The 71,663-nt window shown below is 46.9% G+C and overlaps 1 protein-coding gene across 3 annotated transcripts; it reads left to right on the top strand.

Moving 5' to 3' along the window:
• The first annotated feature begins 22,264 nt into the window (after positions 1–22,264).
• Positions 22,265–44,988, top strand: SMUG1 (single-strand-selective monofunctional uracil-DNA glycosylase 1). Of its 3 annotated transcripts, none has more exons than XM_083428016.1 (4): positions 22,265–22,357; positions 34,004–34,112; positions 35,869–36,131; positions 42,646–44,988. In XM_083428016.1, the coding sequence occupies exons 3-4, from the start codon at positions 35,880–35,882 to the stop codon at positions 43,171–43,173; spliced, it is 780 nt and encodes a 259-aa protein (XP_083284142.1). In that variant the 5' UTR covers positions 22,265–22,357; positions 34,004–34,112; positions 35,869–35,879; the 3' UTR covers positions 43,174–44,988. The 3 variants fall into 3 exon arrangements, with proteins under 3 accessions (XP_083284142.1, XP_083284143.1, XP_083284141.1); XM_083428015.1 differs by having other exon boundaries at positions 22,333–22,361; XM_083428017.1 differs by lacking the exon at positions 34,004–34,112 and having other exon boundaries at positions 22,322–22,357.
• The last annotated feature ends 26,675 nt before the right edge of the window (positions 44,989–71,663 follow it).

Below are 71,663 nucleotides of genomic sequence, written 5' to 3'. Positions count from 1 at the left end.
CCCCCATGTGCTGTTTCAGGGTTCTCCTGACCCCCCCCCCACCATGGAGGGTGTTTTGCAGAAGGAGAGAAGAGGAAAGCCAAGTTGCACAAGAGGAAGTCCTTGCACAGGTTTCTGCTGACAGGACTGTTTAGCTGAATCTGGCCCCCCCAAATAATAATTTACCATTTCGCTCTATTATTTTAAAATGAAGCACTTCCAGACGACCTGCTTATTGAGCATTCATCCTGATTTGTTTGAGGGCGAGGCTAGATGACACTGCGTTGAACACAGACGGATTTATAATGGTGCAAACGCAGCGATTGCAAGAGGGCCTGTGCCTGCAAGGGATTCCAGACATAGAGATTTCAATGAAAAAGAAGAAACAACCCTTTAGTCCTAGTAGAAGGAAAGTTACAAAGCAAAGTGTATAGTTTGCGTTCATTCTGATTGGACAGTGGGCAGATCCACAACATATATATATATTTACAAATTTCCAAAAATCATATAACATACTTTCTTATCTTATACAATGTTTTGGACTTCCATCAACCGCATCTGAAGATTTTTCAGTCTTTATCACTTAATCTACATTTCTTAATTTCTCTATTACTTTTAATTATCCTTAACTAATAACTCTTCTTCATAATCTTCTCTGCAATACGTCACATAATCCTCTTTACAGAACTTCTTGGAATCCTACTAGCGTAATCTGTTTATTACAATTGCTTTTCAAATACAGTGGTGCCTCGCAAGACGAAAAGAATCCGTTCCGCGAGTCTCTTCGTCTAGCGGTTTTTTCGTCTTGCGAAGCAAGCCCATTAGCGGATTAGCGCTATTAGCGGTTTAGCGGCTATTAAAGGCTTAAGGGATTAGCGGATTAGCTGCTAAAAGGCTATTAGCAGTTTAGTGCCTTAGAAAAAGGGGGTGGGGAGCGGAAAAAAATCGCAGGAACTCGCAAGACATTTTCATCTTGCGAAGCAAGCCCATAGGAAATTTGTTTTGCGAAGCACCTCCAAAACGGAAAACCCTTTCGTCTAGCGGGTTTTCCGTCTTGCGAGGCATTCGTCTTGCGGGGCACCACTGTAGTTCAAATATTTCCTCCAGTCCTCTGAGAATCTCTGATCCCACAGGATTTGGATCCTTCCTGTCATCTTATCTAATTCTGCATAGTCCATTAATTTTGTCTGCCATTTTCTTTCGTCGGTAGGTCTTCTTGTTTCCATTTCTGTGCCAGATCCACACCATATATTTAATGCACATTTAACGCCCCAGAGGATCCTATGAATTGTACATAGTTTGTTAATGTAACTGAGAATTGTAGCTCTATGCAGGGACAACTACACTCCCCAGGATTCTGGGGGGGGGATTTGTGTGCTTTAAATATGCATTTGTTACGCTTTAAATGCATGGTGTGGATTTGCCCTTATTTGTGGGGAGGTTAGACACTGGGCTCATCCAGACTTCCTTTTGTGCTGTGTTTCTGGGCTTTAAAGCTCCATGTCTGAGCTTTCCCCAGGAAAACCAGAGTAAAAGGAAGTCTGGATGAGCCCAGTGCTGTGTTATCCCCACACATTCCAGTGCATTTTCCTCTCACTTTTCTGATTTGGGGATGCATGTTTGTTGTGCAGCATCTCCCAATCCACTGTAACTGTGAGATTTGAATTTGCCAGTATGCGACTGAATCCCACCCCAAAATAATGGCAGTCTGGAAGCGCCGTTAGCGAATTTTCTGCAGAAACAGTAAATCCAGATTCAGCTGGAAAAGCACATGGGGCGGTTTGATGAAGGCGGTGCTGTGCAAGGGCTGCGCAAGACTTGTGTGCGTGAATAGCACCGAGACCGCAATGAATTGTACGCGAGCAAAGGCTAGGAAGAAGAGAACTGAGAAGGCGAGGAAGGAGGGAGCAGAGGACAGGCTCAGCCAAAGAGGTGTGGGTCACGGAAGAAGGCGGGTGACAACTTATTCTCCATTCTGAGCTGATGGGAAGACAATGAGCCATAACGGGTCCATGTAGCCAATCCTGGACTCACATGGCAAGTGGTGTGCTTTGTAACAATGCGTATAACACCAGTCTTGAAAGACCTACATTGGCTCCCAGTACGTTTCCGAGCACAATTCAAAGTGTTGGTGCTGACCTTTAAAGCCCTAAACGGCCTCGGTCCAGTATATCTGAAGGAGCGTCTCCACCCCCATCGTTCTGCCCGGACACTGAGGTCCAGCTCCGAGGGCCTTCTGGCGGTTCCCTCACTACGAGAGGCCAAGTTACAGGGAACCAGGCAGAGGGCCTTCTCGGTAGTGGCGCCCGCCTTGTGGAACGGCCTCCCATCAGATGTCAAAGCGATAAACAACTACCTGACATTCAGAAGACATCTGAAGGCAGCCCTGTTCAGGGAAGTTTTTAATATGTGACATTTTAGTGTATTTTTCACCTTTGTTGGAAGCCGCCCAGAGTGGCTGGGGAAACCCAGCCAGATGGGCGGGGTACAAATAATAAATTATTATTATGTTATAGTAACAACATCGCAATGCCTCTGTGCCTCAGGAAATAGAGAGCACATGAATGAATATGGCCAATAAGACATTGCACAGCACATGGAGTGACACTGCATAATGACACATGATGTCAAGGTAGTACTGAGAGTCGAGGGCTTCCGAAGGATTCAAACAATCCACAATTCAAGGGTGGGCAGGTAGGGAGCTTTTATTTTGGGGGGGGGGAGGGAAAGGGACATGGATTCATGCTAGTGAGTGAGTGGCAGAGTACATTCCCCAGTATAGAGCAGGAAGCTCGTTGGTAGATTCGTTTGAATCTCTTTACTTAAGCAATCTAATCTGGCTTGTCCAGATTGGGTTTGTTCCTGGTAAATCCCCTTTGTTCCCTCTTAGAAAAGAATAAAGACACAACAGTCTTCTATTAAAAGTAATGATAAGTTTACTTAAATTCAGTTCACAGTAGGTTCCCTGAAGGCAGGCTTTAACTTGCAGTTACAGTGGTTACATACGCTTCAGGTTACAGATCCACTAACCTGGAAGTAGTACCTTGGGTTAAGAACTTTGCTTCAGGATGAGAACAGAAATTGCACGGTGGGAGCACAGCAGCAGCGGGAGGCCTTTTAGCTAAAGTGGTACCTCAGGTTAAGAGCAATTTCAGGTTAAGAACGGACCTCCAGAACAAATTAAGTTCTTAACCCGAGGTACCACTGTACAGAAGAGAAAGTGGGTTCATCCCATGATACATCAAGATGGAATAAAACGAAGAAGGAGGGAAGATGGCTGTATGACCAGCTCTTTTATGGGGTCTTCCAGGGTCACGCCCATCTACCTGGTCACATGCAGGGGGAGGATGCTCCAGACAGGTGTGAGTCCAGCATTAAAAATCTGCACAATTAATCCTGGCATTGAGTTAAGACCGATTCATTCTGCAGACTTTGTGGATTTAACATCACACCAACTTTCTCCTCCTTACCTTCCCAATTTTATTTAACTTCTCATCTAATATCCTACAGGTCTGGCAGGGTTTTGAAGGGCTTACACATGCCTGGAAAGCCTGTTTATTAGAAACAACATTAGACGGCTCAGTTCAAGCAGCAGGCGATGATACTTCCTTCATAGCAGATTCAGCCAGGGGCAAAACTAGGCTTTATTTCACCCGGGTCAAAGACTGAGTTTGGCACCCACGCCACGCACATTTGCGTACACACATACACAGACTGAGAGACTCAGAGGCCTCTGGAGGCTTCATCTGGAGCAAAAAACCTGGCTTAGATCACAGCTACAGCTCTGCCTTCAACCCAGGGGCATAGGATTTATTTGGGGGGGGGGTCAGGTTTTATGTTGTGGGGTCAGAACCAAGTTATGTGCAACACAATTGGTCAGTTAGTTAAGGATTTTTATTTATTTACTTGATTGGGGGGGGGGCACCTGCCCCCTCCTGGCTACACACATGCCTTCAGCTCTGAAGTATGCTTCAAGGTGTAAGTGGATTACAAACTTTGCTCCCTGGCCTGCATTGCAAACAGGAGAAAAAACATTATATCCCCCCTCTGCATCTTTAATAGCCCTGATTGTGAGGACAAAAGGAGTTAATGCATGCTACCTGCGACTTTGTTTGCATGGCAATCCTGAGTAACAGCTGTCTGCCTTGTGTCCTTCACAGGCATGTATACATAGGTAACTGCGCTTGTGCACCCTGAGGCAAAAGCAGGCATTCAGACAGGCAGACATAGACATCCTATCAGTCATGGAAATATTTGCTAGGAATCCTTTTGGGAATCAATGTGAGACTCAGGGTTTGTGCATGCTGTGGGAGTGTATGAGCGTGTGCGAGCAAGTGTATGTGCGCGCGCATACACACACAAACCACGACAGCAAGAGTGTGTGAGGAAGCATTAGTATGCGCCCTTTAGCTGCCAAGGGGAAATTGTGCAGCTTAAGAATTGCAGCTCTGTCCTTCACTGGGATACACGTACAGACTGCATGCCCAGGTGGCAAAGAACCACCTTTTCTCTGGATTTTTAAAAACAGAGGTGGATAGGATCCATTGAGCCCAGGCAAGACACTGCAAGAAATCAAGGAAAATCTTGAATTGTGTGTTTGTAGACCACATCTTAGGGACGCGGGTGGTGCTGTGGGTTAAACCACAGAGCCTAGGACTTGCCGATCAGCAGTTTGAATCCCCACGACGGGGTGAGCTCCCATTGCTCGGTCCCAGCTCCTGCCAACCTAGCAGTTTGAAAGCACGTCAAAGTGTAAGAAGATAAATAGGTACCGCTCCAGCGGGAAGGTAAAAGGCATTTCCGTGCACTGCTCTGGTTCGCCAGAAGCAGCTTAGTCATGCTGGCCACATGACCTGGAAGCTGTACGTCGGCTCCCTCGGCCAATAAAGCGAGATGAGCGCCGCAACCCCAGAGTCGGCCACGACTGGACCTAATGGTCAGGGGTCCCTTTACCTTTACCTAGAGCACATCTTGACTCCTAGATAGCCAACACAGCACCCTTGAAATCCTGTTAGACTCCAGCTCCCATCAGTCCCAGTCAGCATGGCCAATGGTTAAGGAAGATGGGAATTGTAGTCCACGTGTTGGGGGATGGGGCAGATCATGTTTGCTACCTCTGTCTTAAGTATAAACTGTTACAGACACGTCCCTGGGTTTGGTAGCAACAACTGTAGGGGCAAGAGAACATAATGCCATGCCTACATAAGCTTTTGATGTGCTGACAGCTTCGGTTTTGCTGGAAGGAGGGTATACCATGTTGCATGGCATCCCTTCCCTGCTGGAACAATGTTCCCCAGTCCAGTGTATCTTGTGGGGTGATGGTGGGAAATCAGCACAGCTGTTGAATGGTTTGTGGGAAGTGAGAAACATCTGGGCACTGACACCTCTCCCCCAAGCCGAGTGAACATACAACAATATGATGGTGATGGTGATAATACTTAACATTCCTAAAGGACTTCCAAGTACAGTGGTACCTCGGGTTACATACACTTCAGGTTACAGACTCCGCTAACCTAAAAATAGTACCTCGGGTTAACAACTTTGCTTCAGGATGAGAACAGGAATTGTGTTTCGGCGGCGAGGCAGCAGTGGGAGGCCCCATTAGCTAAAGTGGTGCTTCAGGTTAAGGACAGTTTCAGGTTAAGTACGGACCTCCGGACGAATTAAGTACTTAACCTGAGGTACCACTGTATTACACATGCTTTGATTCTGTGCACTATCTTGCTACAATCCTTACAACAAAGATGTAAGGAGCGTGATTCTTGGCAGCCACATCTTGCAAATTTGGGGATGGAGAAGCGAAGCTCAGACAGAGTAGCTTCACTAAGGCAACCTGGTGAGCTCTTGCTAGTGGTGAGATTGGAACCAGAGACGACGACCTGATTCATAGCTCCATCTCTTAGTCACCACACTATGCGAGCTCCCAGAGATTGTCTGCATTTCAGAATGTGAAGGTTGTCCTCCAAACCACCTTGCTGATTTGGAGCTGTATGAGGGCTAGGCGTAAACTAGAGGACCTTGAGCACTCCTTCTTGACAGTGTACACATGAACAGGGGGTCGCCAACTTTTGAAGGCTCACGGGCACCTTTGGCTTTTTGAACGAGTGTCATGTGTGCTCCCTGTTTGGATCGCTTCCCATGGGCGCAGAAAGTGTGTGCACATGCGCACTTGGCTTTTCTGAGCCAGATGTGTAAAAGCCGGGTCCAGCAGAATTAATATGAGCCTTGAAAACGATGCAGTGGCAAAAAGGAGGAAGTGGAAAAGAATGTCACTCTTCCAACTTCCTCATTTTCCACACATATCTTGATTCTCATCTAATTTGTAGATTAAATCTTATTTCACTCCAATTTTAATCTTCCATTTTTACAAGGCTTCATTAAAAATTACAAGCGTAATTTGTTTTTCACTTAAATTATGCATATACTCTGAAAATTTTTCCCATTCTTCAGTAAATCTCTGATCTCGTCAATTTCTAATTCTTCCTGTCATTCTATCCAGTTCCGCAAAGTCCATCATCTTCATTCTCCATTCTTCCAGTATTGGTAGTTCTTCTTGCTTCCATTTCTGGGCTATAAATATTCTCACTGCTGTTACTGCATACAAAAATAGTTTCCTATCTTTCTTATTTATCTCATTCCCTACAATACCAAGCAGAAATGCTTCTGGTTTGTTAACAAAAGTATATTTAAACATTTTTTTTCAATTCGTTATATATCATTTCCCAATAGTTAATCAATCAATCAATCAATCAATCAATCCACCCATCCCTGCTTGTCATGTTCTCTTCGCAATTGCACAGGAGTCCTTTTCTCCCATTGCTCCATGTGATGAGTTCTCCCAGCTGCTTGGGCTCCTTGGTTCCATAATATGGAAGCAACTGCAGAAAGAGGCTTCAGGGCATCATTTTATTGCAGGCCAGTAGCCCATCTAGCCCATCTAGCCCAGCACCCCGCCCTCAAAATGGCTAACCGGATGTGTTTGGGAAGCCTGCAAGCCGGACATGAACGCAACAGCACTCTCCCCCTCTGGCCATTTCCAGCAACTGGTGACCATAGCTGTCAACTTTCAGATTTGAAAATAAGGGATCAGCAGCCTCACCTGTCCCGGGGACACTCTACGGGATATCTAACAATCCGGGATAACAGTGGGAAGCAGCAGGAAACGGCGCTGGAATAAGGGAATTCCCTGCAAAAAAAGGGAAGGTTGACAGCTATGCTGGTGACAGTGGAGGCAAGACTCATCCATCAGAGCGAATAATCACGGATAGCCTTGTAGACCCTGCAAGTGTCCCTATTTTCCAGGCACAGTCCCAGATATACAGAAGCCATCCCGGTTTCTGATTTGATCCAGAAATGTCTCACTTTTCTTAGGACGCCCCTATTTTCATCGGATAAATGTTGGAGGGTATGGAGTTATCCAACCCTGGAGCCAAGGAGATATGTACCTATAAAACCTTTCAAAGAATTCTGAAGGCAGCTCTGTATAGGGAAGTTTTTAAAAAATGTTTCATGTTTTATTATGTTTTTACATACAGTCGTACCTCGGGTTAAGTACTTAATTCGTTCCAGAGGTTTGTACTTAACCTGAAACTGTTCTTAACCTGAAGCACCACTTTAGCTAATGGGGCCTCCTGCTGCCACCGCTGCACGATTTCTGTTCTCATCCTGAACCAAAGTTATTAACCTGAAGCACTATTTCTGGGTTAGTGGAGTCTGTAACCTGAAGTGTATGTTACCTGAGGTGCCACTGTATGTTGGAAGCCACCTAGAGTCCTATTCATTACAGTGGTACCTCTGGTTACGTACTTAATTCATTCTGGAGGTCCGTTCTTAACCTGAAAGCATTCTTAACCTGAAGTACCACTTTAGCTAAAAGGGCCTTCTGCTGCTGCCATGCCACTGGCGCACAATTCCTGTTCTCATCCTGAGGTAAAGTTCTTAACTCAAGGTACTACTTCCGGGTTAGCAGAGTCTGTAACCTGAAGTGTTTGTAACCCGAGGTAAAACTGTATTATTAATTAATAGGACATCCCTGATTTCATCAGAGAAATGTTGGAGGGCATGGCCTTATCCTCCATGCATTTGAGTAATCCTCTTTTGAAGCCATCGAATCTGATGGCCGTCACTGCCTCCTCTGTGAGTGAGTTCCATAGTTATTCACGGTGTGAATAAATTCTTCCTTTAGTCCTCCTGAATTTTCCAAGAGTGGGTATTCCCTGAGTGTTATTATGACAGAGGGAGAAAACCATTTCTCTAACTGCTTTCCAGTGGCATAGCGTGGGGGGTGCAGGGGGGGCCGGCCGCAGCGGGCGCAACATCTGGGGGGGGGGGCGCACTCGCACTCGCAGCTCTCTGCCCCTACCTGGCTCACTCACTCTCTCACACTGCAGTGCTGGCTGTGCGATACCGATCCGAGCCGCTGGGTCGCTGCCCACTGTGGAGGGGAGGGTGCCAGGCGTGCGGTGCGGTGCGGAGAGAGAGCGAGGGACTATCTGGGGGAGGGACAGTGCAGCGGGGGGGGGGGGGCGCAAATTACTTGCCTTGCGCCGGGTTAGGGGGCGCAAATTACTTGCCTTGCCCCGGGTGCTGACAACCCACGCTACACCACTGCTGCTTTCCCCATGCCATGCATGATTTTATACACTGCTCTCATGCTCCCCCTCTTACCTGCCTTTGCTCTGAACTTAAAAAAAAAAACACCAACCCGAATATTGTAACCTTTCCTTATAAGGGAGTTGTTCCATCCCCTTGAGGCAGTGCAATCAGAGAGAGAAGTTGAAAGGAGTAAGAAAGGTAAAGCTGCCCTTTGATCATCTCTGGGTTTTTAAAACCCTGTCATGAATATCTCTTGCAAAACTATACAGTAGGGGTGGGAAACCTGTAGCATAAGGAAGTTTCTCCTAATACTCTGTTGAAATCCGCCCTTCTGTATGGAGGTAGGGCTTCTGTTCTCATGCAGAAGGTCCTAGTCGTAATTTACATGCTTCTAGTTGTGCTTTTGCGACCCACCTTTGATGAGGCCAATATCCAGCTGTGGGTCCTGACAGTGGCGTAGCCTGGCTTGCTGGCACCCAGGGCATGCGTAAATGGAGTATAAATGGAGCCCATTGTGCCAGCCCAGCCCTCACCATCAATGGAGCTGGAGCGAACCCTTGCCAGAGGAAAAAATGGGGCCGCGCTGCCAGACCGCACGGGGGGAGCCCGGCCGGATGATTCAACCCTGGGAGGCAAATCCCCCTGAAGCCCGCGGAGACAAGTGCTGGGCTGGGCCACTCTGGGATTGCCCCTTGCCTGCCTCACTCCCTCCACGTCCAACTGGGGACTGCGTCAAGCAAGGAGCAAGTGAGTGCTGGCCTGGCAGCCATTCAGCAAGGGGGCCAGGGTCGCAGAAGCGAGGCTAGGCTGGTCTCCGGGGCCCAGAGACCCCCCAGCGCCAGACAGGGAAGGACGGGGAGCCGGGGACAGTGCCTGCCAGGATGTGCCTAGCTGGGACAGGGATCCCTGCAGAAGCCAGTGCCTGTGTCTGGGCACCTGGTTCATGCCCCCTCAAAATTGTGCACCTGGGGCTAAGGCCCCCCTGGCCCTGGGACCAGTTGAAGACTAGTGATGTACAAAATACTGAGCTGGGCCAAAGGCCTTGACTTGGTATAACACAGTTTCCTAAGATCTAATCCTTCCCTCTGGATCTCTTCAGGGAGATGGCAGGTTATTTACAGCCAGTGTAACAGGGACTTCAGCAAAATCTATAGTATAGCTTGAAAAAGGCACAAAGAAGGCAAGAGGGATGCCACTGTGGTTAAGCGTCACACAGTCCCTTGTTTATTTATTACTTCCCCTCCTCCCGCAAGGTCCCAGGTGGGTCACAACATTTAAGCGCACAATTAGAAACAGTTTAAAACAAGTTGCAATCATAACAATAAGGTGGGTCCTGAAAAGATATGTACACCTCAAGTGTCAAAAGCCAGGTCAAGGATAAAGGTCAAGTAGACTTCCTCCCCGCCCCCCCCGCCAAAACTATCTTCCAAATGACATCAAATGAAGAGACGTAGAATTATCTGCCCTTAGAAGAGGCTCATGAGAGGGACACAAGGGCAGGACAGTAAATTACAGGACTGAAACAGAAACCCTCCTCTGCAGATTTGGCCTCAGGGCTGCCTTTCATGATTTAAGGTATTTCTCACAGCTACCCTGCTGTCTTTTGAACCAGCCCCTTTACCTGTCCTGTCCCTTTAAAAGTCGCTGATCTGCAGCGATTAGCAGGTGGGTCCTGCTTTACCTCCCAAGCTATGGAAAGTTTCACCTATTGCTTTCTGCAAATCAAACCTCTATTAAAGGTACAGGAGCGAGTCAGGACCGTTGCAGGATGGAAAACTGAAGGGAATGGCATGTCCTGCAAGAGGGCGTGTCTGTTTGTCTGAAACCCTGAATAGAAACGCTCCATACGGCAACATTTTTTGGGGTAGGAAGAGGCAGGAACAGAAAAACCCATGCAAAATGGTCACCGCCTGTACGCTAAAACACTGCAAAAGCCTGGGCGCAAGGCGCACACCAGTATTTACTTGGCACCAATGTGGTGACATAAAAACCTTAAGGGAAGGAGAGTCCAACGCCTGCCAAAGGAGTCCGTTCACTGTCAGAAACTTCTTCTTGGTGTTTACGTGGAAACTCCTTTCCTGTAACTTGAATCCATTGGTTTGAGTCCTGCCCTCCAGAGTAAGAGAAAACAAGCATGCTCCATCCTCCATGTGACAGCTCTTTAGATCTTTGAAGATGGCTCTCATATCTCCTCTCAGTACTCCTCTTTTTCAGGCTAAACATGCCCAACTCCCTCAACCGTTCCTCATAAGGCTTGGTTTCCAGACACTTGATCATCTTGGTCGCCCTCCTCTGCACATGTTCCAGCGTTTCAATTGTTGTTGTTTAGTCTTTAGTCGTGTCTGACTCTTAGTGACCTCATGGACCAGAGCATGCTAGGCACTCCTGTCTTCCACTGCCTCCCGCAGTTTGGTCAAACTCATGCTGGTAGCTTCGAGAACACTGTCCAACCATCTCGTCCTCTGTCGTCCCCGTCTCCTTGTGCCCTCCATCTTTTTCAGCATCAGGGTCTTTTCCAGGGAGTCTTCTCTTCTCATGAGGTGGCCAAAGTATTGGGGCCTCAGCTTCAGGATCTGTCCTTCCAGTGAGCACTCAGGGTTGATTTCCTTCAGAATGGAGAGGTTTGATCTTCTTGCAGTCCATGGGACTCTCAAGAGTCTCCTCCAGCACCATAATTCAAAAGCATCAATTCTTTGGCGATCAGCCTTCTTGATGGTCCAGCTCTCACTTCCATACATCACTACTGGGAAAACCATAGCTTTAACTATCCGGACCTTTGTTGGCAAGGTGATGTCTCTGCTTTTTAAGATGTTGTCTAGGTTTGTCATTGCTGTCTAGGTTTGTCATTGCTGTCTAGGTTTGTCATTGCTTTTCTCCCAAGAAGCAGGCGTCTTTTAATTTCGTGACTGCTGTCACCGTCTGCAGTGAAGCTTTTCAATATCCTCCTTAAATTGAGGTGCCCAGAACTGGACACAATATTGCAGGTCTGACCGAGGCAGAATAGAGTAGTACTTTTGCTTCTTTTTTTCCTGGACAATATACCTCTGTTGATGCATCCTAGAATAGCATTTGTTTTTGTTGTTGCTGCGTCACACTGTTGACTCATTTTAAGCTTGTGGTCCACCAAGACCCCTAGAGCCTTTTCACACATACTACTAGCAAGCCTCCATCTTATATTTGTGCAGCTGGTTTTTCCTGCCTAAGTGTAGAGCCTTACATTTGTCGCTATTGAAATTCATTTTGTTAGTCTGGACAGTTAAGGTCATCTTGAATCCCAATTCTGTCTTCTGTGGCATTAGCTACCCTTCCCAGTTTGGTGTCACTTGCAAGTTTGATTAACATCCACCGATTTGGACTATAAAGAAAAGGCATAAAATCCACACAGAAACATTTTATTTGGACTTAAACACACGTGCAGAATGAACACAGAGGCTGTTGAAAATAATGAAGGATTAACATCAGAATGTCTTAAGGGAGTTATTGTAATATTTTGAAATGCAATAGAACTATGGGATGATTAGGATTCCTTCCGATCTCGAAGCATGGGAAGTCAGCTAAAAAATAATAATAATTTATAATTAGGCATAAAATTGGAATTTGTTTGATCATTGGATAATTTGGAATATATAATTTGGTTTGATTGGAAAATTTCAATAAATATTATTATTATTTTAAAAAGTTTGATTAGCATCCCCTCAATTCCTTCATCAAACTCATTTTTAAGATGTTGAACAGCAGCAGGCTCAGGACAGAACCCCACAAAACCCCACTTGTCATTTTTTCCAGGATGACAAGAAACCATTAGTGAACACTCTTTGAGTTCCGTCAGTCAACTAGCCACGAATCCACTTAACAGTAACCTCCTCCAGCACACATTTTACCAACTTATCCACAAGAATAACGGGGGAGTTTGTCAAACACCTTCCTGAAATCAAGATACGTTGCGCCCACAGCATTTCCCTAACCCACCAGAAAAAGAAATGAGATTCGTCTGGCATAACTTGCTTTTGAGAAACCCATGCTGGGCCTTGATAATCACAGCATCCTTTTCTAAGTGCTCACAGATTGAGTGTTTAATTATCTGGTCTAGGGCCTTTCCTGGTATCAATGTCAAGCTCACAGGTCAGTAGTTACCTGTGTCTTCCTTTTTCCGTTTTTTGAAGATGGGGACATTTGCCCATAGGGAAACTCGCCTGTTTTCCAAGAATTCTCAAAGATAATAGACAGAGGCTCTGAGATTAAATGCTGAAGGAAGAGAGAATTTAAAGAAAAAGTCCCAGATGGAGCATTCACACAAGTATGGAATGTTCAGGGCCAGTTGGCAGTGGCGTAGCGTGGGGGGTGCAGGGGGGGGGGCCGGCTGCACCGGGCGCAACATCTGGGGGGGGGGGCGTGCTCGTACTCGCAGCTCTGCCCCTACCTGGCTCACTCACTCTCTCTCACTGCAGTGCTGGCTGTGCGAATCCGATCCGAGCCGCCGGGTTGCCGCCCACTGTGGAGGGGAGGGTGCCAGGCGTGCGGTGCGGTGCGGAGAGAGAGTGAGGGACTATCTGGGGGAGGGACAGTCCAGCGGGGGGGGGGGGGGGCGCAAATTACTTGCCTTGCCCCGGGTGCTGACAACCCACGCTATGCCACTGCCAGTTGGAATGAAGTAGCCTAGAGTTGGGCATGGATTGCAGGCTGGGATCTTGGACAGAAGCACTTCTGATAGAAAGTAAGGATATACTGCAACGTTTTGTTGTAGGTTCTAGCTGCGTTCGGATGTTCTTGGGAAGTTTTCTGTGCTATCAAATGCAGCTGCCCATTCTCACTTGCTGCCTCTTTTGCCTGAAACGCCACCCCCTTTGTGAAGCCAACCCCCCCCCTTTCCCATGCTTCCTGTAAAACTCACCTTTTCAGAGAAGCCTCAACTTAAACGAAGCCCCTGTGCTTATTGCTGCATCATTCACCACTCATAAAGCTTGATTGTTCAGTTCCATCCTTCTCTATGCCCCCTCTTGTTAGCTCTGCCCACTGTCAACATTTAGATTGACAGTGTGCTCTGTCTTTTTGCTTGTATAGCGGTACCTCGGGTTAAGTACTTAATTCGTTCCGGAGGTCCATTCTTAACCTGAAACTGTTCTTAACCTGAAGCACCACTTTAGCTAATGGGGCCTCCTACTGCCGCCGCCGCGCGATTTCTGTTCTCATCCTGAAGCAAAGTTCTTAACCCGAGGTACTATTTCTGGATTAGCGGAGTCTGTAACCTGAAGTGTATGTAACCCGAGGTACCACTGTCATACTCTTGTGAAGTGCTATATACACAACACTAATGACTATTCCCCAAAAACCACTGGGTCATCCCTCAACTATATCACGCAAGCCTAAACACCTGGCATCTCTACATCCCTCACTTCATTCATTCATTCATTCATTCATTCATCCAGAGTTGTTAATCACCTTATATGGAATGTTATATACAGTGGTACCTTGGGCTACATACGCTTCAGGTTACAGACGCTTCAGGTTACAGACTCCGCTAACCCAGAAATAGTACCTCGGGTTAAGAACTTTGCTTCAGGATGAGAACAGAAATCGTGCTCCAGCGGCACAGCAGCAGTGGGAGGCCCCATTAGCTAAAGTGGTGCTTCAGGTTAAGAACAGTTTCAGGTTAAGGTTGGATCGAGGTTAAGGGGTTTCTAGCAATAATGTTATGAAAGAATATGTAAAAATGGGATGTTAAAAGCTGGAAAGTTAAATTTAAAATATATTAAGATCAAGATTAAGATAAAGGTAAAGAGGGAAAGGATTTGCTGAACAAACAAACTGAATTGGAATACAAAGAGGGGAGGTGTGGGGAGGTCCGAGAAACAAGCAAATGTAAGATATGTTTTGAAAGATTGAATTGTTTTTAATTGTTTCTTATTTTTTGTATTTTTCTTTTTTTTTGTTTTTTCTATTATTTTTGTGTGTGAAAATCTTAATAAAATATTATATATATATATATATATTTCAGGTTAAGAATGGACCTCCAGAACGAATTAGGTTCTTAACCCGAGGTACCACTCTATATGATAGCTTCAGTTGTATTCCACTGGTTGGCTAAGTTGGTTAGAGCGTAGTGCTGATAACACCAAGGTTGCAGGTTCGATCCCCATAAGGAATAGTTACATATTCCTGCACTGCAAGGGGTAGGACTAGATAATCCTTGGGGTCCCTTCCAACTCTACAGTTCCATGATTTGATGAACCCAGTTTCAAGGTGATGCACCGTCTTAAGAATAGTATCCACGAATTACAAAATGCAGCAGTTAAAACACAATGAAGAAATTTACTACAACTATCATATCAATAACGTATCACACAACAAATAATTTCCAGAATATTAAGAGAGAGAAATTGTCTATGCATACTAAAATCTCTTTGCAGAAAACGTAAAAACAGTGGGAGGGGCAAAATTATCACTCCCCTAACCAGCACAGTTCCATTGTTGCTGTTTCATGCGTATCATATACACATGTGTGTACGCATACATACACCCGCGTAACGTGCAGAAATGCTGGCTGGCACACTTGCCAGGAAGAGTCAGTCCTCTGGAATATGCAGCTGAGTTGCATCAGGCCTAGCAGATGCCGGGTGTTCCTCGGGCCAATAGATGGCGCCCTCTGCACAAGGCAGCTCTTAGCAGCCAGGGAAGGTGGGGGAAGCGACTTCCACGCAGCAGCTGGAAGAAAACCTTAACCCTTCCCGTTTCTCAGCCGCGCTGGGAGGAATGCAATTTTCCAGGGCTTGCAGAGCAAAGGAAAGTTTGTGGTACTAGATGCCAACCCTCCCACAGGAAGGGGAATTAGGTAGGTGGGACCCTTGCATAGCTGCACGCATCTCTTGACAAACTTATCTGTCCTGCGGACCTCTTGAATTTAATAAATAAAAATAAAGCCATGGGAGTCTGCTCTTCTTTTGCAGCTGGGCACCCTGTCAGCAGTTGCCTTGATGAAGTTGCGCCTCTGAAGCTTAGATCTGGGAATCACTGGCCAGCCCTGGAATAGCAGGCCATGCAAGAACAATATCTGTGCCACCGCAAGCCCCTTGGAGGAAGGTTACAGCACACAGAACCATTTCCCCTTATTTCAAATGTTCAGGTGTGAGTGCCATTGTTTATACACCGGAAACAGCTCAACCCATGCACAAAAGGGAGATGTTGGCAGACATGGAGAAATCCTGAGATTTGCAGTAGAACAAGTATACCCGTATTTTTCGCTCTATAAGATGCACCAGACCACAAGACGCACCTAGTTTTTGGAGGAGGAAAACAAGAAAAAAAATATTCTGAATCTCAGAAGCCAGAACAGCAAGAGGGATCGCTGTGCAGTGAAAGCAGCAATCCCTCTTGCTGTTCTGGCTTCTGGGATAGCTGCACAGCCTGCATTCGCCCCATAAGACGCACACACATTTCTCCTTACTTTTTAGGAGGGAAAAAGTGAGTCTTATAGAGCAAAAAATACGGTATATATTTCAGAGGAAGACAAAGCTAAATCATAAGGGTGGGATAAAACCCCAATGCGGTCCAACTGAGCATGCTTAGTTGCTACAGAATGATGACTCGTTGGGATGGAATGGAGTATCTTGGAGAGGGCATGGCTTACTTACTCGAACATGCCACGCTGCAACATTTTGTTGCAGCAGGACCCCTTTGTACATGCAATTTCAGAAGCGGTATAGGAACTTCTCGACTCTTAAGTGGCACTGCCAGCAGCCAAGTCATGCACACACACCGCTCCCTCAAGACAGATGAGAGGAGATGAATGTTTCTCCATTTCCAACCCATGACCATGCTTGTTTTTGCTTTTGCATTTCTGGGAACTGTTTTAACAAATCCTTGGGCTCAGAGTAGGGTTGCCAGGTCTCAGAATCTGACCTGAAGTTTTAGGGTTAGGTGCAATCCTATTTCAGCCTTGGGTGGGCTCTTTGTCTTAATAATAATAATATGAATAACCACTTGGCTGTTCATATAGTCATTTGCCTACTTAATTTTTAAAAAGGAAAATGTTTAAATGTACTGAGGTTAGGGGACAGTGTGTTGGTGACATGATGGGACGTAAGTCAATTCCATCTGCCTTTGCCTATAATGCAGACCTCCAGCAAGTTACACTAAAAAGAAAAAAGAAAGTTGTGAGAAAATGAGGTGCTTTCAGGGTAATCAAGCAGTGACCCAGTACATCCTGTGCTATTTAGGCAAATACACTTTGCTTATGCTCAGAGGGGCACTTTAATTTCCCCCCACACATTCTAGAATAGAATACTTGTACTAAAATATATATCTCAAGGGTAAAGCTCTGGCTCAGCCCGAAGCCTGAATTTTAACAGGAACGAGAAGGGCTGTCTCCAATTCTTGCATGTCGTGACTGATAATGGCGAGCGTTTGTTCTCTTATTCTGTTATCTTACTGCAGGGGCTGGAGGCAGTGGGCTTCTGCAGATCAGTTGCTGAAAACTGCAGGAGAGGAGAGGGCTGTGTGTAAGCTCCTCTTTGTGGGCTTCCCATGGGCATCTAGTTGGCCGCTGTGAGAACAGGATGCTAGACTAGGTGGCCCACCGATCCAATCCAATGGGATTATTTGAATGTTCTTGAGAACTTCACAGTGTACAGAACAGTTGCATTCATATCCAAATGCGGTGGGGAACCAGGGACCTTCCAAATGTTATCGGACTCCAAATCCTATCAACCTCAGTCAGCATGGCTGATAGTCAAGGATTTTGGGAGTTGCAGTCCAACAACATTCGGAGGGGGGGCATAGCTGTCAACCGTCCCTTATTTGGCGGGAAACTCCCTTATCCCAGCGCCATGCCCCGCTGCTGTCCCGGATTGATGATGTCCCTTAAATTCCCCGGGTTTCATGTTCGCCTGGCTCGGGAGGGGAGCAGAAGCTCGGGGTCCTCCGCTGCGAGAGAGAGCGTGCGCACAAGCTGCCGCGTCTCCATCTCTCCCTTTCCCCCCTCAGGGGCGCATCGTGAGGAGACGAGTGGCGGCGGGCGGGCAGGCAGCCCCTCTCTTGTGAGACTTCCGCCGCACTGCCAGGGGAAGCTGGAGGCAGCTGAGGAGGCGGCCTGAGGGAGGAGGAAGAGGAGGGGATAGGGAGGGACGTAGAAGGGCGGAGCTTCAGTGGTCACCGTGGTACTACAACCGCCTCATGCCAGGCTCGTGGATGAGAGTCTCTCTTCCTCCCTCCCACTCTCTCGGGCGGGGAAGGGCCGATGGAACGCATTGCGCCAGGATGACGGCAGCCCCGACGTGCATAAGCTAAGCAAAATCCCTTATTTTGGCTGCTGATCCCTTCTTTTCAAGGCGGCTGGTCCCTTATTTTCAAATCTGTAAGTTGACAGCTATGGAGGGGGGGGGGCAGGTTCCCCACTTCTGATATACCACTGGCAGATCATTGCAAAAAAAAACGCAAGGAAGAGCACAACCTTCTCCACTCTATTCACATACCATGCATTTCTACTAAAGTCTGTTTTATCATCACCTCTTTATTCCACTTTTCCTCCAAGGAGCTCAAGGTAGCATATATATGGGCATTTTCCTGCTGTCCCTTCCTTCTGTCCTCACAACAACCCTGGAAGGTAGGTTGGACTGAGAGATGACAATGACTGGTCCAAGCACACTGAGCGAGCTTTGTGGCTCTGTGAGAAACTTGACTCTCCCCTGTGTTATTTTTAACTACTCTAACAGCTACTCCCTATACGTCAGACTTGTAACCCAGATATTGTACCACCTTTACCTTTAACAATGCATAGCCAGTGGAAGATGGGGCTCCCTGCCCAGTTCCTTCCATCACCCATCCTTATCCCTGCAAAACTGGGGTTCTGCTTGGTTTAATAGACAAACTTGTTTCAGCCATCCTTTGACAAACACAGTGATATAAACATGTGGATTTCATAGGTCACTAGAATACCCAAAGCATTTTTCATGCATTAGCTCACCTGTTCTTAGCACAGCCCTGCAAGGTAGGTATTATGTCGTCCCCCATTTTGCAGATGTGTGTGGGGGGGTGGCAGCTTGTGCAAATCCTTCAGGCAGGACCAAGAACTGGACCATACATCAGTCAGCGTTCCAGTCCTTTCCTATAGCTGCACAGAGCTGGACTGGCGTCAGCTGCTCTCAGGATGGCGTATTGATTTTTGGAAACAGTTCATTTATAACCATTGGGTAGTTGAACTTTCACCCTGTCATTTCCTCCTGATGTTTCTGGGAATTGCTGGAGAGAGGGCTTTGGGGCTTATTTAACAGGAGGTTACAGGAGCCGAGCGACAGCAGGCAAGGCATGTTGGTGGTTTAACACACACTTGCCTTCCTGGCGAGGGTTTGGCGAGGGCAGCCAGCCCAGGCAGAAGGTGGCACCGGCTACAAGCTTGGCTGGAGGAAAACTGGCAAAGTGGGAGTTTAGCCACAGGCCAGCATTATTCTTCTTTGCCAGTTTGTTTTAGTTTTTAGCCACAGGTGGCCTTAGCCCATGTCCGAGATTTCCATTGTTCTATACAGCTCAGCAAGTGGATGCCAAACTGAAAAATCTGTGTTCCAAATGGCAAAAGCTCTTTGCAGGCTGAGTTGAGAGATCTTAATGGGTGTTAGAAGATTTCAACTGAAGGTGCTTTGACATTTATAGATGAGTTTGTATATCTATATTTAGCTGTATAAGCAGTAGTGGCTGGAGCACATTGAGGCTGGTAGGGTGGAAAGCGGGCAGCTCAACAGAAGGTGAAACCAAAGCCAGTGACAAGCAGTGCCACTCCCTGGGCCAGCTGTAAGTAGGAAGACAGGCAGGTGGTGGCTGGCTGAGGACAGACTGAGGCTGGTGGAGCAGTGCCCCATTTGCCCCTAATAAACTTGCCCTGCATATAATGCAATTCTCTTTAGCCCAGGGATGAGCAACTTGGGGCTCTTCAAGATGTCAGGTAAAGATAAAGGTACCCCTGACCATTAGGTCCAGTCGTGGCCGACTCTGGGGTTGCAGCGCTCATCTCGCTTTATTGGCCGAGGGAGCTGGCGTACAGCTTCTGGGTCATGTGGCCAGCATGACTAAGCTGCTTCTGGCGAACCAGAGCAGCGCACGGAAACGCCGTTTATCTTCCCGCCGGAGTGGTACCTATTTATCTACTTGCACTTTGACGTGCTTTCGAACTGCTAGGTTGGCAGGAGCAGGGACCGAGCAACGGAAGCTCACCCTGTTGCGGGGATTTGAACCGCAGACCTTCTGATTGGCAAGCCCTAGGCTCTATGGTTTAACCCACAGCACCACCCGCTGGATTGCAACTCCCATCAGCCTCAGTCAGCACTGTCAATGGAGAGGGGTGATGGGAGTTGTAGTCCAACAACATCTGGAAGGCCGCAGGATCCCCATTCCTGCTCTAGCAGACACTGTGCTGAACAGAGCCCTTTAAAAAACCCCAATAAGGTTATGGAGGTCTTCCAAAGCAGACCAGACAAGCACCTGCCTAGGATGTTGGAACAGGGATCCTTATACTCTAGAATACAGAGTCAGAGGCGCGGGATACATATAACCTGTTTGCTCTGTTCAGCCACTGTGATCCCAAGTTTTGACACAAGCTGCTGCCTTAAACAGATGCTTGGTTCCATTTAGCCCAGCTCTGCCTGTTCTGATGGGCGGCAGCTCTCCAAGATTGCAAGCAAAGGTCTTTCCTCGTGCTGTTACTGCTGAGATGCTTTTAATTAGGTGCTAGGAATCGAGTCTGTCAGACAAAGCACCTGCCCAGTGCTGGGCTAGCCTCCTTCAGCCAGATGTCTTTTCGCTCATCAGAAGGCCTGTCATTACCTTGGGATGGCACAAGCCAGGAGGAACCGCTCTCCAGAGGCCAGCAGGGTATCTGCACCTTCAAAATATTTGTGTCTCAGAGTGACTCACAGCTCTGATCCTTTAAACACCTACTTGATGCTAGCAACCCTGCACACAAGAGGCCATTGCTGGGGAGAGGGGAGTCTGTTACGACAGAACTGATAAGGCCTGAGTGTTGACAGAAGCAATAACGAGGCCTGTCCACTTCTGCTCATTATCAGGTGGCGGCAGGGATTATTCAGGAATGCAAGGGGAGCGAAGGCAGCATGTGCAGATCAACACGCTCTTCATTCCCTGGATTCTCTCCGTTATGAGGACCTTTGGAGAATGAAAACTGTGGAGTCCTGACTTGGGGAGGGGAATCCCATCATTTAAGAATGCTAGCTGCATTATTCACACATGGACAGTTTTGCTGCAGTAAACATGCTTTCCTCTGTAAGATATTCAATGCATTTTTGTTGTGCAGGCTGATCAGCTGTACCCAGTATTCTGCTGCGCAACTCCTCCTATCCTCCAAATGGCTTGGCGTTAGGTGCAGGTCACAAAGGATTTGCAGTCCAAGAGCCTAAATCCTATGGTCAGCCATGCCCATCAAAGCCTAGGCAGAATCAGGTCCTATTATTACCATGAATTTCTTAATCGCCTTCTGAGCCACCGTCTGAAGGTGATTTACACATAAATCATAGTACAGTGGTACCTCGGGTTACATACGCTTCAGCTTACAGACTCGGCTAACCCAGAAATAGTATCTCAGGTTAAGAACTTTGCTTCAGGATGAGAACAGAAATTGGGCGGCGGCAGCTGGAGGCCCCATTAGCTAAAGTGGTGCTTCAGGTTAAGAACAGTTTCAGGTTAAAAACAGACCTCCGGAACGAATTAAGTACTTAACCCAAGGTACCACTGTATTACACCTGCAGGCAAAGTCCATGGAAGGAATTATGTGTCAGTTTGCATGAATGGGGTGTCAGGTCTGTGTGTACGTATGTCAGGACTAATTGCAAATTTCTGGTAGCTGAAAGATAACCAAGAAAGGAAACCTTTTAGAGCTTTCCCCAACGTGGTGCCCTCCAGATGTTTTAGACTACAACTCCCACCAGCTCCTGCTGGCACATTTTGACTGCCACCAAAGGAGACATAACCCAAAACGTATGGAGGGCACCAGGCTGGCGAAGGCTGGTGCGTGTATGAGTTTTCAGCGTAAGTAGAAACATGCTGGTCCTCTTTTTCATGCCCATATTGCCTATTCCTAATGCAGACAGGTAGATCAGTATCTGGGTTTATTTCTAAGATCAATTATGTCTACCTGTACCTACTCAGGTAGGTAGCCGTGTTGGTCTGACACAGTCGAAATATATATAAAAATAAAAAAAATTGTCCAGTAGCACCTTACGAGTCCAACCAAGTTTGTTCTTGGTATAAGCTTTCGTGTACGTTTTGGAGTACGCCTCCTTTGGTGGCAGTCAAAATGTGTCAAATTATTTTTATATCTATCTATCTATCTATCTATCTATTTATCATCTATATCTCGACTGTATTTATACTGTTGGAACCAAGGACTGAAGGCTACGTGGATGGAAGTCACGGCCTCCAGTCTAGCCTAAACAGCGCTCATACATTTATTGTGCTAGCTGATCAACAAAGCAGTGAACTAGCTCTCTGCACGTGCTCAGATGCACCCCTGCCGTTTGCAAATTCCGGGCTCGTTCCTAGCTCCATTCATGCCACCCTCACCTCCATTCATTCCAACCCCCCTCCTGCCTTTCGCTTCCGTAGGCGTTACATTTCCCCGGAGATCTCGCAAGCTCCTGTTTTCTTCAGGAGGATGCTGGGAGTTGCAGTGTCGAGGAGGATTGCCTCTCCTAACTGCTCGGGGTATTGCGAGAGGGGAAAGACTACAGCTCCCAGCAGCCACCGCACAGGAAATGGGAGAGGCGCGTGGCCCGAACCGAGCATTGTAGGTAAAGTAGACCGGGAGTCTGCGGAGGGGGTGGGAAGGGGGGGTTCATTCATTCAGCTTTCATTGGCATAATTTAGACAATGAAGTATAGTCATGGAGGTGGTGCAGATGGGGTGAGAAAAATACGACATTCGTCCTCTTTTGTTTTCTTAACTGTTTAAATTAAAACATTTTTGGCTTGCAAAGCTACTTTCCCACCTTTCGGGGTGCAAAGCGCCCTGCGGATAACGAGAAAGCAATGGGTAAATCACACCAAACATCCATGATAATCTAATCCGGCATCTATGCGACCCAGCGGCAGCCAGTCCGTTGTCCTCGGGACGTTCACAAGCAAGGCATGATTTAGGCAGCTGCCTCCCCTGTTCTTTGTCTCCAGGGTCTGCTAATCTCAGGTATACTTCCTTTGAACATGGAGGTTCCTTTGTTAGTAGTACAGCCTTATAGCCCCAAACTGCTGTATCCTCTGGTGTCTCTTTATTTTTGGCCACTGTGCCCTCAAATCACCCTGCAGTATCTTGCCTGAGTCTTGGAGGGTTGGCTGCTGCCAACTATTTCCTTTTGTCTTTCCCTTTTATCTGTTGCCATTGTGGCTTTTGTTTTATTTATTGTTGGATTTATACCCCGGCTTTCCTCCAGGGAACACCCATGGTTCTTCCCCCTCTCCACTGTATCCTCACAACAACCATTCGAGGTAGTCGAAACAAAATAATAATAATAATAAATAACAACAACAACAACATTCCTTCCAGTAGCACCTTAGAGGCCAACTAAGTTTGTTATAAGGGACATGGGTGGCGCTGTGGGTTAAACCACAGAGCCTAGGACTTGCCAATCAGAAGGTCGGCGGTTCGAATCCCTGCAACGGGGTGAGCTCCCGTTGCTCGGTCCCTGCTCCTGCCAACCTAGCAGTTCGAAAGCACGTCAAAGTGCAAGTAGATAAATAGGTACCGCTCTGGCGGGAAGGTAAACAGCGTTTCCGTGCGCTGCTCTGGTTCGCCAGAAGCGGCTTAGTCATGCTGGCCACGACCCGGAAGCTGTATGCCGGCTCCCTCGGCCAATAAAGCGAGATGAGCACCGCAACCCCAGAGTCGGCCATGACTGGACCTAATGGTCAGGGGTCCCCTTACCTTTACTTTAAGTTTGTTATTGGTATGAGCTATCGTGTGCATGCACACTAGTTGGTCTCTAAGGCGCTACTGGAAGGATTATTATTATTTTTTTTCCCGACTATGGCAGACCAACACGACTACCTACCTGTATCTAAACCTTTGAGGTAGGTTAGGCTGCGAGGCAGTGATGGGCCGAAGCTTCCTGGTTGGCTTGGGATTCGAATTCTGTTGTCCGAGGTCTAACAGTTACACCATGCTGACTTTTTTTTAGAATGGCATCAGTTCAAGGCTAAGGAATGGGAAGCAAAGAGCAAGTACAAGCCAGGGCTACTGGAGGGGCTTGCATAGCCTTGACCCAGATGTTATGAATTTGAAAGTAGCCTTGGTCGATCAGTGGCACTTCTGTATCTTTAAGGTGCAATCTTCAGCAGGAATAAAAAATGCAATTCTACCCCTCCATGTTGATGGCTGATGGGGTTGGGTGGTTTGCCTCTCCAGTTGGCAGAGAGGACCACTGTTGGATTGTGTGTGTGTGTGTGTGTGTCTGCCTGCTGTACCAGCAAGTCTTACTCTACCCAAGTGGTCAGTAACTACCAGCAGTGTAAAGCCCCGAAGCATTGTCGGGATGGAGTGGTGGCAGGCTTTGGTCCCAAGTCCCATGGATCTCCTGAAGCTGGCATGGTGAAAATTAGGGGATGGGAATGCATTCCTTTCTGTCCTGGCAGGCACAAACCGTGAAGGGCTTCAAATGTGAAGGACCTGCTTGCTCCATACAGTCATACATCGGGTTGAAGTATCTTCGGGTTGCACTCCACGGCGACCCGAAAATAACAGAGCGCGTTACTTCCAGGTTTAGCCACTTGCACATGCGCAGACGCTCAAAATGACGTCACGCGCATGCGCGGAAGCGGCGAATTGCGACCCGTGGACGCAGGTTGCATTCGCTTCAGGATGCGAATGGGGCTCCGGAACGGATCCCGTTCTCATCCAGGGGTACCACTGTATATCTGTGGCCTTTCATTAACTTGTCATGTTAACTGTACTCTGACCTGTTCATCCTAAAGTCGGCTGACCCTTTCAGGTTCATGTTGGCCAATTTCTAAGTAGGAAAATGAGAACTTTGAGCTTAAAAATCAAAATTCTTTGTCAGGCTAACCAAACCCTGCAAGGGGAGAAGCTACGTGTTGTCAACTAATTTTCAGGTTTTTGTTTTATTTGAAAAAGCATAATGTTCTGCATAATTAACATTGCAGTTAATTTTGCAGTTGCAGTTTTCATGGGGAGGGGCATTGAATTTCTGCATGTTCCCTTCTGCAAATCTTGATCAGCAGCTCCTCTGGCTTTTGAGATTTTTTTTACCAAATGTTCATAGAATCCCAGAATCGTAGGGTTGGAAGGGACCCCAAGGGTCAACTAGTCTAACCCCTTGCAATGCACGTTGAACCATGAGTGCTAGAAACATGCCTTTTAAAAAATGAAGGTTGATTCGATCGGATATTGGCCATATATATCCATGAGAGCTAGAAGCATTAAAAAAGAAGAAGATAAAGAATTATATTCTCATGGAGCAGAGTGCTGTGCTCAATATTGTTTTTGGTCTTTTCTTACTGACAGTAGCAGTTCAACCTGAGAGTTCTGATAAAAAAAGTAAATGCCTGAAAATGCTCTATATACCCCTCTCTGGTGAAAACAGACAAGGTTGGAGAAAGCTTGTCAATTTCACCCAATACTGATTTCTTTCAAGTTTCCTTTTCCTTACTTCTGGCAGAACTGCAGCAGGGAGGTTAGTGACTTATAAATGTCAGTGGTGATGCACCGTCTTTTAAAAACTTTAAATAGCGTCTTATGCACCAGAGATGGCTTTGTGTGTGTGTGTGTGTGTGTGTGTGTGTTTAAGGGTGGGGGTGGAGCAGAGAAAACAACAACCCCACCAGTGAAATTGTCAAAAGATTTCCCCCAAAGTTATCAGTTTCACCAGAGACCAGACTGGGGGACTGGATGGTTGAAATACCATCTAAAATCCACATTCCTTCATGTCCATCAATCAGCTTTAAAAATCTGATTACAAGCACACGCACACATGCATTCCAACAGGGGGCTGGGGGTGTCGATTGTGCTTTGTGGCATGTGTGAAATTGGTCATGGATATCGCAAATCTATACATTTTTTATTATAGTATACAAATATTAAGTCCCTGCTGCTATCCTTTTCAGTTTTAAAAACTTAACCAATGAATGGAAAATCTCAGTGGATCTTGTGAGCTCTTTCTCCTTAAGTACTGTACAGCCTTGGTGTTCCTTCAGCTACATTGAACAAATACAGCTCTGGTGCTAGGTGCACAACAACTGCCACTTTTTTTTATTATTGGACAGAGGCCCTGTGCTTTTAAGAGCAACACAGCTGGCACAAATCCAACAGGTAAAGCTTCACCTGCCTCTATCCATAAAAAGAGTGGCAACTGTAGATTCAATGCCATGCTAGGTTAGTTGCCATGTCTGTTGTGGGTTAGTGGCCAGAGGGCTAGGATAAGACCTGGGAGGTAAAGGTAAAGGGACCCCTGACCATTAGGTCCAGTCGTGACTGATTCTGGGGTTGCGGCGCTCATCTCGCTTTATTGGCCAAGGGAGCCGGGTTACAGCTTCCGGGTCATGTGGCCAGCAGGACTAAGCCGCTTCTGGCGAACCAGATCAGCGCACGGAAACGCTGTTTACCTTCCCGCTGGAGCGGTACCTATTTATCTACTTGCACTTTGATGTGCTTTCGAACTGCTAGGTTGGCAGGAGCTGGGACAGAGCAACGGGAACTCACCCTGTCGCGGGGATTCGAACTGCCGACCTTCTGATCGGCAAGTCCTAGGCTCTGTGGTTTAACCCACAGCGCCACCCGCGTCCCAAACCATGGAGACCAGGGTTCAAATCCCTGCTCAGCTGTAAAACTCACAGGGTAACCTTGTGCCCGTCGGTTAGTCAGCTGAACCTACCTCACAGGGTGGTTGTGAGGACAGGTGGGATACAAATGGAATGAACAAACGAACCCATTAGCACTAGGAGGGCATGTTGTGGATGATGATGACTTCAACGCTCATCATAAAAAGATGACCAAAGTGTTCTTTCTCTCCACTTCTACAGTTTTAAGAGGTACAGTATTTTTTGCTCTATAAGACTCACTTTTTCCCTCCTAAAAAGTAAGGGGAAATGTGTGTGCGTCTTATGAAGCGAGTGCAGGCTGCGCAGCTATCACAGAAGCCAGAACAGCAAGAGGGATTGGTGCTTTCACTGCGCAGCAATCCCTCTTGTTGTTCTGGCTTCTGAGATTCAGAATATTTTTTTCTTGTTTTCCTCCTCCAAAAACTAGGTGTGTCTTATGGTCTGGTGCGTCTTATAGAGCGAAAAATACGGTACTTCCCTTCTCATCTGGAACACTGAGAATGTGAACGTGCTTCTGTGGTGGGTATAGAAGGATTGCTGGGGAGTTTTACTGTAGAAACTTGAGACCAGGACAATCCTATTCACCTGCTGAGGAAATGCAACCCCTCGAATGACCCTTTGTAGGGGAGATGCCCTCCTGCTCACCACCCCCTGCTCCCGAGCCCCTTCTTAAATGCTCAGGCATGCTGGGACGCCACTGCCTGCGAATGGGATGCTGTTAATTTGTGCTCTGGGAGCACGGAGTTCTCAGGCTGTTAACATCCGGAGCTTCGTAGATTTACACCCCGTGCAGTTGGCAAGGCAATTAAATCTCTCAGCAGCCACGGCTTTTATGAGATGACGTTCCTTCTGAGGATTTGAAATAAGGCTAAGGAGAGGGAGGGCCCCATTTTCACACACTGCCCCTCCGAGGAAAGGATGGGGCAGGTGGACCCCCTTGCCTCCCAGTTCTGTCGACAGATAATTTTTGGATTTACTCCTTTCTCCTTTGCAGCATTTCCCCCCACCCAAAACGTAGCTGACTGTGATCAAGGGGGAAGCATGGACTCTTTAGGAGAGTACTGTGAGACTCTTGAATGTTCAGTTTATTGAAAGACCAAGCGCCCGGTGCTCAGGGTTGCTTTGGAAAACAATGTCTATGCAGACAGGAGTTGTGCCTGCATGACCAGAAATGTACATGTATTCCGACCTGCGTGGCAGATAGGCATGATGGGAGTGTGGGTATTTGTAGCAGCATGGCAGAAGGTTTCATTAGTGCAGGGCTGCCTAGGCAAATCATGGATAGCTGACAGTGCAAAAAGCATCTTGCCCATGAGCAGGGCGGGGCGGGGGTTAGGGGTGCCATTCATCACTGCAGTGCCTTGCTGTGGTCCCAATAGATCGATCAAGCCTCAGTCTCAGCACTGTATACCTTACCCTCCAACATTTCCCCAATGAAAATTGGGACACCCTATTCCATTTATTATTATTATTATTATTATTATTATTATTATTATTATTATTATTACCCCACCCATCTGAGTGGGTTTCCCCAGCCACTCTGGGCAGCTTCCATCTTATATGTCTATCATCTATCTATCTATCTATCTATCTATCTATCATCTATCTAGCTATCATCTATCTAGCTATCATCTATCTATCTATCTATCTATCTATCTATCTATCTATCATCTATCTCCTTCAGATGACTTCTAAAGGTTGTATAGTTACTTATCTCCTTTGCTCAGGGGTTGCATAACTACATACCCTCCAATGAAAATAGGGACATCCTAATGAAAAGTGAAGGGATGTGGGTGGCGGTGTGGGTTAAACCACAGAGTCTAGGACTTGCCGATCAGAAGGTCGGCGGTTCGAATCCCCGTGACAGGGTGAGCTCCTGTTGCTTGGTCCCTGCTCCTGCCAACCTAGCAGTTTGAAAGCACATCAAAGTGCAAGCAGATAAATAGGTACTGCTCCGGCGGGAAGGTAAACGGCGTTTCTGTGCGCTGCTCTGGTTCGCCATGCTGGCTTAGTCATGTTGGCCACATGACCCGGAAGCTGTACGCCGGCTCCCTCAGCCAATAAAGCGAGATGAGCGCCGCAACCCCAGAGTCGGCCATGACTGGACCTAATGGTCAGGGGTCCCTTTACCTTTAAGGAAAAGTGGAGACATTCTGGGATCAAGTCAGAAACCGGGGTAGCTTCTGTAAATCTGGGACTTTCCCTGGAAAATATGGACACTTGGAGCATCTGGTATGGTTGATCCATGGACAGGGTAATAATAATAATAATAATAATAATAATAATAATAATAATAATAATATCTCTTCTTGGCCAGTGTTCTTCAGACAGGGGGGTGGATGTTCCTGCCTGCAGGTGGTGATGTGAAACAAGCAAAGGTGGGTGCCGTTTTGCAACTCTCATTGGCAAAAGCCCTATTACCAGTGGTGGGTGGTGCCCATTGAGAGTGGCAGAGCAGAAGTCGGGGAGACGAACAAGAGGTGGAGCCAGAACCAATGGCAGATGTACCGTATTTTTCGCTCTATTGGACGCACCGGACCACAGGACGCACCTAGTTTTTAGAGGGGAAAATCAAGGGAAAAAATATTATTGCCCCCCCCAGCCCCAAAGACCAAGGGACAGGCTGCGTGCAGCCTGTCTGCTTCTCCCAGAGCTTCTCGGGGCTGCGGGGGAAGCCTGGGTTCCCCCCCCCAGCCCCAAAGAGCAAGGACGCCAAGACAGCGAGCGGGATCCATAGCCGCTCAACCTCTCCAGCCAGGAGCTAAACCTTTCCAGCGCAGCTAAAGAAGAAGACAAGGCAGCGAGCGCGATCCATCCCGCTCACTGCCTTGGCTTCCTCTTTAGCCTTAAGCAGCATCTTTAGCCTTGCGCAACGGGATGGATCGTGCACGCTGTCCACCGGGGCTGGACTAGATGACTCCTGGGGTTCCCTTCCAACTCTGCAATTCTGTGACCTCGGATGTTGTTCGGGGTCTCCACCACTGGAGGCTTTTAAGCAGCGGTTGGGGGACCATCTGCCTGGCGTTCCTTAGCTGTGATTCCTACATTGTGAGGGGGCTGGGCTAGATGACCCTTGGGTGGCCCTCCCAACTCTATACAGTCCTACACTTCTGCGGCTGGAGATCCACAGCCACTTCACACAATGCCCACTCCCAATTTTCAATGGAGAGACATGTGGCTTCACTGTCTAGGTAGGTACCCCCCTACCTGCCACTCTTCCCTCACCCCACTTAAGCTGAGGGAATTCCTGCCCAGAGAAGCTCCCAGGTGAGGCAAGGGTTAAGATCTACCTCTGGTAAATGGCTTTGTATCCTCCCTCTTTCCCTTTTCTCTTCTTCTTCTATGCTAGTTCCTTCTCTTCTGTTTTGTTTACCGTAATCTGTTTTTATTGTATACTAAAATAAAAGCTGCAAAGGTTCCTTTTTTATAATATTCCCCCCCTCCAAACTAAAACGTTAATCTAGATAAAAACACTGATCCAGAGGAAAAGAAGGGGGTGGAGAAAGGAGAAAGATAGAAAGATTTTTTAAAAGTTGGCTTCTTTAGCCTTGCTCAGCCTCCCGTGGCTGGAGAGGTGCGCAAGGCTAAGGAGGAAGCGCGCGCAGTGAGGGGATGGATCGCGCTCGCTGCCCGGGCTTCCTCTTTAGCCTTGCTCAGCCTCCCACGAGTGGAGAGGCACGTAAGGCTAAGGAGGAAGCGCGTGCAGCGAGGGGATGGATCGCGCTCGCTGCCCGGGCTTCCTCTTTAGCCTTGCTCAGCCTCCCACGAGTGGAGAGGCACGTAAGGCTAAGGAGGAAGCGCGCGCAGCGAGGGGATGGATCGCGCTCGCTGCCCGGGCTTCCTCTTTAGCCTTGCTCAGCCTCCCATGGCTGGAGAGGCGTGCAAGGCTAAGGAGGAAGCGCGCACAGCGAGGGGATGGATTGCGCTCGCTGCCCGGGCTTCCTCTTTAGCCTTGCTCAGCCTCCCATGGCTGGAGAGGCGTGCAAGGCTAAGGAGGAAGCCCGCACAGTGAGGGGATGGATTGCGCTCGCTGCCCGGGCTTCCTCTTTAGCTTTGCGCAGCTTCCCCGCGGCTGGACAGATTGCGCAAGGCTTTTCTAGAGGAGGGAGAAGGGACGGACTGGCCATGTCAGTCCCTTCTCCCTCCTGGGGAAAAGCCCGCAAGAGCCACACGAAGCTTGTGTGTGGCTCTTGGGGGCTTTTTCTGCCTGCCTCCCCCCCTGCATTCGCTCCATAGGACGCACAGACTTTTCCCTTTAGTTTTTAAGACGGAAAAACTGCGTCCTATGGTGCGAAAAATACGGTAACCACAGCCAACAATAGGCAGAGTCAACCAACCCTAGTATTTCCTCATTCTCTTCCCTGCTGAATTCTAAGGTCACATTCATGCCATACATCTAAAGAGCTGTAAGGCCACATTAAACAACCATGGCTTCCCCCAGGCTATTGTGTGAGTTGTGGTTTGTTAAGGGTGCTGAGATTTGTTGGAGGACCCTATTCTGCTCCCAGAAGAACTCTGGGAATTGTATCTCTTGGAAGGCATCCTAAACTAACTACAGATCCTAGAATTCTTTGGGGAAAACCATGAAGAGGCATGAGTAAGAGTGGCAGGGAAGTGTGTATTGTGAGTACATTCAAAAGTGAATTAGGCCCCGGAGATGATGGGAAAAGCCGTGCCAACAACAGCAGAAGGGCATTAGGCAGATTTCTTAGTAAGGACCTGAGCAGTGTGCCGTCAACTTGTTTGCCCCTGTATATTTACTAAATAAAGAGGCTAGATAATGTTTTCTTTTAATTGGGAAACTAAAAACTTGGGGAGGAAGGTTCAAATATTGCAGAGAGAGGCCCCTACAGAGTACACCCCTTAGTGTCTCTCAGATCATTTCCTTTTGTTGCCTCACAAATAAACTTCCCCAAATATGTGCTGCCCCAACTGAGTGCTTGGACTGTTTGATTGGTCAGTGCTACCCTACCGCTGCCGTATGGTAAAGGTAAAGGGACCCCTGACCATTAGGTCCAGTCGTGACCGACTCTGGGGTAGCGGCGCTCATCTCACCTTATTGGCCGAGGGAGCCGGCGTACAGCTTCCGGGTCATGTGGCCAGAATGACTAAGCAACTTCTGGCGAACCAGAGCAGCGCACGGAAATGCCGTTTACCTTCCCGCCGGAGCGGTACCTATTTATCTACTTGCACTTTGACGTGCTTTCGAACTGCTAGGTTGGCAGGAGCAGGGACCGAGCAACGGGAGCTCACCCCGTCGCGGGGATTCAAACCGCCGACCTTCTGATTGGCAAGTCCTAGGCTCTGTGGTTTAACCCACAGTGCCACCTGTGTCCTTTACCGCTGCCGTATGACTCCTTGCTAAAAACAATCTAGACTAGGAATGGGGCAGCTGTGTGTCACCAGATGTGGTCGAACTCCAGCTCCTATCAGCTCCAGCCAGCATGGCCAACGGTCAGCGGTGATGGGAATTGTAGTCCATCTGGTGGGCCATGGGTGCTCCATCCCTGTTCTAGATCCTGCAAAAGCTCCAAATCTGATCCTAGATTCGGTGCGGAGTGCGACACTATGTAAAATAAAACTGTCAACTCTTGGTGTCAATTAGCTTACATACCTTTGAGTTTGGGGGATGCAAATGTGGAATTATTTTGGAGGCAAAGGGGCACACAGAGCAGGAGCAAAGAGCGTGGCTTATGGCCCAGTCAATGTTCAGACTCCTAGTATTCACCTGCCAGCGAGCCCTTTGTGAGCTAATTTTCTCTCTGCTGAATTGTGGCTCTTGAGTTTTATTTTCTCTCTCTCTCTCCAAGATTGCAAGTGAGCACACGTGTGGAGGTGGTTGTCTTTCTTTAATCACAGCACAGAGCATTTATAGGTTATTTACAGTAATGTTTTGTATCTTGAGTGAATGCTTTACTAATTATGGTAATAAAAAAGGCAATAAAAGGAACATTCCCCATGGAGGAATATATTTGGAGGCCTCGCCTGGTTCACTTGTAAGCAGAGCTATGATAGAAATCGCTCATCCACTCGGTGGGGTAAGAAATAAGGCTGCTAAGGAATAGGCTGCAATGGATTGAGGCGTGACATACAGAGTTTTACCATTTACGAGGCAGGCCCTGGTAAACAGGGCAGCTGTTTACCAGCTCCATCTGGTACGTAGGCTGAGACCCTATCTGCCTGCAGACTGTCTCGCCAGAGTGGTGCATGCTCTGGTTATCTCTCGCTTGGACTACTGCAATGTGCTCTACGTGGGGCTACCTTTGAAGGTGACCCAGAAACTACAGCTAATCAAGAATGCGGCAGCTAGACTGGTGACTGGTGACTGGGAGCGGCCGCCGAGACCATATAACACCGGTCTTGAAAGACCTACATTGGCTCCCAGTACGTTTCCGAGCACAATTCAAAGTGTTGGTGCTGACCTTTAAAGCCCTAAACGGCCTTGGTCCAGTATATCTGAAGGAGCGTCTCCACCTCCATCGTTCTGCCCGGACTCTGAGGTCCAGCTCCGAGGGCCTTCTGGTGGTTCCCTCACTGCGAGAGGCCAAGTTACAGGGAACCAGGCAGAGGGCTTTCTCGGTAGTGGCGCCCGCCCTGTGGAACACCCTCCCACCAGATGTCAAAGCGATAAACAACTACCTGACATTCAGAAGACATCTGAAGGCAGCCCTGTTCAGGGAAGTTTTTAATATGTGACATTTTAGTGTATTTTTCTTCTTTGTTGGAAGCCGCCCAGAGTGGCTGGGGAAACCCAGCCAGATGGGCGGGGTACAAATAAATTATTATTATTATTATTATTATTATTATTATTATTATTATTATTATTATTAGAGACTGGGTGGTTGGAGAAGACAAGGGAAAGCAAGCAGGTGGAGCTCGGTCTGAGTTCTGCTTCAAGGGGTAGTTGGATAGGATGGTCAACCAATTTCAGCTTGCTACTCCATGACCCCCTCCAAGTGCTTTAAACACCCGTATAGTGGGCAGAAATTCAACTGGTGACACTATTTCCTACCATGGAGATGCAACAATTGGGGAAAGTGATATCTGTTCCATTTCTCCCTGTTGTATGCAGATGTTAAACCATTCTTCCAGAAAAAGCTAGCAAACCTTTACCTACGTAAGATGGTTTAAATGACAAACCTTCTCACTTTCAACTGTATGAACAAACTGAAATTCATTCACATCATAGCAAAACCTCAGTGAAGATGCTGTTACGAAATTTCTGAAACAAAGGATATGATTTATCTTAAGGTGAAACAAAGTACTACCAGCCATTGTCACAAGGCAAGACCATATTTAATAGTTTCTGTGTTTTCACATTGGGAAATAGTTTTGTTTAGTAAACTTGTGCACTGCTTTTTTTATTTTAAAAAAGCACATTTCCCCAAAGTGGTTTGTTTATAAGCCACAGGCCAGGCATAATAAAATAGAATTTAACACCTTACAACATGAAAAGCCTTCAAAGCGTTATTTTAAAACACTACTAAAAGTCAAGTGCTCCAGCACTAATTGAATATAATGTAAAAATATCCCGTTAAAGTAAAATGCTGGAGCCAAAATAGCTTTCGAAAAATCAAACCATCATGTTTCCCTGTTGATTTCAACAGAGCACTTCAGTGGGTGATAAGAAACAGTTTCATGACATGTTGCCACGTTGCTGAAGCCAAGTGTGCTTCTAGGGGTGTCTCCTGGCTTCTCAAGAAGAGACTCAGCCAGGTGAGTGGAGGAAGAACAGAATTTATTTTATTACATGTGTGTGCAAATGCTGCAGCCATCCCTATACAGTGGTACCTCGCAAGACGAATGCCTCGCAAGACGAAAAACTCGCAAGACGAAAGAGTTTTTCTTTTTCTGAGTTGCTTCGCAAGACGAATTTCCCTATGGGCTTGCTTTGCAAGACGAAAACGTCTTGCGCCTTTTTTTTAAAGGCGTCAATGCATTCCTATGGGAAACCGTCAATACACAGTGGTGCTTCGCAAAAAATTCACAAGACGAAAAAACTCGCAGAACGAATTAATTTCGTCTTGCGAGGCACCACTGTATCTGACTTTTAGAAGATATCTGAAGGCAGACCTGTTTAGGGGAGTTTTTAATGTTTTGATTTTTATCGTGTTTTTAATATTCTGTTGGGAGCTGCCCAACGTGGCTGGGGAAACCCAGCCAGATGGGCAGGGTATAAGCAACAACAACAATTATTATTATTCCTACCCAAACTTGCTTTGTTTTCTTGTGCAGGAATGCCCTGTTAATCTATAGTTACTAGTGTTGTCGTTCTTCAGTGTACAGATTCCTGACCTCTTATCCAGGGTCTCTAGGAGTTTCATATGTGAGTGGGGTGGGCAATGGAATGAATGCATCCACTGGCTAGTGCCCATAGCCAAAAATGCACAGGCATGAGTTGTTAAGGTACCACTTAGGGTAAAAGGTAAAGGGACCCCTGACCATTAGATCCAGTCGTGGCTGACTCCGGGGTTGTGGCGCTCATCTCGCTTTATTGGCCGAGGGAGCCGGCGTACAGCTTCCGGGTCATGTGGCCAGCATGACTAAGCCGCTTCTGGTGCACCAGAGCAGCGCACGGAAACACCGTTTACCTTCCTGCCGGAGTGGTACCTATTTAGCTACTTGGACTTTGACGTGCTTTCAAACTGCTAGGTTGGCAGGAGCAGGGACCGAGCAGCGAGAGCTCACACTGTCGCGGGGATTCAAACCGCCGATCTTCTGATCGGGAAGCCCTAGGCTCTGTCGTTTAACCCACAGCGCCACCCACGTCCCTTACCACTCAGGGGGGTACAGCCTGCCATTTCACTTGTCAAAGCTGCCAAGGTCTTTATGAAGAACTTTAAGCTGATGTGCTTGTGATCCAGTGAGAAATTAGGCTGGCTTGATCTGCCTCCAAAGAACGCACATCCCCACCAGCAGAATGTGGAAACTAATGTGGGTATCTGTATCATAGCTGTATAGCCCATATCCCATGACTCAGCCATCTATTCTCCAGCCCAGGAATCATAGAATTATAGAGTTGAAAGAAACCCTGAGGGTCATCTAGTCCAACCCTCCTGCAATAAAGGAAGGAGTGTCTCCACCACCATTGTTCAGTCCGGACACTCAGATCCAGCGCCGAGGGCCTTCTGGCGGTTCCCTCATTGAGAGAAGTGAGGTTACAGGGAACCAGACAGAGGGCCTTCTTGGTAGTGGCCCCCACCCTGTGGAACACCCTCCCTTCAGATGTGAAGGAAATAAGTAGCTATCCTATCTTTAAAATACATCTGAAGGCAGTCCTGTTCAGGGAAGTTTTTAAAATTTAATGCTGTATTGTTTTTAACATTTGATTGGGAGCCGCCCAGAGTGGCTGGGGAAACTCAGCCAGATGGGTGGGGTATAAATAATAATTATTATTGTTGTTGTTGTTGTTGTCTCAACTAAAGCATCCATGGCAGATGGCCATCCAACCTCTGCTTTTCTCATTTACCAGGCAGAGCTCCGATGAACTCCTCAGAGGCTCCAGTGAGCTTTTTCGAGGGCGATGGTTTGGCCGATCAGTTTCTACGCATAGAGCGAGAGCATGTCCTCCGCCTGAAGGAGCTCAGCTTCCTTGAGCCCATTGAGTACGTTTACAACCCCTTGGAATACGCCTGGGAGCCCCACGAAGATTACGTACGTCGATACTGTCAGTTCCGCAAGAAGGTGCTGTTTCTTGGTATGAACCCAGGGCCTTTTGGAATGGCCCAGACTGGGGTAAGAAGGCAAGCCGAGGTGGGGGACAGTAAGTTGAGCTTGACAGGATTTTGAACTTAATCTGCATCAGGGCTTCACCTCGTAAGCTCTTATTTAAGGCTGCGGGGCTCGGCCTTGAGCCACTTGTAATAATAGGGAAGCGAGGGCCTTTGAGCATGTTCGGAGTGCTGTTTTTATTACTTGGAGCAGCTGCAACAAGACTCCGGGCATCAGGGATTAGTGGGAAGGATATTCGGATAAGACTTCAAGGCCTAGTATGTGGATCAACTTTAACAAATAACTCAGGCCCATGTTTTTGGCTCCCCATCAAGTTAAGAGACTAGCTAAGTTTTCTGAGGTACAGTTTTCTGCTGGCCACATGACCCGGAAGCTGTACGCCAGCTCCCTCGGCCAATAAAGTAAGATGAGTCGTCTGCGACTGGACCTAACAGTCAAGGGTCCCTTTACCTTTAAAGGACCCGTGACAGTTAAGTCCAGTTTCTAACAACTCTGGGGGTTGTGGCGCTCATCTCACTTTATTGGCTGAGGGAGCTGACGTTTGTCTGCAGACAGTTTTTCCGGGTCATGTGGCCGGCATGACTAAGCCACTTCTAGCCAAACCAGAGCAGAGCACGGAAAGGCTGTTTACCTTCCCGCCGGAGTGGTACCTATTTATCTACTTGCACTTTGACATGCTTTCAAACTGCTAGGTTGGCAGGAGCTGGGACCAAGCAATGGGAGCTCACCCCGTTGTGGGGATTCAAACTGCCGACCTTCCGATCGGCAAGTCCTAGGCTCAGTGGTTTAACCCACATTCCATGAGACTGAATTACCCACCCCTAATTGAGATCACGCCCTTCAGATTTAGACGAGTTACTGCTTCTGGTGTGCCTTCCCATAGCAGCTGCCCAAGTGGAAAAATCACAGCACTGTGGAAGCTCCATAAAGAAAGCATTCTAAAAGGGGTGTGTGTGTTTTTAAGAATGAAATGTGGCTCCAGATTTAACAAAAAACAGGTTAATGTATATGACAGCAGTGCCCCACGCCGAATGTAACTGACCTGCAGAAAGGACTCTATGAATTAAAAACATGTATGTACCCTTGCTTTCTATGAAAATATTTTAAGAAAACCAATTTTTTAAAAAACACAGGTTGCATCCAGCGCTAGTCCTACTCAGACCAGACCCATTAAAATTAAAAGACATGACTAACTGAGGTTCATTAATTTTAATGGGTCTACTCGGAGTAGGACTAGCATTGGAGTGAGACCCAGTGCATTTTACGTGTTGCAGATTTGGGAAATGTATGGCTTCGAGTCCAGCAATGGCAGTGTAAGCACCTGGTGTGCTAAAGATTATTACAGTGGTGCCTCGCAAGACGAAAAGAATCCGTTCCGTGAGTCTCTTCGTCTAGCGGTTTTTTCGTCTTGCGAAGCAAGCCCATTAGCAGATTAGCGCTATTAGCGGTTTAGCGGCTATTAGTGTATTAGTGGCTATTAAAGGCTTAAGGGATTAGCGGATTAGCTGCTAAAAGGCTATTAGCAGCTTAGTGCCTTAGAAAAAGGGGGTGGGGAGCGAACCCCCCCCCCAGGAATCGCAAGACATTTTCGTCTTGCGAAGCAAGCCCATAGAGAAATTCTTCCTGCGAAGCACCTCCAAAACGGAAAACCCTTTCGTCTAGCGGGTTTACCGTCTTGCGAGGCATTCGTCTTGCGGGGCACCACTGTATTGCAAACCACAGCAGCTAGATATAGGTATAACATAAAATCACAGCGGCTCTAACTTGTTTTGATGGTGGGGCCTCCAGGTTGCCTGTCTGTGAAAAGGAACTCAGTGCTGGCTAGATGATGGTGGGCGTTAATAAAATGACCCCATGTGCGAGCGAGGCTTCCTGGCCAGCTCTTGTGTGCGAACGAACTGCACGATTCCAGCGGAGATATTTCTCTGCTGAAGAACTCTTCCTTGTTATCTCTCTAGTTTCCTGCACGTGGCTTGGGCCTCGTGGGTGGAACTGGGGTGTCCTGACTTGTCCCATCGTAGCGGAGTCAACACCCAGACAAATAGCTTTGCGTCTGCTTTGATGCTGAGCCAGGAAAGGACAGGAGTAGGGAAATTGATAGGGTGGCAAAGTGCTTGCTGTGATATTGCGAAGACCTAGCTTAAACATGTATAGGTGGGTAGGTGTAAACTGACTGATTCTCTCCCCCCCCCCCACCCCGCGTGTGATGCTAGAAGCAGTTAGCTCTATGATGTGGATGTAGACACAACTTTGCTAAAGGGCAGCGGGTTGTGTGTGTAGGGGGGAAAGTTGTTTCTTTAACTTAAGCTATGATAACACAGGAATTAGTCTGGAGATCACAGTAAAACAACTGCTTCTGTTTCCTGGGGTCTGCCCACGCTGCAGACAAGCTGGTTTAATAAGTCATTCCTCTTCCTTCTGAGGAATCCTAGGAATTATAACTGGGGGGGGGGGGGGGGCTCTAGCAAAATCTTCAGCACCCTGAGACAAAGGTGCTGAAGATCAGACCATTGTTCCATCTAGCTCGGAAGTTCCCAAAATTATTTGGCCTACCGCCCCCTTTTCGGGGGGGGGGAAGCACTCTGTGCCCCCCTGGAAATCTACCTTCTTTAAGTGAACAAACAAAAAGGTGCAGTGACAAATTTGCGTTCTTTTATGTATCTGTATTTCTACATACCTACATCCTACAGCATGGGTAGGCAAACTAAGGCCCGAGGGCCGGATCTAGCCCACTCGCTTTCCAAATCCAGCCCGCAGACAGTCCAGGAATCAGCATGTTTTTACATGAGTAGAATGTGTGCTTTTATTTAAAATGCACCTCTGGGTTATTTGTGGGGCATAGGAATTCATTCATTTCCCCCCCAAAATATAGTCCGCCTCCCCACAAGGTCTGAGGGACAGTGGACTGGCCCCCTGCTGAAAAAGTTTTCTGACCCCTGTCCTACAGCATAGTTCTTGTAAATAAGACACCTTGAAGCTTCAAATTATAAAATTATCTATAGCTCAGTTGGTTAGAGCATGGTGTTGATAATGTCAAGGTTGCAGGTTTGATCCCCATATGGTATAGCAGCATATTCCTGCCTTGCAGCGGGTTGGACTAGATGGTCCTTAAGGTCCCTTCCAACTCTACAATTCTATGATTTCTATGAAAACCTATAGGCGGGCCAGAGTGAAGCCTGTCAGCTCAGTCTGAATCACCGCAGGCTGGAAGTAACCACTGCTACATTGCCAAGTGCTGAGGAAGCTGTGGCATTTTTGTTTTTGGGGGACAGGAGGTGGGCCTGGTCCTGAATGGGGTAACTGTGCCCCTGAAGGACCAGGTGCGCAGCCTGGGAGTCACAGGTCAATTCTGTGTCCAGGGCAGCTGTTTATCAGCTCCATCTGGTACGCAAGCTGAGACCCTATCTGCCTGCGGACTGTCTTGCCAGAGTGGTGCATGCTCTGGTTATCTACCGCTTGGACTACTGCAATGCGCTCTATGTGGGGAACCTTTGAAGGTGACCCAGAAACTACAACTAATCCAGAATGTGGCAACTAGACTGGTGACTGGAAGCGGCCGCCAAGACCATATAACAACCGGTCTTGAAAGACCTACATTGGCTCCAAGTACGTTTCCAAGCAAAATTCAAAGTGTTGGTGCTGATCTTCAAAGCCCTAAACGGCCTCGGCCCAGTATAGCTGAAAGAGCGTCTCCAGCCCCATCGTTCAGCTCCGAGGGCCTTCTGGCGGTTCCCTCACTGCAAGAAGTGAGGTTACAGGGAACCAGGCAGAGGGCCTTCTTGGTGGTGGCGCCCTCCCATCAGATGTCAAGGAAATAAACAACTATCTGACTTTTAGAAGACATCTGAAGGCAGCCCTGTTTAGGGAAGTTTTAAAGGTTTGATATTTTATTGCTTTTTTATTCTGTTGGGAGGAGCCCAGAGCGGCTGGGGAAACCCAGCCAGATGGATGGGGTATTATTATTATTATTAAATTGATGATGGTGGTGAAGATGTACAAATGGTTTTTCAACATTTTATTTCTTCTTTCTTTATGCTTCCACCACTCCATTATTTTTAATCAACTCCTCCCAATTGCACCCAAGGCTACTACCTCCCCCCGGGATCATTCCAGCGCCCCCCAGGGGGCAATATCATCCACTTTGGAATCACTGATCTATCTACATAATATCTACGCTGACTGGCAGAGTCTCTCCAGGATGTTCAGAGAGGAGTTTTTCCTACTTCTACCTAGAGAGGCTGGGAAATTCCGCATGCTCTTTGAAAACTGAATTCAATCCCAAAGTCTTAGCATTCCAGTGGAGAGACCATGCATGGCGTTAGAAGCCCCATTCCGCGCCGCACACTTTCATCCTTATTTCCCTTTGGCCTGCCTTTTGAAAACCCAATCCATTTTGTGGCCTGTGTGAGCATTTAAATTTTATGGAGATCAGCGTCTGATAACGATAGATGGATTAGCCTCTCATCACAAAAGCTTATCCCACTCCCCTCCCCAAAGAAAAGATACCAGTAGATGCTTTTCAGAGCAGCAGCTGGGCTGAGCTGGAAAACAGGAGGAGAGGTCTGTATTTGGCTGGCCTGCACCGGAAGCTCCTGTCTCCCATCCAAGAAAAACTTTAATAAAAACAATTTAACAGAGAAGAAGCCCCTGTCTCCGTTGTCCACAAAACTGTTGTTCACAATTAAGGCTTGAGAAGCAAAAGACTTCGCTGCACAGCCAGGTCCTCTGTAAGCTCATCTCACAACCCTATATATGTTTACTACACAGAAGTAAGACTCATGGGGTCAATTAAGTTTCACTCAGAGGAGTCTTGTTGAAACGAATGAACAGGACTAAGTTAGGTCCATTGATTTCAGTGTGTCTGCTCTGAGCAAAATCGAGCTGAAAACCACCCATGGTATAAGATCAGTTTTTCCCAACCTTGGGTCTCCAGCTGTTTTTGGACTACAATTCCTATCATCCTTGACCCACTGGTCTTGCTAGCTAGGGATGATGGGAGTTGTAGTCCCAAAACAGCTGGAGACCCAAGGTTGGGAAAAACTGCTTAGATGAATAATGATTCCCAAAACCCCATGAAACATCCATTTTTATTCATCTACCCTTGACTTTCCTACTTCTTATTATTTATACAAGGCATAGGCACACTCGGCCCTCCAGATGTTTTGGGACTACAACTCCCATCATCCCTAGCTAATAGGACCAGTTGTCAGGGATGATGGGAATTATAGTCCTAAAACATCTGGAGGGCCGAGTTTGCCTGTGCCTGATTTATACAGTGGTACCTCAGTTTAAGAACAGCCCTGCTTACGAACTATTTGGTTTATGAATTCCGCAAAGCTGGAAGTAGTGTCCTGGTTTGCAAACTTTACCTCGGTCTAAGAACGGAAGCTGAACGGTGGAAGGGCGCTGGCGGCAGGAGGCCTCGTTAGGGAAAGCGCGCCTCGGTTTAAGAACGGACTTTCAGAACAGATTAAGTTTGTAAACCGAGGTACCACTGTATATGGCTTTTCTTCCAAAATGAATCTTACAGTGGCACAAGAACATAAAAGAGTCCTGCCAGAGGAGGCCAGAGGCCTATTTAGTCCAGCATCTTCTCACAGCATCCAATCTGATGCCTATGGGAATCTTGCTAGCAGGACCTGAACGCAACAGCTTTCCCAATTGTGATTTCCAGCAGCTGTTATTCAGAAGCTTACTGCCTCTGGCATATGTAGTCTTCACAGGTACTAATTAGACCTAGACCTCTTCTTAGGTGATCTTGAGCAGCTATGCAAGGAAATAATTGTGGTACCCCCATGGAGTAATCTGGATTCTCTCTGTGGTGAAGATCCCTAGTAGAGGTTTCACCATGAAGCTGTCTTCTTCTTTGTCACTGAGGAGGAATGGTGGGAGCCTCCCCTTCCCCCTGCTCCTGCTCCTAAATCTTCCCAGGAGCAAGAGGACAATATAGATTTCGAACAGTGGTTTGCAGAGGGACATAGTTCAGAAGGCAGAAGCTGGGAAATATTGGATGGGGAACAGCTAGGAGAAGAAACACTGGGAGAGAGAGGGTTAACAGATTCACAGTCTCTGGACAACATTCCTCCACTCAGCCCAAGGTCAAGAAGAGCTCAGAAAGGGTCAGAACAGAAAGCACAGAGGATACAAACTCAGATTACAAAACGTAGGCGTGACGTAGATTAATAGGGATAGAAGGGAGTGGAATCCTTAATTGGGAGCACCGCCATTTCTAGGAAATGTGTTCTTTGTTCTCTTGCTGTGATTATTAAAGTTTCTAACTGGTAAGATTACCTGAAGCCTGACATCAGCCTAGTCTTGGGGCTACTTGCTAAGGACGTTGTATTTTAACTTGTTTACTTCCCTCCTCTCTGAAATAGATTAATTTGGGGCGCCTTTTCTGACAAATTGGGAGTCCCACAGAAATCCCAAAGCAAATGCGGATCTGTCAAATCCTATGGAGTCAGACTCTTTCCCATCAGATCCTGATTTCCATGTGATGGTTCTTGCTCCCTTGCAGGTGCCCTTTGGAGAGGTGCATCTGGTCCGAAACTGGCTCCAGGTCCGTGGGCAGGTGTCCAAGCCACCAAAGGAGCACCCCAAGAGACCTATCCGGGGCCTGGAATGCCCCCAGACGGAGGTGAGCGGCGCCCGCTTCTGGGGCTTCTTCCGCTCCTTGTGCGCCAGGCCCGAGGTGTTCTTCCGCCACTGTTTTGTTCACAACCACTGCCCGCTTCTCTTTCTTAGTCACAGCGGACGCAACTTGACTCCGGCCGACCTGCCGGCCGCCAAGCGTGAACAGCTCCTGCAGGTCTGTGACGACGCTCTGTGCGAAGCCGTCAAGCTCTTGGGAGTCAACATGGTGATTGGCGTGGGGCGCTTTGCTGAGCAGCGCGCCCGCAAGGCCCTGTCGGCTGCTGGGATCCCAGTGCGAGTCGAGGGGGTGATGCACCCATCACCTCGCAACCCCCAGGCCAACAAGGGCTGGGATGCCATCATCCGAGCAAAACTGGAGGAACTCGGTGTGCTGGCTCTCCTTGTGGAATGATTGCTTGCGGAACCTCAGTTGCCCTTGGGTGTCTTGGCCTCGCATGCCAATCACATTGGATGTGCCAATGACTCTGGACTCATTTTTCATAGACCAGCCCAGGCTTGGGCTACGAAAGCTACTGTTCTATCATTGGGTTGACACTACCATTTTTTAACACTACTCTTTCTTGTGCTCCTGAGATATACTCATAATTCACTTCTTCAGGTTTTTCTGGAGCCCCCTGTTGAGTCTTTCCTGGAATTTGGGTTTCCATTTCATCTCCATGTATTGGTGCTAAACTTCATCTGGGGTGATATCTGGCAGATCTTGTAGCAGCAGCTGCCACTCTGCTAGATGCTTTTGGCTCCTGCTGGCTTCTCCATGATCAAACTCATGTTAGACATTGAAGTGGGGAGTTTTGGCCCATGGTGTTCAGTCTGGCTTTTTGCCAAACCTCTGTTCTTTGTGGGGGAGGCATGTTAACATATTAAGGTGTCTTAATAGCCATTGGCTTAACTAGCCACCGTGATGCCCTCCACATGCTTTGGACTACAATTCCCAGCATCCCTGACCATTGGCCATTTTGAATGCGACTGATGGGAATCAGACTCCAACAACACCTTACAGGGTACTACGTTGGCTACTCCTGATCTAGCCCATTGGTCAAAACCTGATCTAAGGTGGGTCTCAACACCAGCACTACCACCATACACACATTATAAAAATATGTACCATAATTTTCGCTCTATAAGACGCACCAGACCATAAAACGCACCTAGTTTGTGGAAGAGGAAAACAAGAAAAAAAAATATTCTGAATCTCAGAAGCCAGAACAGCAAGAGGGATCACTACACAGCGAAAGCAGCGATCCCTCTTGCTGTTCTGGCTTCTGGGATAGCTGTGCAGCCTGCATTCGCTTCAGAAGACGCACACACATTTCCCCTTACTTTTTAGGAGGGAAAAAGTGAGTCTTATAGAGCAAAAAATACGGTATATAATGAATAGGTCCCCAAACACATGTTTGCGTTAAAGGTGGGTCCCGTGCTGGAAAAGGCTGTGGGCAACTGGTCAAGCCCCCGTTTGCTTACTCTGTGTAGCTCTCTTAAGTTCAAGACCTGCCACCTGAGTGGAGATGTAGGAGAATTGCATGCAAAATCTTCCGTATGGCGGACGTGCCGTGTCACTGAGCTACAGCCCTCAGAGTTCAGGTAAATCAAGCAGGTGGCAATCAAAGTGGTCTAGGCACTTCTGCAATGTTGCCTCCCCATAGCTGCTTCCCGGGCAGCTTCAACTGGGGTGTGCACCCCCAAAAGAAGTCACGGGGCCTGCTCATGGGCAGAGCGTATGGAAACACCGCACACTCTCCTCTCTCTGCCAGAGCTGCTGGGCCGGAGAGGGTGGCTCAGGGATGGAGGGGCATGGCTGGCAGCCGCACTCCACTGTGGCAGAGCTGCACGTGGCATAGCTGAGAAGAAGGGCGGCAGATGCTCCACTCCCACGTCCTGCAGTTGGGCACGGGGAAGATGGGAGCCTCTTGTGGGGGTGCCTAGTCACTCCCCCTCCAGAAAATGCGCTCGGGGGCACAGCACATGCAGCCCTCCCCACACTGCAGCCCTGGACCTGTACAGCATGTTTTGTATATGTGCATGTTAGCCAAAATCTTTGCCATGAATTCACACCCGGGTAAGAAGCGACTGGCCCCTAGGATGGGTGTGGCCCATGGGGCCTCTTCCTTTTTAGTCTTAAATGAGAACTAGGTCTGTACAAAGCAGCTTCATATGCTCATAAGTCATTTCTGGTCCAGCTGATTTAATCAGGTTTTTTTTAATTTTAAAATTTGGCATTAAAAATTGGCATTTTTTTTTTTTTTTATTTTAAAAATTGGCATTAATTTCAGCTTATTCCTTTTGGTTCCCTCCCACCTCTGTTAGGTTTCCATAACCAAACACAAAATTGGGAACTTTTGTGATGAATGTTTAAGGACATCAGATTGAATTTAAAGGAATGTTAGTATAAAAATTTATTGATAAAGAAAGAATAATTTTGAAGTCATTTGGAAATGTAATTATGTTAAGATAGTAAGATTAAGTTGAACCAAAGATACGCCAGAGGGAAAGAATTTACTGTCAGAATATAAGATCTAGAATACAGAGTGGGAAGGTATGGGGAAGTCGCAGACACAAGTTAATGCTGGAAAATATAAAGACACAATAATTGTTTTTAACTTTTTTATTTTATTTTCTTTACCGGTTTTTTGTATGTATTGTTTTTTTCCTTTTCCTTTTGTTTTTTGTCTTGTATTTGTTTGTATTTTTTGTTTATTGATTGTGAAAAATAAAATATCATGATAAAAAAAAAACAAAATTGGGAACTTTTGCTTCCTGTTTATATCCAATGCTAGCAGATATTTTGAACTAGGTTGAAACCACTGTGGCTTCCCTTTGAGGAGTAAGAATTGCAGGCAACTCACAGCCGAAAGGGAGAGCTCTCCCTTAAAACCAGTTGTCTGGATCTTCTGCTTAATGCTGATTGTTCACTTCTTTTGAATCCACATTGCTTCTGGTGTGTGATAAGAGAATATTCTGCATTCCATAACCTTCTCTGATGGAGAGAAAAAATATCAAAGTTGGTGCTGCCTTTGAACACTGAGCATTTATGTTTTTGTTGATTAAATTGTAAGTTACCACACGCTCCAGGAAAGGTTTGCTATTCTCAGCAAACTTAAGAATATGTCAGAGGGTTGGCAGTATGCAAAATTTATTAAATGTAACTTGAATTTTGGAGATAAATTCCAGAGTTTAGCTGTGTAATGTGTGAAAATGTACTGTCTTTTGTCCGTCTTGAATCTTCCATTATTAAGCTTCATTGAATGTCTATGAGTTCCAGTGTAATGAGAAAAGCAGGAAATGTTTACTCTGTCAACTTCTTGCACATCTTATGCATATATTTCATGTTCCCTCACTCCCACCTCTCCTTTTTTCTGAACTAAAAAGCCCTGAATGTTGTAGACTTTTCTGAATTGTTCCACCTCTTTGATCATTTTAGTTCTCCGTTTCTGAACCTGCAATATCCTTTTTGAACTGAGGCAACCAGAACGGTTCATAGTATTCCAAGTGTGATGGCACCATAGATTTTCAAAAACAATTACTATATTTCCCCCTCTATAGGATGCACTTCCCCCCTCCAAAAATGAAGGGGAAATGTGTGTGCGTCCTGTGGAGCGAATGCAGGCTCCTTGGCTTCAGCGATAGCAACGTGAAGCCTCCAAAGCGCAGAGGAAGCGCTCCCTCCGCGCTCCGGAGGCTACGCGTTGCTTTCGCTGAAGCCTGGAGAGCGGGAGGGGTCGGATAGCCGCCTGAAGCCTTTGGAGTGCAGCGGGAACTTGCGCTGCGCTCCGCAGGCTTTGGGTTCCTTCTGCTGAAGCCAGGAGAGCAAGACTCTCCTGGCTTCAGTGAAAGGAACCCAAAGCCCAAAGCCTTTGGAGTGCCTTTGGAGCACAGCGGGAACTCGCGCTGTGCTCCAAAGGCTTCACAACCTTTCCGCCTCTCCCGGACCCACTGCTAAAAATGAAGCCAAGACAGCAAGCGGGATCCATCCCTTTTTCCTTTATTTAAAATTTAATGATACTATGTTGTAACAATATGCAGCAAAATCTATCATATCTCATGCAAAAGAAAAAAACAAGGAAATTACACATGAAGAAGAGAGAGAGAGACAACAAAACTATAATACCTTGAAGAAATTAAAAGGAAAAATATCACTTACTTTGTTAACTCCCGAACTGTAAAAACAAGGCGCACCTCTCAATAAAAAAAAAATTTTCTTGATTATTAAGTATTGCATTTCTCTTGTATGGAAGTAAGATAGTTTCCTTAAGATAGTTTGCCAAGTTTTGCTTAACCAATCAGTTATGGTAAAGGTAAAGGGACCCCTGACCATTAAGTCCAGTCGTGGCCGACTCTGGGGTTGCGGTGCTCATCTTGCTTTACTGGCCAAGGGAGCCGGCGTACAGCTTCCGGGTCATGTGGCCAGCATGACTAAGCCGCTTCTGGCGAACCAGAGCAGCACACGGAAACGCCGTTTACCTTCCCGCTGGAGTGGTACCTATTTATCTACTTGCACTTTGATGCGCTTTTGAACTGCTAGGATGGCAGGAGCAGGGACCGAGCAACGGGAGCTCACCCCGTTGCGGGGATTCGAACCGCCAACCTTCTGATCGGCAAGCCCTAGGCTCTGTGGTTTAACCCACAGCACCACCCATGTCCCTATCAGTTATGGTAGGAGGATCTTCATTTTTCCATTTTTGTGCAATACCCTGTTTTGCTGTTCTTAGCACTGCAGTAATTGGTTGTAAATCGGTATTAATAACTTCAGGAAGTGAAGTTGCAATGTTTTAGCCCCAGTGTGCATCACTGAATCACACTTGCCGTTTTAATGTTCATTCACAGCATGAAGAAAGTGTTTTGGACCCCCTTGCAATCCCTTTTTGCTCTTTTGCCATCTGGAACCCTCTGATGTCATCAGCAAACCTGGTCATGCCTAATTCCAGGGCATTTTTGAGCAAGTTTCAACACGTTGGTTCCAATATCAGTCCTTTGAAGACACCACTTTCTCCATCGTGAGAACTGTTCATTTATTCCTACTCTCTGCTTCCTGTTCTTTAACCTGTTACATATCCAGATGACAACCTCTTTTGTTATTCCATGACAGCTAAGTTTAGTCCTAGGTGAGGGACTTTATGAAAAGCTTTTGGAAATCAAAGTACATAATGCCTATCAGATCAGGCCTATCCATATGCTTATTGACACCAATAATTCAAAAGGATGTAAGGACTTCTGGGAAAAGATTTATAATAAGTTGAAAAAAATGTTGAAAAATACATTTGTTAAGAAGCCGGAAGCGTTTTTACTTGGAATAATAGGACTGGACTTGCCCAAAAAAGATGTTAGATTATTTTTGTATGCCACTACAGCGGAAAGACTATTAGCTAAAAACTGGAAATCTCAAGAAATACCAACTGTAGAAGAATGGCAGATTAAGATGTTGGACTTTTTGGAGCTGGCTGACCCGACTGGAAGAATTTGCAATCAGAAAGAAGAGGAGCACGAAGAAGATTGGAAGAAATTTAAAGACTATCTAGCTAAATATTGTAATATAAGATAATTAGAAGTCACTTGAAAGTATCACCTAGGCTTAGGATTAGAATAAGGAGTTGTAAAGAACTGTGGATTTAGACTAATAAGAAAAGAGAAGAAGATAGTAAATTGGAGTTAATTTTATTAGAAAGAGGATTTTGGAAAACTGTTACAAGGTGATACAATGAAATTCAGTTAGGGGGGATTTGAGGAAGTCAGATAACAATGAAAGATAAAATGGGTTCTAGAAGTAATAAGTGTTTATATTTTTCTTTTTATTTTCTTTTAGTATTGTAATGTCTTTTCTTTTGTGGGTATTATATGTTATATTTGTCATAAATGTGGAAGAACAATTTTTTTAAAAAATAATAATAATTCAAAAGCATGTGAGAAAACATTCCCTTCATGGGGGAAAAAAACACTAGTACTTTTTGTTGGGGTTGGGAATAAATTCTGTACATGCTCAGAGGCATTCATGCCTGTGTACCTGAATTTCTACAAACAAAAGCTCACCACCGTAGCAAGAAGACTAAAGGGCACTCAGCTGACAGCTTTCCAGGACAGCTCTCCCATTTATTCAGCAGGTGGGTTGCCCTAGATGCAAAATCCCTTCTAAATCCATTAAATATGATGCATCACTTTCCTCTTTAAAGGAAGATGGAGGAATTCCATGTTAATGTAAAAGGCATTAAAAGATTTGCAGCTTGGAAGATTTGTAACCTGCTTCCGCTGTGCTCATGTGCGTTAGGGAGTGTAAGGAGGTGTTGGGCAGCGTCCCTCCTCCCTGGCTGCCCTGTGCCTTTGAAGTCTTTGACACGAGATGTGCATCAGATCTCCTGCACCCTCTTTCAATTTAGGGGGTATAAGCGCCTCTCTGCTGTAATCCTGTATCTTGAGATGTAATGTCGCCGATAGCCCAGTGCAGAGAGCCGCTGTGGCCGGTGTGTTCCTGCAGTTCTAAGCACTGTCAGAGCTGGTGATGGATGGCTCAGAGCCGAGTGGACAAAAGCAATCTGCGCTCCCTTGTAACTCAATCCACAGCTCCAAGAGCAGCTGTCGCTGCAGCCGCTTATCGGCTTGCTCCACTTCTGGAGGCCTGGGGAGACCAAATCGCAAAGTGCCTTCGTGCTTGTAGGGGAGTTTAGCACAAAAAAGACCCTCCAGGGAGCCTAGCGAAATCCACCTTGCTGCAATTGATCACAGCGGAGCACAGAATACAGCTTTTAACTTGGCGCCTGAAACTCTTTCCTTGGAATCGGGGCTTTTATATAACAACGAGTTTATAGTCCTCGTGGTTTTGGAGGAACAACCTTCTTCTTCTTCTTCTTCCTCTTCCTCTTCCTCTTCCTCCTCCTCCTCTTTGGCGATCACTCGTAGCCAAGTAAGATTGCCTTCCATAAACACGGTTTTAACAATGAGTTCGTAAGTGACTGTGGAGGCCAATTCTGAACCCACATGTCCTTCCACAGTGGGGACATTGGTTTCCGGGCGGGAGTTGATCACAGTGTGGATTTGCCAAGCGTGCCTTACTCTTAGCACGTTTCTCCCTTGTGTCCTGAGTTCGAGTGTCTTCAAAGTCCATGACACCTTTGATAAAGGCTGTTCTCCAGTTGGAGCGCTCGCAGGCCATTGTTTCCCAGTTGTCGCTGTTTATACTACATTTTTAAAGATTTGCTTTGAGATAGTCTTTAAACCTCTTGTTGACCACCAGCATTACGCTTTCTGTTTTTAAGTTTGTAATAGAGTCGTTGACCACCACCTTGATAACTCTGGAGAAAACCCTAATGACCTGTAGGAAGTTTTTTCTGGAATAATCATAGGTTGTAATGGAGTGGTTTCCTGGTCTATTAACAGAGAAGAAAGTTAAGCCTAGTGAGAAACGTATGTGCAAAAGCTTGACACTTTAATTTACAGCTGCTGTGAGAATGGTCTTATCCTATCTTTGCTGATGCTGCATTCCTCTTGTTGCTGGTAGAAGAACCCAGTTTTGACTAAACCTTTATTTTCAATTTAGATGGTTCCAGTACAAATAAATCACCTTTCCCCTAAAACGTTACCTTGATAACATTCTAGATTGGACTCTGGATCTCATTGGCTGTCACAGCCTTCATTCTATTGAATGAGGCTGCATTTTAAACTGCATTTTAACCTGTATTTTAAATTGGTTTTTTTCTTTTTCTTTTTTTCTTATTATTTTTTACTGAATTTTTATTGGTGTTAGCCACCCTGAGCCCGGCTCTGGCTGGGGAGAGCAGGGTATAAATAAAAATTATTATTATTTATTATTATTATTTGTTACGAGGTATGAGAAAAATCTGGTGGAAAGGTATTTAGTTCTATCTGGCTAATTCACTCCCTGGTGTGGTTGATTTGTGTACATGTGTATTTTGATGTGTTATTATTTTGTGCCAGGAGAAGGTGCAGCATTTCAGATGAACCTCATAGATATATGAGTATTGGCGATCTGCTTTGGCATTCCGCCAACTCTTGAAGAAGAAGAAGAAGGAGAAGAAGAGTTTGGATTTGATACCCCGCTTTATCACTAGCCAAAGGAGTCTTAAAGCGGCTAACATTCTCCTTTCCCTTCCTCCCCCACAACAAATACTCTGTGAGGTGAGTGGGGCTGAGAGACTTCAAAGAAGTTTGACTAGCCCAAGGTCACCCAGCAGCTGCATGTGGAGGAGCGGAGACGCGAACCCGGTTCCCCAGATTACGAGTCTACCGCTCTTAACCACTACACCACACTGGGACATTGTAGGATCAAATCAGAAACTGGGACATCTTCTGCAAATCTGGGACTGTCCATGGAAAATAGGGACATGTCGAGGGTCTGCAGTAGCAGCCACCACAGCCACATCATGAGAACCTAGCTACCTTAGCAGCAGTGGAGTCGCTGCTAGTTTAATCATCTGCCTTGGAGCATGAAGTTCAACGAGATCTTCCTGTTTGCTGTTCCAGCTCTGCAGTTTAGCCAGCACTGTTTCCCAAGCTTGGCAGGTAACAAAGGAGTCTCAAAGCGGCTAACATTCTCCTTTCCCTTCCTCCCCCACAACAAACACTCTGTGAGGTGAGTGAGGCTGAGAGACTTCAGAGAGGTGTGACTGGCCCAAGGTCACCCAGCAGCTGCATGTGGAGGAGCGGAGACACAAACCCGGTTCCCCAGATTATGAGTCTACCGCTCTTAACCACTACACCACATTGGCTCTCTTGAAGACACCTGTAAACACAGGCATTCACCTGATCCTGACCCAAGTCTCCTGTTTGGTTTTGATTGCTGTGTTGTCATCATGTGGTTATTTTAGCATATTTTAATGATGGATGTTGATATTTTAATGTTTTAATGTGACTGTTTTATTGTGTACTTTCATTATGGGTGTTTTCTATTTCAATTTCTGTATAACAGATTTTTATACTTTGTAAACTGCTTGTGAGCTGATTGTGCCAATAAGTGGCCTATACATTTATAAATAATAACAGTTTATCTCACCTGTTCTCACTGAGATTCTTCAAAGTGGCTTGCACAGTAAATAATGCATCACAATGAACTTAACAATTATTTTTAGGATCCATGATTCATAATCCGGAGCTAAAAGTATCTGGTAGGGCCTCTGTCAGGATTTCAACCACCCATCTCTTGATTTAAGTCATGTGTTGTATATCTGAAGAATGCGCTTTTAAATGTCCGGTCTTGATAGCTACAGGGGTTTTTCCGAGATACTCCTCTGCTCCCCATCCTCAACAGTGGGTGGTCCTCCGTGGAATATTCCTATGCTGTGTTTTCTGGTCCCCTCAACCGCTACTTCTCCCCCCCCCATCTTTTCCCATTCTGGGCATACGTGCAGGTATTTCTGTATTTGTGTGCCCATGCTCTTAAAAAACAAGAACAACAACACACGCAGGAAGTGTGCAAGAGCAGAAGAGTGAACATTACCAGTCTCTTGTCACCATGTTTCACAATGAAGCCTTGTGGGTTGTTGTTCTTTAAGGGGAGGAGTATCCATTTCCATTCCGTTTTCAAAATACAGTGGTACCTCACAAGACGAATGCCTCGCAAGACGAAAAACTCGCAAGACGAAAGAGTTTTTTGTTTTTTGAGTTGCTTCGCAAGACGAATTTCCCTATGGGCTTGCTTCGCAAGACGAAAATGTCTTGCGCCTTTTTCTTAAAACCGTCAATGCATTCCTATGGGAAACCGTCAATGCATTCCTATGGGAAACCGTCAATGCATTTCCTATGGGAAACCGTGCTTTGCAAGACGAAAAATTCACAAGACGAAAAAACTCGCAGAACGAATTAATTTCGTCTTGCGAGGCACCACTGTATATGCAGAGGTTTTGCATTCCGTTTATCTATATTTTGATAAAGAGATCTTGTGCAGAAATTCAGTATGATTTTTTAAAAATGCCCTGATGCATTTACTGTGATTACAGTCTCCATGGTAACCCTTACATGAGATCTTGAGCAAGCAACTTCTCTGATTGCAGTTGTTGAAACTGAAACTTCACCAATGTTTGAGGAGCAAACTTTGACACATAGGGCAAACCACCTTCCCCTCCCAGAAGAAAAGAGCTAACAAGCTTTCACTACCAGTAGTGGCTGCATAGCAGGTTACTTCTGCGTAGCAGGCTTTCCATCGTACGAGAAAATCCAAATTAAGTATACATATAAAAAACGAGCTGGCATTTTGGACAACTGTGCTGTGCCATCATGCAGACAGTGTGAAAAACCTGGGTGCGTAAAGAACACGAATTCCACAGTAAACATCCATTATCTAGTCTGTGGGTAGACAAACTAAGGCCCGGGGGCCAGATCTGGCCCAATCGCCTTCTAAATATGGCCTGTGGACAGTCAGCGTGTTTTTACATGAGTAGAATGTGTGTTTTTATTTAAAATGCATCTCTGGGTTATTTGTGGGGCCTGCCTGGCGTTTTTACATGAGTAGAATGCATGCTTTTATTTAAAATGCATCTCTGGGTTATTTGTGGGGCATAGGAATTTGTTCATTCCCCCCCCCCAAAAAAATATAGCCTGCCCCCCCACAAGGTTTGAGGGACACTGGACCGGCCCCCCGCTGAAAAGGTTTACTGAAACCTTATCTAGTCCAACCCCTTGCAACACAGGTTTATGCATCTGTCCCAAGCAGGGATTGAACCTGCAACCTTGGCATTATCAGCACTGCACTCTAACCAACTGAGCTGCTATGGACATCCCCACCTGTCTGAATGGTGGCCGGAGAAAGAAACAATTGTAATGGAGCCAGGAATGGACACAAGAGCCCAGGTTTGGCAGCTGACAGGAGGTTGGTGGTTCAAGCCCACCTAGGGACAGTTTTGGGCAGGTTTCCTGCATTGCAGAGGGTTGGACTAATGACCCACAGGGTCTCTTTGAACTCTCTAGTTCTGTGATGCTAAGAAGCCTAGGTGGTGTTGGTGGTGGTGGTAGGGTTTCTCAAGGACATACCGTATTTTCCGCTCCATAAGACGCACCCGACCATGAGACGCACCTAGTTTTAGAGGAGAACAACACAAAAAATATTCTCCCTCTCTGCACAGCACCCCTTCAGTGAAGTGGCAGGAGAAACGGAGCCCCTTCCATTTCTCCTCCCGCTTCGCTGAAGGGGCGCTGCGCAGCTCTCCCTCTCTGCGCAGTGCCTCTCCAGCGAAGCGAAGTCAGGACAGCAAGAGGGATCGCTGCACAGCGAAAGCAGCGATCCGTCTTGCTGTTCTGGCTTCTGGGATAGCCATGCCAAGCCTCTTCAGGGCAGGGGGAGCATTCCTCCTGTTGCCCTGAAGAGGCTTTGCGCGGTTATCCCAGAAGTCAGAACAGCAAGAGGGATCGCTTCTTTCGCGATCCCTCTTGCTGTTCTGGCTTCTGTGGTAGCTGTGCAGCCTGCATTTGCTCCATAAGAGGCATACACATTTCCCCTTACTTTTTGGGAGGGAAAAAGTGTGTCTTATAGAGCGAAAAATACGGTACTTGTGGGAGAAGTGGTGCTGTTTTAAAGAAATGGGCTGTTCTGGCTGCCCACCCATGTGCAGTTTGTATCTTTGTGAATAAACAGATCTTGCCTTGTAATAAATAACAGGAAAACACACATTCATCTATACAAGGCTGCCCCCCCCCCCTCCGTGGCACAGGCTGGCTACATCCTGCTGCTGTGCTGAGTCCCAAGGGGCTTCTCTCCCTAGAATTTTAGGCCATTACCTCATCACTACCTCATCCCAGCTCCCCTCTCCACCCCACCTGCCCCACACAGCTTTTGATCTCCCGTGACATTAACCTGAAATTTGAGATTTCGCTCTGGAACTAACAGATGGGGGCTGAGGGCTGGAGGGGAAGCCACAGGGCTGGGGGGGGGGCGGCGAAATCAAAAGGACCCGCTACCTCTCGCAGGAGCCTGCATCAAAGATCAGCTGTATCGGATTGTCTGCGTCCCCCAACATCTGGTGAGAATCACTTTTTGGACCAGGCAAAACCGAGTTCTAAGTGTCAAGGTGATGAAAGCATCTAATTTTCTGACCTCGTCTCTTATAATATCATCCAGTCTCGGATGCAGCAAGCCAGCCGCTCCATTTGGAGGCTTAAACGTCGCAAAAGACAGGTGGGAAGAAGGGCAAAACAAGGTTCTTTCGAATGTGACTCACAGTAGATGGAAGATGCTTTCAAGTAACATATCCCAACCTTTTCAGACACACAGAGCGCTATGCCTTTCAGGGTCCAGGACTCAGTTTCTACCACATCTGTCCATCCATCCTTCTCGTTTTCCTTCTCTCTCCCTCTCAGGCTTTCATGCTCCTTTTTCATTCCCTTACTCTCTTTCTCCATCTCTTACAAAAGGAAGGAAGGAAAGAAGGAAATAATAGCTGTGGAGCAACTCACTGGTGGAAGATGTGTGCTTTGAACATGTGGCTGGCTACTCTCAAGCAACACTGTATGCTTCCCTGCTGAAAGAAGGCCATTTGAGCCCAATATTCAGAAGCGTTGTAAAACATTCTTTTTTTATGCAGGCTTTCAGAGGGTGTGTAGTTGTAAACGGTAATCGTTACAGATGGTTTTGTTGACTTTACTGGTTTAGAGTTTTATTGATTCGCACTGTATGTTTTTATTTAACTTTTATATTTTCACTGTTGATTTTTTTTATTTTATTAGGGCTGTTGTAAGCCACTCAGAGCTACACTGAATTAATAATCCTAACAACAAGGAGTCCTGTGGCACGTTAAAGACTGACACCTTTATGGTTAGTTATTGCTGGTCTTTAAGGTGCCATGGGACTCTTACTTGTTCCTGCTGTGACAGACTTAACCACACAGCTATCCTTCTGTAACAACCACAGCTCAGCAGGAACAAGGGAAGCTGGTTTTATCCTTTTATCCCTTTTCACTTTTCATCATTCTGCAGACGGGTCTAAAAGTGTCCCGCTCATTCAGAGTGAGGGCAAGAGGCATTACCCCCACTCTGAATTGACTTTGGGGAGGTTCACTAATAATAATAATAATAATAATAATAATAATAATAATAATAATAATAATATAAATAAATAAAAAATAAATAAATAAATGCCCTGCCTATCTGGGTGTGTTGAAACAATCATGGGGTTGAGTAGGTGGTAATACTACCAATTGTTTGAGACATAAGCCAGTAAAAACCATATACCATTTGGACTAGCGTAACAGGGCTCTCTCGTCTGGGACAACTCCTTAAACCAAAGGCCTTTCTTATTCATTAAAAGTGGTCCCACAAAGCTCTGTAATGTGGAAGACAATGCATGTGAGAGTCTTTCTCTGTCGTGATTGGTTGTTGATGCTGCTTTATAAATATTAATGATAAAAATATTACAGTTTTTGTTTAAGAAAAGGGTATTATCAAGTTTTGGTGGTGGTGCGGAAGTGGCGAGGCATTAAGCGATGGACCTACTTGTGTGAAGTCATTGACCTTAAGTGGAATGTTCCTGTGTGCCTCCCACTTGCCTGTTCCCTCAGTGGGTATTCCAGTGAGGTCGGACACATCTCCAGACTTCTACAGCATTGCCACCAGGTGGCTTGTGGTTTATTTATTCTTCTAATTGCAGGAGGAGATGCTGGCGCTGAGATTTTCTACTCAGCTGCACAGTGAAATTTACATACCCATTCGTTGGAAAACAGCTTGGAGAGCATCATTAGCAGGCAATGGTTCCCATAGGTTCTTCCTGGTGGAAAAGTCTTCTGCACCATTGATGCAGAGATGTTCCTAAAGGTAAACTGGCTAGGCGCATCAACACCTTTGTGTAGCACTGACCCCCTCAAATAACTTGTTTGACCCTGAAATAATTGTCATTGATCTCCATGTTGAAGTAGACACAGCCTGCAGTTTCCCTCTGGTGGAGTTAGTTGGAGCCAAGATTGTGAGATGAGCTTCCAATGGCCTGTGGGTGGCCAACTCCCAAGAGACTGTCATGTACTTACCATATTTTTCGCTCTATAAGACGCACTTTCCCCCCTCCAAAAATTAAAGGGAAATGTGTGTGCGTCTTAAGGAGCGAATGCAGGCTCCATGGCTTCAGTGATAGCAACGCGAAGCCTCCGAAGCGCAGTGGAAGCGCTCCTGCCGCGCTCCGGAGGCTTTGCGTTGCTTTTGCTGAAGCCTGGAGAGCGAGAGGGGTTGGTGCGCACCGATCCCTCTTGCTTTCCTGGGTTTGCTTCGCTGGAGAGGCGCTGCACAGCTTTCCCTCTCTGCGCAGCGCCCCTTCAGCGAAGCGGGAGGAGAAATGGAAGGGGCTCCGTTTCTCCTGCCGCTTCACTGAAGGGGTGCTGCGCAGAGAGGGAGAGATTCCCCCCCCCCTTGTTCTCCCCCTCTAAAACAACGTACGTCCTATGGTCGGGTGCGTCCTATAGAGTGAAAAATACAGTACATTGTTAAAAACTGGCAGTGATCTATCCCCTTTTTGGGGATTTGGGTCAAAGTTGTTGAGGTTTTTTAGGGAGGATGTAAAATGTTGAGCTTTTTTTAGGGGAGCCACAGTTGTTCAGCTTCTTCAGCTTCTTTGCGGGGAGCCAATGATCTACCAGTGATCTACCACAGATGTCCAGGGATCATGCCTGCATAGGTAAATACAGAGGTGAATAGGTGAAATGTTTCATTATTGTTGTTGTTGTTGTTGTTGTTATGGAATAGGATGTCCCTATTTTCATTGGAGAAATGTTGGAGGATACACCTGATTGTTCAGCAATCCCACAAGACGCTCTTCACTAATAAGGGACACAGTATATTCCGCATCATGCGGGTGGCGCTGTGGGTTAAACCACAGAGCTGAGGGCTTGCCGATCAGAAGGTCGGCGGTTCGAATCCCCGTGACGGGGTGAGCTCCTATTGCTGGGTCCCTGCTCCTGCCAGCCTAGCAGTTCAAAAGCACGTCAAAGTGCAAGTAGATAAATAGGTACTGCTCTGGCGGGAAGGTAAACGGCGTTTCCGTGCGCTGCTCTGGTTCGCCAGAAGCGGCTTAGTCATGCTGGCCACATGACCTGGAAGCTGTATGCTGGCTCCCTCAGCCAATAAAGCGAGATGAGCGCCGCAACCCCAGACTGGACCTAATGGTCAGGGGTCCCTTTACCCTTTACCTATATTCCACATTGCATAGGCCTGACGGTCTCCTATGCAGGAACCTGCATTTACAATATGGGATTCAACCTTACCTGATCCTCTTCGCACAATCATTTCCTTTTATGGAGAACTGGTGCTGTTGAATTCAAGCTTCCATCAGCTCCAGCAAGCATGGTCCATGGGCATGGGGTGTGTGAGTTGTAGACCACACTGGAAGTTGGACCTTGTTTTGACACTGCTAGCGGGGCACCATCTTCCATTGCATTTGGGATCAGCAGGTTGCAAGGAGGGGAGAGAGTTCAGATCACCTGGCACACAGAGATACGTCCACCAACAGAATGAAATGGGCAGGGGCTACAGCTGCCACTTCCATTGCGTGGCGATTCCTGCCCCCCCCCCCCAGTTGGATAGAAATAAAGACACAGGACACCATAATTTAAGGTTAATGGGCAAAAATTGGCCACAACTTTATTGATTACAGGTAAGAGCGGTATTGGCTTTAGGCATTGGTCCTATCAGACTATCTGGCACAAGACCTGGAGGGGTTAACTCCAACAGGGGGAGCCCCTGAGATGCACATCCCTAGGTCTCCCCGAGGGGTTACTGCTCGGGGGCGTGCTTTAGGCCCTAGCCTCCATAGGTTTCGGACGAGGCAACGCCCCCCGGAATCCTTTATCGGACTACCCCATAGCATGTGGGAGAGGTGATGGCGCTCCTCCCCCCATCTCATCAGCATAATAATACCCCTACCAATGCCTAACCGCCCAAACCAAAGGTGTTGTGACGTTTTGCTACGAGGTAGGCGAAAAAAACCATATGGCTTTAAAATCAATGCCAATTCGCCAAAATGGAAAAACTCCTACCAGGCCCCTTGCGGCGACCAACCAAAGTCCATAGCAAAGTCAGAGGAAACGTAGAGGGCGGGTGGGTGGGAAACTGCAGCTGGAACGAAGAAAGAAAGGGGCGTTCTTGGGCCGCACTGACCTTAAATTACCCCAATCCCCGCCTCTGCAGCCAGTCGATTGGCTGGCCCAGGCAATGACACGGCCCGAGGATTCCCTAGATCGCGCGGGGCTGCAACCAGCCCCGCGTGGGTGAAGGTGGGTGTGAGCCCGCACCCCCCCCCCGATGTCGGGAGAGGCTTTGCCATTCCATCTGCCACCACCTCACTTTGACTAATGATAGGGCCGGCCCTGGTGGGTGGGAAGCGGCGAGAAATTTCCCTTGCACAAGCACAGAATTAGATGCAGCCGATTGCTTAGGAGACAGTCGGAGGAGATGAAATAGATTAGGAAGAGAGGCCGCCAAGAGATCGGGTTTCAGAGTAATCGGCCCTAAAACTGCAAAACAGGAGAGTTGGCCAGATCTGAGGTACCCTGGTTTTGAGACTTCAACCAGGAATCTCCTGACCTACGTTTGGGGCAACCTCAGCTTGTCATAAAAACGGTATGGAACATTGACTCTGGTCGTTGGCTGGCAGTACGAAGCCTCTGGATTGGCCAGCTGGATTGCAAATTATGTGAACCTGTCCTTCTGTCCTTTCCTGCTCAGTGAAGTGGTACCTATTCTCTGTTGCTGCATTCAGCGCTTCAGACTTGGAAGCCCATGCTGTTTCCTACAACATGGCCTGGCTCCGACAGCATGGGCCTCTCACCTCCTCCTCGAGCCACCTTGTACTTTGCCTGAACTTCCCAGCCATTGATGGAGGAGAGGGGAGTCTTCCCCCCACTCTGATTCTCTTCCCCGAGGGGTGGATGTTTAAGCAGACTGACAACCTCACCTGCAAAATGTACTAACTAGATAAATGATTGTTCTTAAGCGTTGCCTCCCATCTTTGGAAGATAATTAGAGCTTCCTGTGAAATAGAATGGCGAGGCCTGCTCACCGCAAGCTATGTTCTGTCCAGGGAAATTGCTTTCATGCAGGAGTAATTTTGCTCCGAGCTATAGGAGCCCGACAGTGATTAATTATTGCACAGCTGGGATGCTCAAGAAGGGTCCACATAGCTCTCGATGGGAGGCAGGAAGGTCCCATTAGCACCCATCAGAGTCGCTGGCACAGCCTCATTGGCAATGATGAGAATCAGTTTTCCTCAGTTATCCCATGCTGAAGTTGACCAAAATCACAAGCTCTCTTTGTGCTGTTAGGGTGCCATGACCTTTGAAAGTCCTATCAACTGTAGATTTTTTTTTTTTTATTACACAAAAGCCTGACATCATTCATAGGAATTCTCCCCAAAGCACAGGACATCTGCATCAGGGTTAATGGCTGAAAATGCATCTTCTCTGTAAAGTTTTTTCAGATGTCACCAGGTGCCGGCTTTAGGTTCTTATCCCAACAATCAAGTTGTGTCATTCGCTCATAAAGGAGGACTGAGATCAGCACACAGTGGTACCTCGGGTTACATATGCTTCAGGTTACAGACTCCCCTAACCCAGAAATATTACCTCGGGTTAAGAACTTTGCTTCAGGATGAGAGCAGAAATTGTGCTCCGGCGGCTCGGCAGCAGCAGGAGGCCCCATTAGCTAAAGTGGTGCTTCAGGCTAAGAACAGTTTCAGGTTAAGAACGGACCTCCGGAACGAATTAAGTACTTAACCCGAGGTACTACTGTATTCATAGAATGTGTGTGGTTGAATACACACTGCGCTCAATTCTTCCCTCAAAGAATTTTCAGAACTGTAGTTTACCCCTCACAGATGTACGACTCCCGACACTTAAACTACGGTTTCCAGGAATCTTTGAGGGAAATGTGCTTTACATGTGTGGTGTGTGATGCGGCATGTGCATGAGGGTAAATGTGAGTGTGCATATAAATGCCCATTCTTGGCTGGCAAGTGAGTGGGAGAGAAAACATGGCTAGGATCTACCAATTTCAGTGGGACCAGCTTCCAATCCGTGTCTACTGAGCCAAAGGGACAAGGATTGTCCTTTATTCCATTTCATAGAGGATTGCCTTATTAACCTGGATGTCCCCAGCTCAAATCTCCCCGCTGGCAAGGAACTCGCAGAGTGGCACTCTCTCTCAGCCTCAGCCCCTCCATCTGTGACATCAATGTAGCAATAGTGATGTGCCTGGCAGTGACTATCAAAGAGTGCCTGCACTGCACTTTGAGCATCCTACAGCAGGCTTGCAAACAGCCACTACCCTATGGCGAGTAACATGTGTCTCCAGGTGAGCAAGCAGTAGATGTTTATGAAACTGGAAGAGAATGGGCAGGTGGGCTACTTTTTTTTATAAAAAAAAGGTAGTTGTGGACACAACATTGATGGCAGAAAGTGAGGAGGAATTAAAGAACCTTTTAATGAGGGTAAAAGAGGAGAGCGCAAAATATGGTTTGAAACTCAACATAAAAAAAAATGAAGATCATGGCCACTGGGCCCATCACTGCCTGGCAAATAGAAGGGTAAGAAATGGAGGCAGTGAGAGATTTTACTTTCTTGGGCTCCATGACCACTGCAGATGGTGACAGCAGCCACGCTTCTTGGGAGAAAACCAATGACAAACCTAGACAGCATCTTAAAAAGCAGAGACATCATCTTGCCAACAAAGGTCCGTATAGTTAAAGCTATGGTTTTCCCAGTAGTGATGTATGGAAGTGAGAGCTGGGCCATAAAGAAGGCTGATCGCCGAAGAATTGATGCTTTTGAATTATGGTGCTAGAGGAGACTCTTGAGAGTCCCATGGACTGTAAGAAGATCAAACCTCTCCATTCTGAAGGAAGTCAGCCCTGAGTGCTCACTGGAAGGACAGATCCTGAAGCTGAGGCTCCAATACTTTGGCCACCTCGTGAGAAGAGAAGACTCCCTGGAAAAGACCCTGAGATGGAGGGCACAAGGAGAAGGGGATGACAGAGGACGAGATGGTTGGACAGTGTTCTTGAAGCTACCAGCATGAGTTTGACTAAATTGTGGGAGGCAGTGGAAGACAGAAGTGCCAGGCGTGCTCTGGTCCATGGGGTCACGAAGAGTCGGACACGACTAAATGACTAAACAACAACAATCTTCTGTGTATTGGCAAGGCTGCTCTCAAGCGCCATATAAATGCTAACCGATTCTTCCTTCGTGTTAGATGGATGAGCATTGTGTCTGTGTTGTTTACACAAACATATTGAGGGTCTCTGAGTAAGTGCTTCCACCGTAAAGGCGGGGGGTGGGTAGGAGGGGGAAATTAAACTCATAAGGCCTTGTATGTCTCAATAAATCCCCTCACTAGGAGCAGCGAGAAGCGAGGGCTGCCTGCCCGCCGCCAGCGCTTTCAGAATTTTGATTACCCGTACGCGGCTCCCAGCGTTCCGGCTGGTGCGCTGGCCCGCAGCTACTCGTCAACCCAATTAAATAACATTTAAATGCATAACAATCCCGCCAACATCCAACGATGATGGAAATTGTCAGCTCGCAAAGTGGAGCTTGCCGCTGTCCCACGTTTTGTGCACTCAGCAATTCTGCCAGCAATTTCGCGGCGAGCAAACGCACCGCTTTATTGTTGCACTTTTGTTCTTTGGGAAACTTTTGAAGATCATTCTGCCACGGTGCTAATTAATTTGCAAAACGCTGGCACACCAGACGATTTCAGTCTGTGCATATATCCTCATCCCTCCTTCCCCACATCTCCCTCCCTCCCTCCCTCCCTCCCTCTCTCTCTCTCTCTCTCTCTCTCATCGGCTCTCTGTTGGATCTGCCAACTCTTCTAATGCCTCTTATAATTGCAGGCTGCCATCCAGAGGACAGCTCTCCCTTCTCACTCCCTTTTGGATCTTAATTTCTTCTTTTTTTATTATGATCATTTTAATCCAAAAATGTCCCAAATCATTAACCTTTCCATCATGCTTTTCTAAACCATACTATTAGGGATTTAGCATAAGCAAGATAAGCTGTGCAGGATCTGAACTGCTACAGTAAAGCCGAGTTCTGTGCAAGAGATCACCTTCTCCCTTAACACAATTGGCGCTGGGATCCCACCCATGTTTATCTGGAAATACGTAAGCTCCCTTGAACATTGTAGTACTGAACTTCTGAGTAAGTTCTGAGCTGCACTGGCTCCCGGTGGAGTACAGGATCAGGTTTAAGGTGCTGGTTTTAACCTTTAAAGCCCTATACGGCCTAGGACCCTCGTACCTACGGGACCGCCTCTCCTGGTATGCCCCACAGAGGAACTTACGGTCTTCAAATAAAAACATCTTGAAGGTCCCAGGGCACAGAGAGGTTAGGCTGGCCTCAACTAGAGCCAGGGCTTTTTCAGCTGCGGCTCCAACCTGGTGGAACGCTCTGTCACAAGAGACTAGGGCCCTGCAAGACTTGACATCTTTCCGCAGGGCTTGCAAGACAGAGCTGTTCCACCAGGCCTTTGGTCAGGGTGCAGCCTGACCCCCTCCTTTGGCAATCTTTACAAAACTTTAGTTTATGGCTGCCATCAGTTTTGAATTTGATCTTAATTAATTTTTTATAATGTTTTATAATGTTGCACTATTTTAGTGTTGTTAGCCACCCTGAGCCCGGCTTTGGCTGGGGAGGGCGGGATATAAATAAAATTTATTATTATTATTATTATTATTATTATTAAGTATGCTTGGGGTCACACTGTCCTACACATTTTTCAAACTATGTTCTGAATGTACAAACAGAACAAAGCAAAGGGGCCAGTCTTGTTCAATACCTAAAAATAAGAAGTGTGTTTGTGTGTACACATATATTCTTAGGCATGATCTGGAGGGATGCAACCAATGGAAATTTAGCAGAACTGTCATTTAGGTATGTTATATGGCAGGGGTCAGCAAACTTTTTCAGCAGGGGGCCAGTCCACTGTTCCTCAGGCCTTGTGGGGGGCCGGGCTATATTTTGCACAAAAAAATGAACGAATTCCTATGTCCCACATGTAACCCAGAGATGCATTTTAAATAAAAGCACACGTTCTACTCATGTAAAAACACGCTGATTCCTGGAACGTCCACGGGCCGGATTTAGAAGGCAATTGGGCCGAGTCTGGCCCCCGGGCCTTAGTTTGCCTACCCATGTTATATGGCAAGAGTTATGAGCTTAGCAATGATCCTGTCTGCTATTAGGGTGCCCAAGTAGCTACCAGATCTCTGGTTATTATGAGATACAAAAAGGTCACCACAACACCTCCCTTCAGCCAGGGGCGGAGGAAGGGGGTGGTGGGGGTGGGTCACCCCGGGTGTCACCACTGAGGGGGGTGACAAAATGCTGGCTGGCACTCACTGCGGGGCCTGCAGTGCGCCCAAGCCACGCATCTCGCCTGGGAGTGACATGGTGGTTTGGGGGTCCGCAGGCTCTGCGCTGCCCTAAACAATCCGCCTGCTGCCTCCCCCCAAGCTGTAGGGTGGCTGAGTGGAAAGAGGCAGGGAGACTCCTCGGAGGCCCCGTCCCACAGGTGGCTGGCACCACCCCTGGACACAGGGCACGTGCTCCGCCGATGCCTCCAGCTCTGTACGAAACCTTGTGGTCCTCTGATCAGCACCAAAGCTCTGGGGCTAGCTGCCATTTTCATGTCCCAGCATGCCCCAAAGTGACACTTCGTCAGGGGCATTGTGGGAAATTAAAATGGCGGCTAGCCCCAGAAGCTCTGTGCTGTTCAGAGCACTGCTGGCTGCCAGGCCTCACAGGAGGGGGCTTTGCCTAGGGGGCTTACTCCAACCTAGAGGTGAAGCCGTGAGAGAGATGTTTAATTTTGGTGCCAGGCTTTAACTGTTGTAAGTTTAATGGAAAACTGGGGGAAGGAAGGTCTGTTAAAATGAAGAAGATGTTAACTACTGTCTTCCTATAAAGACAGAGAATAATAATAATAATAATAATAATAATAATAATAATTTATTTATACCCCGCCCATCTGGCTGGGTTTCCCCAGCCACTCTGGGCGGCTTCCAACAAAAGATTAAAAATACATTAAAACATTAAAAAATCTCTCTGACAGCCACCGTCCTCTGACCATCTTTTAGGAACCAGCTAACATGCAGCTTTGCATTATGGGGCCCAAAAGCTTGAGTCTGATGTGGTAAAACATCCATCCCTACCAGACTCCTGGGTGCCTTTCACCTACCAACTAGTCCCTGAGCCAGGACGGGGACACCAGAGGAGATTGATAAACCCAAGCAAGACATCTGCAAGGATCATTGAGCTAATTAACAACCCGGCAGAAAGAAAAATGCTCCTCGTTAGGGAGCGGCGCAGGCTTCCTTGTAAACAGGGCGTGTCGGTTACTGGGGAGGAGAGAGAAGGGGAAGCGAGTGGGCTGGCATCTCCCACAATCGTCCTCTGGAGCAAGAGCAGAGGCTCCGCAGGGGCCTTTGACGACTGGATAGCAAGATCAGGCTAAGACTGTCCCTCCATCTCAGCATCTCCTTGCCTTACCAAGGACCGGTTTCTCAGTGCATCGTGGGAAGCAGCTAGCTAGAACGCGCAGCCTTTCAAATGACTTTGGTTGCTGTACTCCAGGCATAGGCAAACTCGGTCCTCCAGATGTTTTGGGACTACAACTCCCATCATCCCTCGCTAACAGGACCAGTGGTCAGGGATGACGGGAATTGTAGTCCCAAAACATCTGGAGAGCTGAGTTTGCCTATGCCTGCTTTACTCTCTCGCAGGAGTTTTATCTGTTAGTGTTGATCAAGCTGCTCTTAAAGGTATTGACACAGCCACAATGCCATACCCTCCAACATTTCTCCGATGAAATTAGGGACATCCAATTCAACAACAAAAGGGATGTGGGTGGCACTGTGGGTTAAAGAGCCTAGGACTTGCCAATCAGAAGGTTGGCGGTTCAAATCCCCGCAACGGAGTGAGCTCCCATTGTTCGGTACCTGCTCCTGCCAACCTAGCAGTTCGAAAGCACGTCCAAGTGCAAGTAGATAAATAGGTACTGCTCTGGCGGGAAGGTAAACGGCGTTTCCGTGAGCTGCTCTGGTTCTCCAGAAGCGGCTTAGTCATGCTGGCCACATGACCCGGAAGCAGTACGCCGGCTCCCTCTGCCAATAAAGCAAGATGAACGCCGCAACCCTTTTACCTTTACCTTTATTCAACAACAACAGTAATATTCATATGCCACCCATCTGACTGGGTTGCCCCAGCCACTATGGGCTGCTTGCAACATATATAAAAAACATAATAAAACATTAAACATTTTTTAAAAAAACGCCCCTATACAGGGCTGCCTTCAGATGTCTTCTAAAAGTTGTATAGTTGCTAATCTCCTTGGCTCAGGGTCGCCTAACTCCACACCGCCCAACATTTCTCCAATGAAAACAGGGACGTCCTACCATACTCTCCAAAATTTCTCCGATGAAGATGGGGATGCCCTAAGGAAAAGCGGGACATTCTGGGGTCAAATCAAGAACTGGGACGGCTTCTATAAATCCAGGACTGTCCCAGGAAAACAGGGGCACTTGGATGGTCTGCTATGCCCCCCCATTTGTGAATTGATAATCTGACAGGAGAGACTGGCAGCCTCAGTCATTTTAACATGTTGAGTGAATCTGGAGATTTAACTACACCTTTTTTGCCTTTGTAAAACAGATCTGTAAACTCAGTCTCCCTCCTTTGCAGTAACTGATAGTGGTGTGAGCCAATGTAACATGGCAGTATCGCCAGCATCATTGTTCTGCATGCTTTTTTAAAAAACTTCCACGAAATCCTCCCCAGAAGATCTTGAAACGCCCTGTCTGCGTGATTTGGGGGCCTGGACTGTTTCTGAAAACCAGCAAATGCATCTCCTCCAAGAGGAGCTGAATATGGCATCAGATTAGAAACATTAGAGGAGATGAAACAAAAGATGCTTCCTGCTATTAAAAGGGAATCCTTTTAAAATGCGGTATGGGAGACATTTAATCCTGTGAATTACCAGCAATAACTGGGTAATAAAATTTAGGCTGGGCTGGAGGTAATGAAATATACCCAGATTAAATACATATGTGGAAAAACTGTGAGAAGGCACTGGGGGAAGAGTTAATTCAGCACAATTCTATACATGGTTCATCCAGAAGGAAAACCCACTGACTTCAATGACGCTTACTCCAAGGTAGGAATGGGGAGACATCCAATTCAGTTCATCAGTTCACATTTAAAGGTGAATCTATCAAGTAGGCACTTTCTGAAGCAATATGAAACCTGCAACACAGCCATACTTTGAAATTGGTACTTATCTGAATTTTGTTATGCAGTTTCCCAACCAACCAATGTTTTTCAAAATGCGTATATTTGGGAAAATATGCTTTAAAATTGAAATATTGTTGAAAATAGCATTCTATTAGGGGAAATTGCTTGCAATAATGGGTGCATGAGTCAAAACCGCATACAAAAATGTGTTTATTACAAGAAATTTGCACTAAAATGCGGATTAATTTTCATGAGGATTAGAATTATAGAATCTTACAGTTGGAAGGGACACCAAGGGGTCATCTAGTCCAACCCCCCGCAATGCAGTAATCTCAGCTAAAGCCATCCAACCTCTGCTTAAAAACCTCCAAGGAAGGAGAGTCCACCACCTCTCATGGGAGTCTGTTCCACTGCTGAGCAGCTCTTACTGTTTGAAAGCTTTTCTGAATGTTTAGTCAGAATCTCCTTTCTTGTAACTTGAAGCCATTGATTCGAGTCCAATTGTTAAATTGCAAATTGCTGCAGAAATATCACGAAATCTGAGATCAGAAAAATTGGAGACTTAGAGAACTGAAATGGACAGTTCTTTCCAGCCCTGCTTCTTAGCTAAGTGGATATAGGATTGTAACCTTATTATCTTTGAAATCTGGTCGTTTTCTTAAAGGTAAAGGGACCCCTGACCATTAAGTCCAGTCGCGGACGACTCTGGGGTTGCGGTGCTCATCTTGCTTTATTGGCCGAGGGAGCACGGAAACGCCGTTTACCTTCCCGCCAGAGCAGTACCTATTTATTTACTTGCACTTTGATGTGATTTTGAATTGCTAGGTTGGCAGGAGCAGGGACTGAGCAATGGGAACTCACCCCATCACGGGGATTTGAACTGCGACCTTCTGATCGGCAAGCCCAAGAGGCTCAGTGGTTCAGACCACAGCCCCACCCGCGTCCCTCCTTTCCCTCCTATTGTTTTCTTAGATAGGGCTAAATCCATTGTTCCATGCTCATAGTTCCACTCTTCATCTCCACATACACCAAAACTCTGCTCTTGAGGGCAGTGGCGTAGCGTGGGTTGTCAGCACCCGGGGCAAGGCAAGTAATTTGCGCCCCCTAACCCGGGGCAAGGCAAGTAATTTGCCCCCCCCGCTGCACTGTCCCTCCCCCAGATAGTCCCTCGCTCCCTCTCTGCACCGCACCACACTGCACCGCACCGCACGCCTGGCACCCCCCCTCCACAGTGGGCGGCGACCCGGCGGCTCGGATCGGATTCGCACAGCCAGCACTGCAGTGAGAGAGAGTGAGTGAGCCACGTAGAGGCAGAGAGCTGCGAGTGCAAGCGCACACCCCCCCAGATGTTGCGCCCGGTGCGGCCAGCCCCCCCTGCACCCCCCACGCTACGCCACTGCTTGAGGGTCCCGCCAACTCCCCAGAGCTGATTTTGAGAGCATTGAGTGGACTGGGGAGGCCAAGAGAAGATGAGGACGTTGCACTGTGTGTATGGAAGCCCATTGCACCAGTGGAGGTGCCTAGCACTGGTGAGAAGTGAGAAAAGTAAAGACAGGCGTGAAACAAGAGAGGAGCTGATCATAATGAAAAATAATTGAGAGAAAGGGAAACTGACTGACAGTTTTTGAATGGCGCTGACAAATGTGGACAGCTTTCAAAGTAATTGCTTGGCAGCTTTGGAATGTTGAAATATTGAAAGATATGCAGTTTTGCGACACAGTCCCTCTTCATCTATACGCAGTCAGGGTTACGTGTCTCTGTGTTCAACAGCCCCATTCTCAGGAAAATGTGCATATAGGACTGCAGCCTTAAATGGGCCTGAACCTATATTTAGAATATGATGGAGTTGAAGAAATGTGGTGTTTACTGTAAGAAGCAAAACAAAACTGAGGGAGTGATATTTTTCTCCGATAACTGCTGCGGGCCCATTGTACACTGGCTTTGCAAAAGTGGAGAACTTATGAATGCAAATGTATATCTTGCCCTATCCAAAAAGGGAGGGAGGGGCAACAACGAATGAAAATAGATCTGACAACAACACGTTAAAATATACCATAGAAGCCCCTCTATTGCTATCAGACAGTCTAAAATGTATTTGCCCCCTCCCCCATGCCATGTGAATCCAAGCATCCGAAAAGTCATGGGGGGGGGGGGAAACAGATTCATGCAAGGCTGGGCTGTAATGGTGCGCTTGGAACAATTGCATCATCATCATCATCATCACCACCACCACTTTTAATTTGTATACCGTCTTTCTATCTTACAATACCCAAGGCGGTTTACAAGCTGAAGAAACAAAGAATGCACACCTTATAACAATCTAATGCAATACAAAAAAGGCGATCATAAAACATAACATGCATGATGGCCCGTTCCTGTGGGGCCACAGTGGGGCCCGACTCTGAACTTAAACAAACAAAAAAAAAACAATCAAACAAGCCTCTTGCTCTCCTGGAAGGAAAGTTATAAAGCAAAATGTGCAGGCAATTTTCTAAGCTGGGGCTTGTCAGCCTGATGTCAAGCTGATTGGAGATTTTTTTAAAAATGCAGTGACTCAGGGACTGAAGGAAGCTGCCTTAGCTGGGCAACTCTTGGGCAAGAGCGGAAGTAGAACTGTAGATCTGACAAATCTGGGTTCCGGATGAGTCTGGAATTTAGGGATGGATGAGTCTGTTTCATTTTCTCATTTTTCCAATCTTCAGTTCTTTATCATAGTTGGCAATTTTTTTTTTAAAGTTCTCCCAAAATTTCATCTGTGTTTTTAGTTTCATCTGTGTTTTTGTATTTTTGTGTGCATTCTTGCCTAATAAATACATTTTTGCAAGCAATTTTCCTGATATTATAATGCATCTCTGCATTATAATATATTTCACCCATGGTATTTATTTATTTGTCTATTTATTGCAGAAAATAGGTTTGTCTACAGTTTGTCTAGAGGTCTATAATCATTAAAAAACCAATAAGCTGTTTACATAAAATATAAATTTAAAATGATCAAAGAAGCCAGAAGTTTATATATGAATTCCTGTGTGAACTTTCCCCTAATCTGCCCATTTTTGCACACATTACAGTCGTACCTTGGATCTCAAATGCCTTGGCTCCTGAACGACTGAAACCCGGAAGTGAGTGTTCTGGTTTTCAAATGATTTTCAGAAGCCAAATGTCCAGCACGGCTTGCGCGGCTTCCGATTGGCTGCAGGAGCTTTCTGCAGCCAATCAGAAGCCGCACTTTGGTTTCCGAACATTCTGGAAGTCGAACAGACTCCCGGAATGCATTCTGTTCGAGAACCAAGGTACGACTGTATTTGGTTGGGGGACTGCACTGAAAGAAGTGGTGGAAGCTGAAATTTTTGAATTTTGAAAAATAGCTGTGTTTTGGTTGAAAATTCCAGCCGAGTGGAATTTCTCCCCTGTCCCTCACCTAGATTCCAGATGGCGACCTCCACTTTTCTCCCAGTCTGTGGTTTTGTCTTCCCTCTTCTTGACTTCCGCAGTCCTGCCCCCTTGCTAGACTGGCTCTCTTCTCATGCTGGAGATGATTGGTGGGAATGTAAAGCCAGCAGCCGGCTGGTTAGGACACAGCGATCACTTGTGTCCCCACTATGCACGTCCGCAAGGTGTGATTTATCGCGACATGTTCGTGATTTACTCCCTGCTGTTGCTACTGTCATAAATCGCCTGTGCAAGTGGCTGGCTCTGTATCACAGTGGTCGACAGGCAGCGTAATGAACTGGCACGCATGGTGCGCTGCTCAGAATGGGCATTGTTTTCAGGGGCTGCATGCCCCATGCCTCTCCAGACAGGATGGGTGTTGTGGGTTTGCAGCCCCCAGCAAAATTTTCTTTGGGAGGAAAACACCCCCCCCTCCAACCCATGATCAATAGGTTTTGCTTAACAGTCCACATGGTCACCCATCCTTTGGGATGAGAAAGGATTTATTCTCACCCTGGGTCTGATTGGTTAATTAATGATTGTAACCTGTGTTAAACCCTCCCTCTCCCCACACTCTCCAGTTTGATGCCCACATAGAAAAGGCAAGATCCTGGGCACAGTGAAAGGAAATTAAAGGCTCGCACATTAATAGATTCACAGGGTTTGAGGCATTGCCTGTCCCGCGGAACGAGACCGGTGATAAATCCTTGTGGGATTAGCGGCAAAGTGGATCAAGAGACAACCCCACAATTGATGTGATCTTAGGTTTGGGTTGAGGGGCTGGGCGCAGGCTCGACAAGCGCTAGCCCAGAGACTGCGAATTAGCGATGCCATATTGGGATGCTGCCATTGATACTAGCGGAAGGTTTGCAAATGTACACACGATGAACAGTGATCCCTCTTCCAAGTTGCCTAGAGCAGGGGCCAGCTGTCTCAAGCTGTCTCCAGCCTCTCAATCTTTTCTCAAAAACCAAAATCTGCCAGAATTCTTTCTGTAAAGGCTCGTTTCCACTTCAGCATCCGAGAATCTGGCGGCACCTTAAAAGACTAGCCAATTTATTGCGGCATAAGCTTTCGGGGATTGCAGTCCATCAGACGCATGAAGTGTTATCCTAAGTAGCAAGTACCGTGCCTATACAGGGATGGAGGGCAGGGTCAATAAGGAAATGCCAATAATGATAATCTCCCCATTAACAGTAGGCATTCACCAAAAAACAGTGGTCAATAGCACAGACATCCTAGCATCGGTAAGCCAATT

This window comes from Podarcis tiliguerta (assembly GCF_965153285.1).
Source record: "Podarcis tiliguerta genome assembly, chromosome: 2".
Taxonomy (NCBI): Eukaryota; Metazoa; Chordata; class Lepidosauria; order Squamata; family Lacertidae; genus Podarcis; species Podarcis tiliguerta.
This window is presented reverse-complemented; position numbering and strand designations above follow the sequence as displayed.

What these genes read in the sequence shown, in the direction of transcription:
- SMUG1 (XM_083428016.1), top strand. Translation starts at nt 35,880, where the DNA reads ATGAACTCCTCAGAGGCTCCAGTGAGCTTTTTCGAGGGCGATGGTTTG. An exon ending in TTGGAATGGCCCAGACTGGG is followed by an intron (nt 36,132 to 42,645) that starts GTAAGAAGGCAA and finishes GCTCCCTTGCAG; the next exon opens with GTGCCCTTTGGAGAGGTGCA.